Here is a 72,089-nt window from a genome sequence, read left to right on the forward strand (position 1 = left end):
ATCGATGACAGGACACCGTCACTGGTCACCAATGACTATGGACGTGTTACGGTTACCACGGTTTTATTTTCACCTTTCTGGACAGAAGGCGTCACCGTGGGGCGCAGCGATGGCCCAAATGTTTATCAGGTTTTTGTTTTTTTTTATGAATGTTGAAACGCTGAGTCCTGTTGAAAGAGTGCTATATAAATACAATTATTATTATGACAGTTAAGCCGGGTATACACTGGGCCGTTTCGTAAACGTTAAATCGCTCAGTGTGTATGGTTGATTGCACGCTCCTGCGGTCACTAGCGACGGTCGCTACGTTTGATGTATTGCACATCACACCTAGCAATAACACTAGCGACCTAGTTTTTGCTAATGGAGGACGGAACAGTGATCGTTCAGTGCTTCATTAACTCATTCTAGTGTGTATTGGCATTGTTCCGATGTCCGAGCGAATGCCATACTTGCCTACCCTCCCGGAAGCAGCGTGAGGCTCCCGATTTTCCGGGTGGTCCCCTGCAGCCCCCGAAGGGTAGGTGGCTCTTCTGCATCCCGCGGATTTCCGCCCGCTTCATAGTGAAGCATACCCTCCAGCGTTTTAAACATGAAAACCGGTTTAAATTTGGAAAGGGCCTTTCCCATACTTTCAATGTAAATTTGGAGAGTCAAAAATTGGTACAAAGCCCTTTTTGGCAGGTACAGACCATAAAAAAAAGGTACAGTTGGAGGGTATGGTGAAGCAGGCAGGATAGAATTAAAGGAATACCCTCTCGGCAGCTGTGTGAAGGGGTGGGGCTAATTGCACCATTTAGCCCAGGGGTGGGCAACATGCGGCCCGCGGTCCGGATGAGGCCCGTGAACCGAACCTGCCTGGTCCGCTGTCTCCCATCAGTGTGCAATGACAAGCGGCCCGACTGGCTGAGCGCTTGTCACTGCGCTACACTGCTCCCAGACGCGGCACCGCTGAGGAAATCCCGGTCACGTGCCAGGGTCTGCTGACCGGGATTTCCTCTTTGATGTCATGCGCTGGGCGGCACGGGGGCGGAGCCAGAGCAGGAGCGGCGGGCAGTTGCAATGACTTCAGGGAGCAGACAGCAGCAGTGACTCTGTGAAGCACGGGCAGCAGGGATCAGGCAGCGGATCATCTTCCACTGTGAAAAAAAAGGTAAACTCCTGCCCAGCCAGTACCTGACATGGATCTGTACTTATGCAATATGGGTTCAGGGGAGGGGGGGGGGGGGGGATGGGTATAAAAACTGCTATACAGGTGGGGGGAAAGGGGGGTAGGGACTGCTATAAAGATGCAGGGGAGGGGGGGACTGCTATATAGGTTCAGGGGGACGACGACTGCTATATAGGTTCAGGGGAAGGGGGGTAGGGACTGCGGTGCATCATACATGCCGACATTCTGGCTGCTCTCTGCGGGAGAGAGAAGCCAGGTCGGCTTAGCAGGGGGGCAGGGGAGGGCTGTGACGTGGGGAAGAGGTGGGGAGGAGGCGGGATGGGGGGCGGAGCGGGGGCAGAGTTACTGTGTGACATTTAAGCCACGCCCCCGCTATGTAATGCCGCGATCCCCGGCATTACACTGCAGGGGGCGTGGCTATAATGACGCGATTCAGCGAGAATCGCGTCATCAACTGCCCGTACCGCCCACTTTACACACTAAGTGGGCGGACGGACAGGGGGGACCCCTGATTCCGGGAGACTTGCCTGCTCTTCCGGGGGGCCGGGATGGTCACCCAATTTTCGGGAGCCTCCCGGCCATTCCGGGAGAGTAGGCAAGTATGCGGTGCATGCGCAGTTCAGACCCGATTTTCAAGATATTTTGTGTGTGGCCCTCGACTATTCACTGGAAGTGTTAAGCGGCCCACCAGTTGAAATAATTGCCCACCCCTGATTTAGCCCCACTGTCTATGGGAAAACCATCAACCATTGGTGCAAACCGTCGATGTTTGATCATCATCGATGATCGATAGCCATCCCTAGTTTGTTATAAGCCGAGCTCAATTAACAAGAGTTAAACCCATTTTATTAATTTAATATGTTATATTGTAACTATAAACATTTGGGAAAAGCAGTAGTAGATTTTTATCACACACTAACAGGATGCTGAGTACGTTCCCAGGGACTTCCTGACAACGTCTCACAATGATCCGTTGCACAGTACTACTTCCCGTGTTCTGGGAGTTAGGTATAATTCTCATGACCTATTATCAGAAAGCCTGCACAGCATTGTTTCCTGAATTGGTGTGAGGGGTGACCGGATCTGGAAACAGTTTGGATAGCTCCGGGGTCCAAGGGTTGTACATTATATAACACAAGGTCACGGTGCTCCGTAACAACTTATGGCGCCTTCTACAGTATGATAATCAGGTCCAATCAGTTAGTTTCCCACATACGGGGTAGGATCATCAGACAATGGGCCCGAATCAGACCTGAGCGCCGTTGTGCAAATTCACTCAGCGGGCGATTATCGAATAATTGCGCATGCACCTCAATGCGCAGGCGCAATGGGAAACAGCGACAGGATGGTGCGAAAATATGGATCGCGAGGAGTTCGCAAGGTGATTGACAGGAAGCGGACATTTGGGGGTGGTGATTGCCCGTTTTCTGTGAGTGTCAGGAAAACACAGGCGTTCCCAAGCGTTTTCAGGGCGGGTGTGTGACGTCAGCTCCGGCCCCCATCAGCCCGTTCTCATTGCACTGTAGGAGTAAGTCCTGGGCTGAGCACAGACTGCACAGACTAGAAAAATTATTTGATGGTGAGTGAGTTGCGAACGGATTTGCAGCTGGCCGCTGTCTGGCGGAATTTTCACACGGCGTACGCATGCATTCGCACACTTGCATGGGGCAGGTTTTCACTCTCTATGGGCGGCGGCTATCCATACTTACCTACTCTCCCGGAATGGCCGGGAGGTTCCCGAAAATCAGGTGACCCTCCCGGCCCCACGGAAGAGCAGGCAAGTCTCCTGGTTTGCGGGGTCCCCCCCTGCCTGTCCGCCCACTTAGTGTGTAAAGTGGGCGGACCGGGCAGTCGATGACGCGATTCTTGCAGAATCGCGTCATCATAGCAACGCCCCCTTCATTGTAATGCCGGTGATTGCGGCATTACAGAGCGGGGGCGTGGCTTAGAGGAGGTATCGTCGTGACTCCGCCCTTGCTCCGCCCCACCCTCCCTTGCTCCGCCCCCATCCCGCCTCCGGACTACCCCCTCCTCTTCATCTAGCCTCCCCTGCCCGCCCTGCTCAGCCGACCTGGCTGCTCTCTCCCGCAGAGAGCAGCCAGAATGTCGGCAACTCTGCGGCTATCTGATCGCTGACCGCTGCAAAAACACAGCAACGGTCAGGTCTGAATTGGGCCCAATGCTTTTTCCTTTGTTTTATTTTGTGCTGAAAATAAAAATAATTGAACAGTTCTGAGGTTCTGGGTAGTAAACAGACTATATTGATGGAGCTATTAAACAGATGTGTCGCACACAAATTATTAAGGTCCATTTCTAGATTCATTGAGGCCTATTCCGCATATATGATAGCCAAGAAATCACATATTTTAATATGTACCCCTAAGGGGCTAAATACAAAGATACAACATTGTGGAGGCAAACGGAGGGCAATTCTGATCTTCAGATCTCAAATTATTATTAATGCAAATAAGGATACATCCAGATAAACTTCATTCTCCCAATCTTGACCCAAAACTTGCTAGTTTCCCAGGACTCAGGGCAGAGATAACATCCCCTGTTTCTAACCACATATTGGGCTCAGATAACAGACAGCCACCATCACCACAGGAAAGGATTCTTTATTGTAAGGGTGGTAAAGAGTCAAGGGTTCTGTCCCACATCAGGAGCTGGTGATAAATTCAGTTGCAGAAGAAAATACTCAATGGTGCCTGTTTTGTTCCCTTCCTCGGACTGAACTGAAAGTATTTGGGAACCGTTGATTATTATGAACATTTACGTTTTTGTTTCAACTGTATTATGTAATTACGTCTTATCTGCTTAGCAAGAATAGTGCTTTTCTTCTCAGAATGTCTATTGGGGTTCAGGGTCAGCCGGGCTCTCAGCTGAAGTTGGGTCCAGGGTCAGCTGGGACCTTAGCCGAGGTTGGATCCAGGGTCAGCAGGGCTCTCAGCCGAGGTTGGGTTTAGGGTCAGCCGAGACCTCAGCCGAGGTTGAGTTCAGGGTCAGCCGGGACTTCAGCCGAGGTTGAGTTCAGGGTCAGCCGGGACCTCAGCCGAGGTTGAGTTCAGGGGCAGCCGGGACCTCAGCCGAGGTTGAGTTCAGGGTCAGCCGGGACCTCAGCCGAGGTTGAGTTCAGGGTCAGCCGGGACCTCAGCCGAGGTTGAGTTCAGGGTCAGCCGGGACCTCAGCCGAGGTTGAGTTCAGGGTCAGCAGGGCTCTCAGCTGAGGTTGAGTTCAGGATCCGCAGGGTTCTCAGCTGAGGTTCGGTTCAGGATCCGCAGGGCTCTCAGCTGAGGTTGGGTTCAGGGTCAGCCGGGTTCTCAGCTGAGGTTGGGTCTAGGGTCAGCCGGGACCTCAGCTGAGGTTGGGTCTAGGGTCAGCCGGGACCTTAATGGAGGTTGGGTCCAGGGTCAGCCGGGACCTCAGCTGAGGTTGGGTTTAGGGTCAGCCAGCCTCTCAGCTGAGGTTGGGTCCAGGGTCAGCCGGGACCTCAGCCGAGGTTGGGTCCAGGGTCAGCCGGGACCTCAGCCGAGGTTGGGTCCAGGGTCAGCCGGGACCTCAGCCGAGGTTGGGTCCAGGGTCAGCCGGGACCTCAGCCGAGGTTGGGTCCAGGGTCAGCCGGGACCTCAGCCGAGGTTGGGTCCAGGGTCAGCCGGGACCTCAGCCGAGGTTGGGTCCAGGGTTAGCCGGGACCTCAGCCGAGGTTGGGTCCAGGATCAGCCGGGACCTCAGCCGAGGTTGGGTCCAGGGTCAGCCGGGACCTCAGCTGAGGTTGGGTCCAGGGTCAGCCGGGACCTCAGCTGAGGTTGGGTCCAGGGTCAGCCGGGACCTCAGCTGAGGTTGGGTCCAGGGTCAGCCGGGACCTCAGCTGAGGTTGGGTCCAGGGTCAGCTCGTCTCTCAGACGAGGTTGGGTTAGGGTCAGCTGGGCTGTCAGCCGAGGTTGGGTTCACGGTCAGCCGGGCTCTCAGCTGATGTTGACCCAGGAACGCCAGAACATTGACCTTCTCAGGATACAGAGGAAGAGCAGCAAACAAAGGTAGGTAAGAACCAGGACAGCGACACACAGATGACACAGTGTTATGACCCAGAAGGAGTACAGGTAAAGGACCCGGTTACATCTGTGTGGGCCTGATGGAGAATCCCAGGGTTCACTGTTCAGAGAATATATCCAGACATTTCCTGCAGAGGGGAGAAGGGTGACTCTGAGCACTGTACAGCTGACACTCTACTCCCTCTCACTGCTTCTCTGCCGACACTCTCCTCCCTCTCCCTGCTTCTCTGCCGACACTCTCCTCCCTCTCCCTGCTTCTCTGCCGACACTCTCCTCCCTCTCCCTGCTTCTCTGCCAGCACTCTCCTCCCTGTCCCGGCTTCTCTGTCTAGTAACTCCTTGTTCTGCCCGGAATTGCCATTACTTAATGAGCTTTGACTTTCTGCCCTGTGGCCGCCTGCACTCCCTGCCCTGTGGCCGCCTGCATTCTGTATAGGAGGTTACTATGATATCCATACGCAGCAGCTCCTCCTTTCTCTAATTTAGATCTTCACAGTTTTATGTAGGTTAGAGCGACCCCATCACCTCTATCCTAGACTCACCACAGCCTACAGTATGCTTCCTGCAAATACTCACCTGCTATGAAGAAGGCAAAGAGGAATAAGATCATCACTGACTGTGCACAGACATTCGGCAGACTGATAGATGGTGGCTCTCTGCCATCCCCACACGGGAGACATGTGAGGCAGAGTAGAAGCAGACATGCCACACCCGATATAATGAGATAGTATGGAATCAGATACTGGCCGGGACAATCATTAAAGTAGATCGCACCTGGGAATGAGAAAAACACATAATAACCATCAGTATGCGTTATTTGCAGAAGACAGCAGTGCCAAGATAGCAAGGGGTGTGGTGATGGAGCAAATAATAACGGGGGTACAATGATGGAGTATGTAGGAATTAGAGATGTACGGTTCGTTCTCCATAAATCCGTATCCTCCGGAGTTTTGTGGACCCAAACTAAACCAAATACAGGTACGATCTGAACTGAGTCCCTGTTCGGATCTTTCCATGGTTCGGAATTCGGATTCAGGGTTTGGTTTTCAAAAATGACATGATTTTAGCTTGTTTTTTTAAAAAACTTTTTAAAAATGATAAAAAAATTGATTTAAAAAAATTAATAATCGAACAAAAGACTGAATCAAAACACTTGGGGGTTTTGACAATAATGAATTAGAACCAAAACCAGCAATGGAGTAGATAGGGATGAGAGTGCAGTGAAGTAGTAGATAGTGAAGAGGGTCCAATAGTGGAGTAGATAGGGTTGAGGGTCCCGTGATGAGGGTGCAATGATGGAGTAGATAGGGATGAGGATACGATGATGGAGTAGATGGGAATAAGGGTACAGTGATGAGGGTATAATGATGGAGTAGATGGGAATAAGGTACAGTGATGAGGGTATAATGATGGAGTAGATAGGGGTGAGGGTACAGTGAGGCGGGTGCATTGATGGAGTACATAGGGATGAGGACACGATGATGGAGTAGATGGGAATAAGGGTACAGTGATGAGGGTGTAATGATGGAGTAGATAGGGTTGAGGGTACAGTGAAGTAGTAGATAGTGATGAGGGTCCAATAGTGGAGTAGATAGGGTTGAGGGTCCCGTGATGAGGGTGCAATGATGGAGTAGATAGGGATGCGGGTACTGTGATGGAGTAGATGGGAATAAGGGTACTGTGATGAAGGTGCAATGATGGAGTAGATAGGGATGCGGGTACTGTGAAGTAGTAGATAGTGATGAGGGTCCAATGGGGGAGTAGATAGGGTTGAGGGTGCAATGATGAAGTAGATAGGGTTGAGGGTACTGTGATGGAGTAGATGGGAATAAGGGTACAGTGATGAGGGTGCAATGATGGAGTAGATAGGGATGAGGATACGGTGATGGAGTAGATGGGAATAAGGGTACTGTGATGAGGGTGTAATGATGGAGTAGATAGGGTTGAGGGTACAGTGAAGTAGTAGATAGTGATGAGGGTCCAATGGGGGAGTAGATAGGGTTGAGGGTACAGTGAGGAGGGTGCAATGATGGAGTAGATAGGGATGAGGATACGGTGATGGAGTAGATGGGAATAAGGGTACAGTAATGAGGGTGCAATGATGGCGTAGATAGGGATGAGGGTCCAATGGTGGAGTAGATAGGGTTGCGGGTACAGTGATGGAGTAGATAGGAATGAGGGTGCAGTGATGGAGTAGATAGGGATTAGGGTCTGGTGATGGAGTAGATAGGGATGAGGGTACAGTGATGGAGTAGATAGGAATGAGGGTACAGTGATGAGGGTGCAATGATGAGGTACAGAGGTGAGGGTGCAGTGATGGAGTACATAGGGACGAGGATGCAGTGATGGAGTACATAGGGATGAGAGTGCAGTGATGAAGTAAATTGGGGTGAGCGTGCAGTGATGAAGTATATTGGAATGAGGGTAAAAGTGATGAGGATGCAATGATGGAGTAGATAGGGATGAGGGTCCGGTGATGGAGTATATAGGAATGAGAGTGGAGTAGATAAGAATGAGGGCACAGAGATGGAGTAGATAGGAATTATGTTGCAGTGATGGAGTAGACAGAGATGAGGGTGCAGTGATGGAGTAGATAGTAATGAGGTAGCAGTGATGGAGTACATAGGGATGAGGGTGCAGTGATGGAGTAGATAGTAATGAGGTTGCAGTGATGGAGTACATAGGGATGAGGGTGCAGTGATGGAGTACATAGGGATGAGGGTGCTGTGATGGAATAGATAGAGATGAGGGAGCTGTGATGGAGTCGATAGTAATGAGGGAGCAGTGATGGAGTACATAGGGATGAGGGTCCAGTGATGGAGTAAATGGGAATAAGGGTCCAGTGATGGAATAGATAAGAATGAGGGTGCTGTGACGGAGTAAATAATAATGAGGTTGCAGTGATGTAGTAAATATGAATGAGGGTCCAGTGATGGAATAGATAGGAATGAGGGTGAAGGATGGGGTACATAGAGATGAGGGTGCAGTGATGGAGTACATATAGGTGAGGGTGCAGTGATAGAGTACATAGGGACGACGATGCAGTGATGGAGTACATAGGGGTGAGGGTGCAGTGATGGAGTACATAGAGATGAGGGTGCAGTGATGGGGTACATAGAGATGAGGATGCAGTGATGGAGTACATAGGGATGAGGGTGCAGTGATGGAGTACATAGATATGAGGGTGCAGTGATGGAGTACATAGGGATGAGGGTGCAGTGATGGAGTACATAGGGATGAGGGAGCAGTGATGGAGTACATAGGGATGAGGGAGCAGTGATGGAGTACATAGGGATGAGGGTGCAGTGATGGAGTACATAGGGATGAGGGTGCTGTGATGGAATAGATAGAGATGAGGGTGCTGTGATGGAGTAGATAGTAATGAGGGAGCAGTGATGGAGTACATAGGGATGAGGGTGCAGTGATGGAGTAAATAGGGATGAGGGTGCAGTGATGGAGTACATAGGGATGAGGGTGCAGTGATGGAGTACATAGAGATGAGGGTGCAGTGATGGGGTACATAGAGATGAGGATGCAGTGATGGAGTACATAGGGATGAGGGTGCAGTGATGGAGTACATAGGGATGAGGGTCCAGTGATGGAGTACATAGAGGTGAGGGTCCAGTGATGGAGTACATAGGGATGAGGATGCAGTGATGGAGCACATAGGGATGAGGGTGCAGTGATGGAGTACATAGGGATGAGGGTGCAGTGATGGAGTACATAGGGATGAGGGAGAAGTGATGGAGTACATAGAGATGAGGGAGAAGTGATGGAGTACATAGGGATGAGGGAGAAGTGATGGAGTACATAGAGGTGAGGGTGCAGTGATGGAGTACATAGAGATGAGGGTGCAGTGATGGAGTACATAGGGATGAGGGTGCAGTGATGGAGTACATAGGGATGAGGGTGCAGTGATGGAGTACTTAGGGATGAGGGTGCAGTGATGGAGTACATAGGGATGAGGGAGCAGTGATGCAGTACATAGAGATGAGGGTGCAGTGATGGAGTACATAGGGATGAGGGTGCAGTGATGGAGTACATAGATATGAGGGTGCAGTGATGGAGTACATAGGGATGAGGGTGCAGTGATGGAGTACATAGGGATGAGGGAGCAGTGATGGAGTACATAGGGATGAGGGTGCAGTGATGGAGTACATAGGGATGAGGGTGCTGTGATGGAATAGATAGAGATAAGGGAGCTGTGATGGAGTAGATAGTAATGAGGGAGCAGTGATGGAGTACATAGGGATGAGGGTCCAGTGATGGAGTAAATGGGAATAAGGGTCCAGTGATGGAATAGATAAGAATGAGGGTGCTGTGACGGAGTAAATAGTAATGAGGTTGCAGTAATGTAGTAAATATGAATGAGGATCCAGTGATGGAATAGATAGGAATGAGGGTGCAGTGATGGGGTACATAGAGATGAGGGTGCAGTGATGGAGTACATAGAGGTGAGGGTGCAGTGATGGAGTACATAGGGACGAGGATGCAGTGATGGAGTACATAGGGGTGAGGGTGCAGTGATGGAGTACATAGAGATGAGGGTGCAGTGATGGGGTACATAGAGATGAGGATGCAGTGATGGAGTACATAGGGATGAGGGTGCAGTGATGGAGTACATAGAGATGAGGGTGCAGTGATGGAGTACATAGAGATGAGGGTGCAGTGATGGAGTACATAGAGATGAGGGTGCAGTGATGGAGTACATAGGGATGCGGGTGCAGTGATGGAGCACATAGGGATGAGGGTGCAGTGATGGAGTACTTAGGGATGAGGGTGCAGTGATGGAGTACATAGGGATGAGGGAGCAGTGATGGAGTACATAGGGATGAGGGAGCAGTGATGGAGTACATAGGGACGAGGGAGCAGTGATGGAGTACATAGGGACGAGGATGCAGTGATGGAGTACATAGAGATGAGGGTGCAGTGATGGAGTACATAGGGATGAGGGTGCAGTGATGGAGTACATAGGGATGAGGGTGCAGTGATGGAATAGATAGAGATGAGGGTGCTGTGATGGAGTAGATAGTAATGAGGGAGCAGTGATGGAGTACATAGGGATGAGGGTGCAGTGATGGAGTACTTAGGGATGAGGGTGCAGTGATGGAGTACATAGGGATGAGGGAGCAGTGATGGAGTACATAGGGATGAGGGAGCAGTGATGGAGTACATAGGGATGAGGGTGCAGTGATGGATTACATAGGGATGAGGGTGCAGTGATGGAATAGATAGAGATGAGGGTGCTGTGATGGAGTAGATAGTAATGAGGGAGCAGTGATGGAGTACATAGGGATGAGGGAGCAGTGATGGAGTACATAGGGATGAGGGTGCAGTGATGGAGTACATAGGGATGAGGGTGCAATGATGGAGTACATAGGGATGAGGGTGCAGTGATGGAGTACATAGGGATGAGGGTGCAGTGATGGAGTACATAGAGATGAGGGTGCAGTGATGGGGTACATAGAGATGAGGATGCAGTGATGGAGTACATAGGGATGAGGGTGCAGTGATGGAGTACATAGGGATGAGGGTCCAGTGATGGAGTACATAGAGATGAGGGTGCAGTGATGGAGTACATAGGGATGAAGGTCCAGTGATGGAGTACATAGGGATGAGGGAGAAGTGATGGAGTACATAGAGATGAGGGAGAAGTGATGGAGTACATAGGGATGAGGGAGAAGTGATGGAGTACATAGGGATGAGGGTGCAGTGGTGGAGTACATAGGGATGAGGATGCAGTGATGGAGTACATAGGGATGAGGGTGCAGTGATGGAGTACATAGGGGTGAGGATGCAGTGATGGAGTACATAGGGATGAGGGTGCTGTGATGGAGTACATAGGGATGAGGATGCAGTGATGGAGTACATAGGGATGAGGGTGCAGTGATGGAGTACATAGGGATGAGGATGCAGTGATGGAGTACATAGAGATGAGGGTTCAGTGATGGAGTACATAGGGATGAGGGAGAAGTGATGGAGTACATAGGGGTGAGCAGAGCCGGCCCTAACCAAAATGATGCCCTAGGCAAGATTTTGGCTGGTGCCCCCTAGCACCACAGCTGGTTCCGCCTCTGACCTTATTTTGGTGTTTGTATCCCCTATATTTTAAATAGGAACAGTTCGCACATTTGGTGCACAGCCCAAAAAGGGGTGTGATTTTGATCTCAAGGGGCATGGCCACACAATAGTAACCCCAATTCCAATTACGCCACTCAGTACTGCAACTTTATTTACATTTTATCATGCAATAGTGTCCATAATTCATATTACATCCCACAGTAGTATCACTTTACCTTATAAACCTTACTCCTCACAGTAGAGCCCCTTATTCACATTAAATCACACTGAATTGCCCCTTATTCACATTACACCACACCCTATTGCTCTTTATTCACATTAGATGAAACAGTAGTGCCCTTTCTATATGCAACGCCACACAGTAGAGCACCTTGTACACATAATGCCACACATTAGTAATGCATTTATACACATAATTCCACACAGTAATGCCCCTTACACATATAAGACACATTATTAATGTCCTTATAAACATAATGCACCTTAAACATTATGACAACCTTTATTAATGCCCTTTTGCACATAATGTCCCTTACACATATGCTGCACATTATTAATGCCCTTATACACATAATGACATGTATAGTGCCCCCTACACATTTGCTGCACATTATTAGTGCCCCTATACACATAATGACACACATACAGTAGTACCGTTACACATATGCCGCACATTATTAATGCCCTTATACACGTAATGACATGTATAGTGCCCCCTACACTTTTGCTGCACATTATTAGTGCCCCTATACACATAATGACACACATACAGTAGTACCCTGTTACACATATGCTGCACATTATTAATGCCCTTATACACAAAATGACACACATAGTGCCCCTTACACATATTCCGAACACTACTCCACAACCAACCCACTCACATGCACACAGCACTCACACTGCCACTAACACTGTAATCTCTACCTCTGCTTGGATATAGATGTGTCCTCACAAATCTTGCATCAGTGCTAACATCAGGCACCTTTTTTTTTTATGAAAATGCATCTTATTTGCATTACAATGTGGCTAGGATGCACAAGCAGCTTCTGCTGATTAAAATGATATGCGGCATGCCTATATACTGTGTGAACCTGTGGCTGTATCTGCATATGAAATGCTACACACAGAATATAGGCATGCTGCATATCATTTTAATCAGCAGAAGCTGCTGATGCCCCTAGGCATATCAAATGCCCTAGGCAATTGCCTAGTTTGCCTATAGCTATGGCCGGCTCTGGGGGTGAGGGTGCAGTGATGGAGTACATAGGGATGAGGGTGCAGTGATGGAATACATAGGGATGAGGATGCAGTGATGGAGTACATAGGGATGAGGATGCAGTGATGGAGTACATAGAGATGAGGGTGCAGTGATGGAGTACATAGGGGTGAGGGTGCAGTGATGGAGTACATAGATATGAGGGTGCAGTGATGGAGTACATAGAGATGAGGGTGCAGTGATGGAGTACATAGAGATGAGGGTGCAGTGATGGAGTACATAGGAATGAGGGAGAAGTGATGGAGTACATAGGGGTGAGGATGCAGTGATGGAGTACATAGGGATGAGGATGCAGTTATGGAGTACATAGAGATGAGGGTGCAGTGATGGAGTACATAGGGGTGAGGGTGCAGTGATGGAGTACATAGATATGAGGGTGCAGTGATGGAGTACATAGAGATGAGGGTGCAGTGATGGAGTACATAGAAATGAGGGTGCAGTGATGGAGTACACAGGGATGAGGGAGAAGTGATGGAGTACATAGGGGTGAGGGTGCAGTGATGGAGTACATATAGGTGAGGGTGCAGTGATGGAGTACATAGGGATGAGGGTGCAGTGATGGAGTACATAGGGGTGAGGGTGCAGTGATGGAGTACATAGATATGAGGGTGCAGTGATGGAGTACATAGATATGAGGGTGCAGTGATGGGGTACATAGAGATGAGGGTGCAGTGATGGAGTACATAGAGATGAGGGTGCAGTGATGGAGTACATAGGGATGAGGGTGCAGTGATGGAGTACATAGGGATGAGGGTCCAGTGATGGAGTACATAGGGATGAGGGTGCAGTGATGGAGTACATAGGGATGAGGGAGAAGTGATGGAGTACATAGGGGTGAGGGTGCAGTGATGGAGTACATAGATATGAGGGTGCAGTGATGGAGTACATAGGGGTGAGGGTGCAGTGAGGGAGTACATAGATATGAGGGTGCAGTGATGGAGTACATAGGGATGAGGGTGCAGTGATGGAGTACATAGGGATGAGGATGCAGTGATGGAGTACATAGGGATGAGGATGCAGTGATGGAGTACATAGATATGAGGGTGCAGTGATGGAGTACATAGAGATGAGGGTGCAGTGATGGAGTACATAGAGATGAGGGTGCAGTGATGGAGTACATAGGGATGAGGATGCAGTGATGGAGCAGATAGGGATGAGGGAATGAAGATGGATTAGATAGGAATCTACACCTGATTTCCCGGCCTTTAAATATAATGTCCTGTAAAATACTTGTGCCCTAGTAGCATGCTTATCAATGACTTTTTCGGATAGCCCATCTGAAAAGGTGACTTTAAAAATAGACCCAAATATCAAACATCTCAAGCTCTGTCAAGGTGTATAATCAGCTGTATACAGGAGTTCTGCTTTCTGGCTGTACAGTAACCTAATTAAGATACCTTCTATTCTAGGTATAGGACAATGGGGGTCATTCAGAGTTAATCGCTAGCTGCCGTTGTTTGCAGCGCAGCGATCAGGCTAAAACTCGGCACTTCTGCGCATGCGTATGGGGCGCAGTGCGCACGCGCCAAGTACTTTCACACAAAACTATGCAGTTTTACACAAGGCCGTGCGACGCTTTTCAGTCGCTCGGCTGATCGATGAGTGATTGACAGGAAAGGGGCGTTTTTGGGAGGTAACCGACCATTTTCCGTGAGTGTGCTAAAAAACGCAGGAGTGTCAGAGGATAACGCAGGCATGCCTGGAGAAACGGGGGAGTGGCTAGCTGAACGCAGGGCGTGTTTGTGACGTCAAAACAGGAACTAAACTGTCTGCAGTGATCGCAAGGTAGGAGTAGGTCTGTAGTTACTCAGAAACTGCATGAAAATTTTTTCGAGCAGTTCTGCTAATCTTTCGTTCGCACTTCTGCTAAGCTAAGATACACTCCCAGAGGGCGGCGGCTTAGCGTTTGCACTGCTGCTAAAAGCATCTAGCGAGCGATCAACTCGGAATGAGGGCCAATGTCCGCCAACTGTATCACCTTTTGTACCGATGAAATCCTTAAATTCCCCATCTACAGGAAGATCCAGCTGCTTGACCCAACACCAAACAGGCTGGATGTGGTTATGATGTCACCACAGTTGTGTCAGCCTACTGTACAATTAAGGGCTGAATGTCTGGTTCCCATTGCCCATAGCAGGTGAGCTGTACAGTGACCACATACACAGATAGCAGTCAGTAGCGGATCTTGCCACGGGCAAGCAGGACTTTTGCCCGGGGCGCCTGCCTTCCGGAGGGCACCGCACCATGGCAAGATCCGCTCCTGCTGTGGTGCCTCCCGCTGCCCCGCTGTCCGTTGTAAAGTGAAACTAGGCGCTACGCGTCTAGTTTACCTTCGTGGAGAGGACCTTTGCTGTTCGGTGCGCGATGACGTCATCGCGCACTGCACATCCTACAACAGTACACGGGGCGTAACTGGCCACGCCCCCTGTATGAAGCCACACCCCCTAATGCCGCCCGGGGCGCCAGAAGCCCTGGAACCGGCCCTGATAGCAGTTACCATCAAACCTGGTCTCCCGCAGGTTCCAATAACTAGGTGGCCTTTCCTGGTCAGATCAGATGTTGGTTGGCAACAGCAGTCACCCCATGCCTATCCAAGCTGTGATTTGCAGCCAAAAAGGACTAATATGCCATGAAGTCTGCAGCAATCTGGGCCACTTTAAGTTCAGCAGAAGTCAGGTCCTTGCTCAGAAGAGTTACAGAACAGCCAAAGATTGGGAACAGGGCTATAGGGGGAATTACACAGATGAGACACTTACCAATAGCGATACTGGAAATATTAATCCCAACAAGGAAGCACTTCATGGCAACTGAGGAGAGAGGAGGACACACAGGTATGGGGGGGTCACACACAGAGACGGAGTTGCTGTCATTTCCTTCTCTTGGGGTGTAAAGAGTAATCTGGTTATAACAACACTGGGCTGATCTGAAGACATCTGGCCTGCTCCTGAGTCACACGCAATGCCACACGTAGAAGAGTCAATTGGCAGACGACCGCCTGCGAGTATATGCAGCTGTCACTACGAACTCCTTCCCTCGTGCACATACGTGCGCCCAACTGTCCAAGTTGTGAGATGCCCACTTTTAGCGCCCGTGCACGCTGCAATACCAATTGGAACGTCCTTCTACGCCACCATCAGGTGCAGCATGGGAAACTGCACCAGCTCTATGGCAGTGGTCCGTGGCTGCTGCCACTTACTTTGACACACCCGCGACACGCCCTACTGAGCGCACTGTTTTAGCGAGCGTTTCTTATCACCGGCCCCGGAACCCACTCACTTTACCACCACCAAACAGGCGAATGGATGTGCACAAGGGAAGGAGTTTGTAGAGAATTTGCATAAACTCGCACACGGGCGAGCGACAAGAGAGGCTGATGATGCGTGCGCCTTTCTGTGTGATACAGAATCAGGTCCTGTATGTTTAAACTTAAAAAAGTGATCCAGTGATTAAAAATACATCACATGAAGAGTTAAAAAGCATGGTGATAAAGTACCAACCAATCAGCTCCCAACTGTCATTTTTCAAACAGCCTGTAACATGACAATTGGTGGCTGATTGGCTGGTGCTTTATCACCGTGCTATTTATCACTCTCCAAGGCTTGATAAATCTGGGCATAATTCTCTTCCACTCAGTCACTAACTTCCAGTGACTTCTGCTAGACCAGTCCTAGCTAGTCATTGGCTAATTGCACATTTACTACATTGTCAGCAAATAATCCCCAATGTCCCTTTAATCCAGCACTGGATAAACCTGTTAGTCTTACCTACATGGGGCTTTGGTAAGAGTGGCTCCTGTATTGCCCTCAGCAGTGGGGTGTAGGGTCTGTCGTTATCTTCCATGTCACCGGTGGAATTAGGCAGAGCCCAGCACCTGCTGGGGGAATGGACAATTTGTTTATATGAGGACTGTACACAATACAAACCCTTAGGAACTTTTTTCTGATGCAAGAACAATGGGGATACCAAGAGTCATTTGTGAACCACAAAAGTGGAAAACTGGAGGACAAAGCTTTTTTCTGATGGCACGTCCAAAAAAAAACGACATGCAGAAAGTCTGGTAGGGATGGCAATTGATCATCAATGGTTTGCTACCATCGATAATCTGCCAATAATAGTCAATGGTTTTGCTATCAATGCGTCAATTAGTGACGCAGTGATGTTTTTTCCCTGTTGCACAGTGCCTAGCCCCTCTTCTTGTTCTTTGATGGTTAGCCCACCCCGTTATGATTCACTTGCCACATTCAAGTGTCCCCAGCTAGTGATGCCTATCGATGTTTAAAGCCATTGCTTGTTTTCAGTAGATCATGGTTCCTGACATTGATGTAAAGAACCATTGGCGACCATCGATGAGCAAAGCTGGTTTCTGGTTCATCCACTGAATGATTTTACAAGGGTGTTTCCAAAAACCATTATGTGGGTGCACACTCAAATATGCGCAGATTCAGAAGCAATGCGGGTTCACAGACGTTACGGCTTGTAAATGACCCTTGTAAAATGGTAAAATTGTAAACTGTAAACAGCAAAAACTCTAATTCATTGTCCATCAAGGAAGTGGGTGTGATTAATTTAAATCCTCGTGGCGGCTGATGCTCATCATCGGAGGCCAAATATTACAAACACTAAATAGGTGTCATGATGTTATCCAGTCAGTGTTTTAGCCCATTAATCAGCAATCGCATTTGCGTTGCACTCTTGGCCCGATAGTGCCCAAAATCGCAATGCAATATGCAATTATAACGGCGTTCCTGCGATGTGCATGAAGTAGAAGTGAGAGTCACGCATGTCCAGCGGCAACTGGTGGGGAGGGTTATGCGAAGTGTAGCCCATAGGCTACAGAGGGATAATGCCATCTTCATATGGCATTAGCTACGAGGGACAAGCTTGGGAATGCTTCGTATTCTGGAGCTTGGTAAATCTGGCATCATTGCAACCCCCCCATAGAAGCATATGGGAGCTGTGGCTGCTGACGGGAATGGAGGGATAGCAGCAGGTATCGGAGATACAGCATCTGCTGCGGTCCCTCAGTCCTACATTTGTGTGATATTTATAGTTATCCCCCAAAAACGGGTGTTTAACTTTTCAGAGGAAAAAAAACGCAAATATTTAAATGATAAGTGGACCACTTAGGCACTTCTGAAATGTTGGAGATTAGGAGAGGACTATAGCACCTCCATTAGATGCACACGAATACTCTAGCTGAAAAACAAATGCGATCATGGAGAAGAGAAGTCAAACAATGGTAACTGCACTGAATAACAATCTCTGCAAGCAGCATCAGGGTCAGTAGTGAAAGTCTTCTAAACAAGAACATTTTATTTTCTCTTACGTCCTAGGGGATACTGGGAATCCATTTAGTACCATGGGGTATAGACGGTCCACTAGGTGCCATGGGCACTATAGAAGTTTGATTGTGTGTGCTGGCTCCTCCCTCTATGCCCCTCCTACCAAACTCAGTCTAGGAAAATGTGCCCGGAGGAGCCGGTCACGTCTCTGGAAGCTCTTTAAGAGTTTTCTACATTTATTTTTAAAGTTTATTATTTTCAGCCAGGACTGGATGGCACCACTGACAGGATGCTAGCTCCTGAGGGAACTATTCGCAAGCCCCACCATGGCGAGCGTACATTCCCGCAGCACGCCGCCACCCCTAACAGAGCCAGAAGAATGAAGAGTGGTGAATACTAAGCTGGCATCCCGGTTCACAGGTCGCCTGGTCATTATGGTGGCATGAGGGTACGGAGACGCACAGCTTCTACGCGGGGCGGACTGAGTCTCCTGACTAAGGGGGTAATTCTGAGTTGATAGCAGCAGCAAGAAAGTTAGCAATTTGGCAAAACCATGTGCACTGCAGGGGAGGCAGATGTAACATGTGCAGAGAGAGTTAGATTTGGGTGGGTTATTTTGTTTCTGTGTAGGGTAAATACTGGCTGCTTTATTTTTACACTGCAAATTAGATTGCAGATTAAACACACCCCACCCAAATCTAACTCTCTCTGCATATGTTACATCTGCCCCACCTGCAGTGCAGATGGTTTTGTCCAATTGCTAAAAAATTTCCTGCTGCGATCAACTTGGAATTACCCCCTAAGTACACTGTTGTGTACACAGTACCCAGACTGGCAACACAGCCATAAAACAGGAATGTCTCCATTTTATGCACATAGACACATAAGCCAGTATAAAGAGCGGGGCTTCACTATGAGCAGATCCATTCACTATGAGCAGATCCAGCAGCTCACAAGCGCCATTTTCCCTACTTCAGCTGACACAGACGCTGACTGACAGGGATGCGCAGCTCCGCCGGAAAGCCTCCAGTTTACCTCAGCGGTACCAGGGGGTTATAGCGGGGAGGGGGACGATTTACTAGTGTACTAAGTCCCTAATCTAGGTACTTAGTCTGCGACATGGCTAAGCTTGGCATTAGTGATAAGGGCACCGTGTGCTGGCTCCATACTCTCTCTGTATCTCTCTGGAAGGGCTCTTTGTGGGTTCATTGTGCTTTTAACCTTTTCCTGTGTGTGTGTGTACTGTCACTACTGCAGTATGTCAGGCAAAAAGTGTGTTTCATGTAGGCACAGTATTCCTCTTCTCCAGGGTGTTCACTAGTGTGTACTCAGTGCAGTATCCCTTCCCAGGCTAGTGGGGCAGAATCAGCATGGCTGGACTCCATTAGTAGTGATGAGCGGGTTCGGTTTTACTCGTTTTACTCAGTTCTCAAAACGGCATCTTATTGGCTCACGGATGTCACGTGTTTTGAATAGCCAATAAGATTCGGTTTTGAGAACCGAGTAAAACCGAGTAAAACCGAATCCGCTCATCACTATCCATTAGGGGAATGATTTCCATCATTCCTACAAAATGATCTTGTAATGAGAAAGAGACGCATCTATGGATGAGTTTATGAAAAAGGACTCAGTACCCAGACCAGAGTCTCAACCCTCTACCATTTGTCCGCAAAAATGTACTTTGGCCCATATTCTGCATTCTGACTTTGATAATGACGGGTCAGAAATGGAGGAAGGTGATGTGGACACAGAGGTAGGGGAGGGTACTCTGTTGCAGGGTGTAGAATCTCTCATAGATCCTATCAGAGAAATTCTAAATATTCCTGATAAGGTGACAGAGGAGAGGGGGAGGAATATTACTTTAACATTTAGAATGAATAGTCAGCCACTTTTCCTGTGTGAAAGGAACTAAATACCCTGTTTGAAGAACTGTGGGTTAATCCAGCTAAGAAATTTAAAATTCCTAGGTGGTGGTTATCATCTTTTCTTTTCCTCCTGAGGATAGAAAAAAATGGGAAAATACACCGATAGTGGATGCATCAGTCTCCAGGCTCTCACGTAAAATTGCATTACCTGCAGGGCCGGCTCCGGGGTTTTGAGCGCCCCGGGCAGGCGATGGGGGCGTGGCTTCATACAGGGGGCGTTGTCACTTACGCCCCCTGTACAGTAGTAGCGCAGATGAAAGGTGTGCGGTGCGCGATGACGTCATCGCGCACCGCACAGCAAAGGTCCTCTCCACGAAGGGGAACTAGACGCTTCGTGTCTAGTTCCCTTCGTGGAGAGGACCTTTGCTGTGCAGTGCGCGATGACGTCATCGCGCACCGCACAGTAAACGTCCTCTCGACGAAGGGAAACTAGACGCTACGCGTCTAGTTACCTTCGCGCCGGGGGACAGCGGCAGCGGGGGGTGCACGGCACATCAGCAGCGGATCTTGCCGTGGTGCGGCGCCCTCCGGATGGCGCCGGCGCCCTCCGGAAGGCGGCGCCCCGGGCAAAAGTCCTGCTTGCCCGTGGCAAGATCCGCTCCTGATTACCTGTCCCTGGTGCAGCCTCCCTAAAAGATGCGACTGATCGCACGATTGAGACTACACTCAAATCTTTGTATACTGCTGCTGGGGTGGCCCTGAGACCCACGATAGCATGTGGGTGGATTACAAGAGCCATTGCTAAATGGTCAGGTAATTTAATTGAGGGGTTAGACACCTTACCTCAAGAGAAGATTGTTTTGCTCCTGCAACATATACAAGACTCTGCAAACTTTATGGTGGAAGCCATAAAATATATAGGTTTGCTTAATGCACACACTACAGCTATAGCAGTATCGGCACGCAGAGGCTTATGGCTACGTCAGTGGATGGCTGATACGGACTCCAGGAAAGGAGTGGAAGGCCTACCTTTCACAGGAGAGGCGTTATTTGGAGATGAACTTGACAAATGGATTTCCCAAGCTACTGCGGGCAAGTCCACCTACCTTCTGCAGCTCCGCCAGCTACTAAGGACCTAATCTACAGTCATTTCGGACTGCTAAGTTTAGGGGCAAGGCCAGAGGTTCTTCTACCGCCACCAGAGGTGCTAGAGGTAAACCACGCAAACCAGTGACTGCTGGCTCACAGGAACAGGGCTCAGGCTCTGTTTCCTCAAAACCTTCCGCATGATGGTGGATCGCGATGCCTGTAAGACAGGAGAGTGGGAGCCTGGCTAAAATTCTTCAGTCACATCTGGACAGGATCGTGCCAGGATCCCTGAGTCATAGACCTTATATTCCAGGGCTACAGACTGGAGTTCCAGGAGCTCCCACCACAGATTCTTCAAATCAGGCTTACCAGATTCACAAGAGGCGAGAATAAACTTACACAACACCATTCAAAAATTGTTACAGACCCAGGTCATTGTTCCAGTTCCACCTCATCTACAAAACAAGGGTTACTATTCCAGCTTGTTTGTAGTGCCGAAACCGGACTGTTTGGTAAGAACGATTCTGAACCTCAAGTGTTCAAATTCAAGATGGAGTCTTTGAGAGTGGTAATCTCAGGTCTGGAGGAGGGGGAATTCTTAGTGTTTCTGGATGTCAAGGATGCGTACCTTCACAATCCAATCTGGTCGCCTCATCAGGTTTATCTACGGTTTGCACTGGAGGACTGTCACTACCAGTTTCAGGCCCTGCCATTTGGTCTCTACATGGCACCGAGGGTGTTCACCAGAGTGATGGTAGAGATGATGATGTTGCTCTGCAGACATGGAGTGAACATAGTTTCGTACTTGGACGATTTTCTGATAAAGGCACCGTCCAGGGTACAGCTGTTGGAGAATATTGCCCTCTCAACCAGGATACTCCTGGATCATGGGCAGGTTCTTAACCTGCCAAAATCTCACCTAGAACCAACTCAGAAGCTTCAGTTCCTGGAAATGAGACTGCACACAGAGTCTTAGAAAGTATTCCTTCCCTTGGAAAAGGCAATGGTAATCCAGCCGATGGTTCGGGCCGTCTTGAAGCCGACCCGAGTCTCAGTGCATCTCTGCATACGCCTTCTGGGGAAAATGGTAGCGTCTTACCAAGAGATTCAGTACCGAAGGTTTCATGCGAGGCACTTCCAGCTGAATCTGTTGGACAAATGGTCCAGATCATATCTTCACATGCACCAGAGGATTCGTCTGTCACCATAAGCCAGGATCTCCCCACTGTGGTGGCTACAGACTTCTCACCTAGTCAAGGGTCGGAAGTTCGGTATTCAGAATTGGATTCTGCAGTCACCCAGGGGGTGTGGATTCAGGGAAGATAGTCAAGTCAGGAAGTTGTCCTTCCAATAAACATCCTGGAACTCAGGGCTATCTACAACACCCTTCTGCAGGCCTCATATCTTCTTCAGAATCAGGCCATTCAAGTCCAGTCGGACAATGTGACGGCGGTAATGTACATAAACCGACAGGGCGGAACGAAAAGCAGAGCCGCAATGTCAGAGGTGTCAAGAATTCTCCTCTGGGCAGAAAAACACGCCATGGTGTTGTCAGCGATCTTCATTCTGGAAGTAGACAACTGGGAAGCAGACTTCCTCAGCACACACGATCTACACTCGGGGGAATGGGGCCTCCACCCGGAGGTGTTCCGGTGGTTAACACGTCAGTGGGGGTTTCCACAAATCGACATGATGGCCTCTCGACTCAACAAGAAGCTCAAGCGGTATTGTTCTAGGTCGAGAGACCCACAGGCAGTAGCGGTAGATGCCCTGACAACTCCATGGGTTTGCAAGCTGGTGTACGTGTTTCCTCCTATTCCTCTGATCCTAAGAATTCTAAAAAGAATAAAATGGGAAAAGGTTCAAGCAATCCTCATTGCTCCGGACTGGTCACGAAGGGCCTGGTATGCAGAGCTTCTCGAGATGCTGATCGAAGATTTGTGGCCTCTGCCTCTTCGAGAGGATCTTCTGCAGCAGGGCCTGTTCATCTATCAAGACTTACCACGGCTACGTTTAACGGCATGGAAGTTGAACGGTTGATACGAGCTAGGAGAGGGATTCCTGACAAGGTCATCCCGACTATGATCCAAGCCAAAAAGGGGGTAACGTCTAAACATCACCATCGTATCTGGAAGAAATATGTCTCTTAGTGTGAGAGCAGACAATATTCTACGGTGGAATTTCATCAGTGACGTTTCCTGCTTTTTCTGCAGTCAGGAGTTGATGTGGGCCTACGTCTAGGCTCCATAAAAGTTCAGATTTTGGCCTTGTCTATTTTCTTTCAGAAACAATTGGCTTCTCTCCCTGAAGTCCAGACGTTCTTGAAAGGTGTTCTTCATATCCAACCTCCCTTTGTGCTTCCTAAGGCACCATGGGATCTCAATTTGGTACTGCAGTTCCTTCAATTGGACTGGTTTGAACCGTTGCAGGAGGTTGAAGTAAAGTACCTTACATGGAAGACCGTCACACTGTTGGCCTTGGTTTCAGCAAGACGTGTGTCGGAGCTGGGGGCGTTGTCTCACAAGAGCCCCTACTTAATTTTCCATGAGGACTCGTCAGCAATTTCTTCCTAAGGTAGTGTCCGTGTTTCACATCAACCAATCTATTGTGGTTCCGGCTGTTACGGACGCCTCTGCCACTTCAAAGTCTTTGGATGTCGTAAGGGCTTTGGAGGTCTATGTGAAGAGAACAGCTCGTCATAGGAAATCGGACTCGCTGTTCGTTCTTTATGATCCCAATAAAATTGGGTGCTCTGCTTCGAAGCAGTCCATTGCACGCTGGATCAGGCATGCTTATCCAGCATGCTTATTCCACAGCAGGATTGCCGATTCCGAAATCTGTTCAAGCCTACTCTACTAGGACGGTCGGTTCCTCTTGGGCGGCTGCCCCGGGGTGTCTCGGCTTTACAGCTCTGCTGAGCAGCTACTTGGTCAGGTTCAAACACGTTTGCTAAGTTTTACAAGTTCGACACGTTGGCCTCTGAGGACCTTCAGTTTGTTCAATCAGTTCTGTAGGAACCTCAGCACTCTCCCACACGGTTTGGGAGCTTTGGTACTTCCCCATGGTACTAAATGGATTCCCAGTATCCCCTAGGACGTAAGAGAAAATAGGATTTTAATTACCTACCGGTAACTCCTTTTCTTGAAGTCCGTAGGGGATACTGGGCGCCCGCCCGGTGCTTTGTTCTTCCTGCTCTGTTACTTGGTTGTTTGGTTGTTTCTTGTTTGGTTCAGCTGTTGCTGTCCCTGTTTGCAAGTTTGGTTAGTATGGCTTTCCTCTTGTTGTGTGTGCTGGTTCGAATTCTCACCACTTTCCTTATCTATATCCTTCTTTCAAAGTATGTCCATCTCCTCGGGCACAGTTTCCTAGACTGAGTTTGGTAGGAGGGGCATAGAGGGAGGAGCCAGCACACACAATCAAACTTCTATAGTACCCATGGCTCCTGGTGGACCCGTCTATACCCCATGGTACTAAATGGTTTCCCAGTATCCCCTACGGACTACGAGAAAAGGATTTACCGGTAGGTAATTAAAATCCTATTTTTGTTTTTACATGATTTATCCTTTAATATTAACATTAGCCAAACACACATAAATACATGCAGGGTTAGAGCAACTTCAGTGGCACATCCTCCAATGCAGCACTAGACGAGATTCTGCCACTTCTATATCTATAATGTAATAGCAGCTCCCTGCATCACCCACACTTCCCAATAGCGTCACTCGCTTACAAACACTGCTGACTGTCAGCACCCTACTCACCGCCTCTGTCACGGGGTCTCTCTCTCTGTGCGACTGAAACAGACAGTCTGTGTGGCCGCTGAAATACTAGCATCACACTTCCCCCTATATCTGTGTGACCGGCCAGGAAACCAGAGGGGAGGGTGGGGAGAGATAGAGATAACTGGAGGATGGATACAGATAAAGACTGAGACAATTAAAGACAAATTGCACCCAAAGGTAAACTGGCATTATGTTTGTAGACGGCTCAGTGGGAATAAAATCCAATTCGTCCTGCAAGTCCCACGAAGTCTTGCACTGGTATCCTCTCTCCCAGCGGTGCCGAGAGGGGCAGGGGGCAGGTACTATATACCCTGGCCCAGGCCTGAAGGAGGGGCCCAGCGGAGGCCCAATTCCCCCCACCTCACCTGGCAGCAGCTCTTCTCCTCAGCCCAGGGAGGCCACACTGCATATCGACATGGTCAAAAGGTCGACAGTTTCAAATGTTCCACATGGTAATGGCCGATGCAGCGTATGGTCAATATGAGTTGTTGGTTTTTTTTATTATCATTTTCAGTTTTTCAACTTCTTCATACTTTACCATCTATACGGACTACGATTGGGGATAGTAACCTGTGCCAAGCGCAGAGAGCCACCTTGCCCGACACTCACTATGCGAGGGGACGCGGTACACTAATTGGGGTCCACGTGCTCTAAGGTAAAATTTTACACCCCCAAAAAATAAAAAAAACGTTTCATTTGTCGACCTTTTAATCCTATTGATCTTGTGCATGTCGATCATTTGGTGTCCACCTAGGCACTGTTGACCCATTATACCACAGGTCCTCAAAGTCTGTCCTCAGGACCCCAAGCAGTTCATGTTTTCCAGGTCTCCTCACAGAATTGCGCGAGAAAAAAATCAGCTCCACTTGTGGCTCTTTTAAGATGTGTCAGTGAGTAATGATTACACATGTGCACCTGCTAGGTGATCTGGAAAACATGACCTGTGTGGGGTCCTGGGGACTAAGTTTGAGAACCACGGTATTATACCATAAGCCATGATGTGTTAGAATATTTGCTGTTATAGCTGCATGGATTACCCAGGGCCATCCTGTCTGGAAAATGCTTCTTCTCAATTCACAACCAGCAGTATCGGACTAAAGCCCCTAGGAGGAAGCAGGGGTCAACAAATGAAGGGGAGCAGGGCCGGCTCCAGGCACGTTCCACTGGAGCGGCTGAACAGTGCGCCAGCTATTTAAGGGCGGCTGCCCATTTCAAACATGGTGCCGGCCATCAGCCAATCAGGGCTCACGGCCCGGCAGCAGTGGCTCCTGATTGGCTGCCGGGCCGCGAGCTCTGATTGGCTCGAGGACCGGCGCCATATTTCAGATGACCGGCGCCGGAGAGCAGCCGCAGCTCCGCAGACATCGTGGTGGGTCACGCGAGTCTGGTCCGGGGGTTGAGGGCGGTATGGGTGTCCTTTGTCCCTGCTGCCGTAGCTCGATCCCCTGCTGCCGTAGCTCAATCCCCTGCTGCCTGCATGTAGCTGAGGTCCCGGGAGCAAAGCTCCCATACCTCAGCATTCTGAACGCTGCGCACCGCCCGTTCTTCTCCGCACTTGGATACAGTTATCTGGCACTGGGGGCATTTTTGTATCTGGCAGCACTGTGCTGGTAATTTTGTATCTGGCAGCACTGTGGGGGCATTTTTGTATCTGGCAGCACTGTGGGGGCATTAGTGTATCTGGCAGCACTGTGGGGGCATTAGTGTATCTGGCAGCACTGTGGGTGCATTTGTGTATCTGGCAGCACTTTGGGGGCATAGCTGCACTGTGGGGGCATGTATGTATCTGGCACTGTGGGGGCATATCAGCACTGTGGGGGCATTTATGTATCTGGCACTGTGGGGGCATTTATGTATCTGGCACTGTGCGGGCATACCTGCACTGTGGGGGCATTTATGTATCTGGAACTGTGGGGGCATGTATGTATCTGGCACTGTGGGGGCATTTATGTATCTGGCACTGTGGGGCATTTATGTATCTGGCACTGTGGGGGCATACCTGCACTGTGGGGGCATTTATGTATCTGGAACTGTAGGGTCATTTATGTATCTGGCACTGTGGGGGCATGTATGTATCTGGCACTGTGGGGGCATGTATGTATCTGGCACTGTGGGGGCATGTATGTATCTGGCATTGTGGGGGCATTTATGTATTTGACACTGTGGGGGCATATCTGCACTGTGGGGGCATTTATGTATTTGGCACTGTGGGGGTATTATTTATGTATCTGGCACTGTGGGGGCATATCTGCACTGTGGGGGCATTTATGTATCTGGAACTGTGGGGACATATCTGGCACTGTGTGGCCATTTAAGTATCTGGCACTGCTGAGGGGCATGTCATGTGTAGCTGGCACTGCTGGGGGTCATGTCATGTGTAGCTGGCACTGCATATCATGTCTATCTGGCACTGCACATTATGTGTATCTGGCACTATACTGGAGACATTGTGTGTAAGGAACAATACTGTGGCTGTTATGTGTAAGGCTGCTAATTGTGTGCGTAGAGGGGGTGTGAAAATATATTTATTTATAGTTTGGTGATATGAAGCTGTGAGGCCACGCCCACTTTCCCAGAGACCACACCCACTTTTCCAGGAGCGCGCGCACGGAGGGGGGGGGGCGCTTTCAAATTTACTCGCTCAGGGTGCTAGTAGGCCTGGAGCCGGCCCTGAAGGGGAGCATGGCTAACCCACAGAAAGCTTGTCTACTGCTCACCTATCCCAACCCTGGCACAGTCTCCATAACTGTGTAACCCCTTTCACACTGATGTGCTGTATGGTCTAGGTCAGTGGTTTTCAAACTCGGTCCTCAAGTACCCCCCAACAGTTCATGTTTTCCAGGTCTACTCGCAGGATTGCAAGTAAAATAATTTGCTCCACCTGTGGGTCTTTTATAATGTGTCAGTGAGTAATGAATACACCTGTTCATCTGCTAGGTGACCTGGAAAACATGAACTGTTGGGGGTTCTTGAGGACCGAGGTTGAGAACCAGACACCTACCCATACTTGCCTACCTGACCCTCTCCATGAGGGAGAAAATGCTCCGTTCCTGGACTTTCCTGGTAATGTATGATTGCCATCACCTGTGGTGAGCTAGTTAATTGATAAGAAAGGTGTTTCACCACAGGTGATGGCAATCATACATTACCAGGAAAGTCCAGGAACAGAGCATTTTCTCCCTCATGGAGAGGGTCAGGTAGGCAAGTATGCCTACCTCTAACCAGTAGCGGATCTTGCCACGGGCAAGCAGGACTTTTGCCCGGGGCGCCGCCTTCCGGAGGGCGCTGGCGCCTTCCGGAGGGCGCCGCACCGTGGCAAGATCCGCCACTGCTGCCCGCTGTGTCCCCCGCCGCCTCTGCCCGCTGCCGTCCCCGTCCGCCAGTGTGAAGGGAACTAGACGCTATGCGTCTAGTTTCCCTTCGTGGAGAGTAACTGCTGAGCGGTGCGCGATGACGTCATCGCGCACCGCACAGCAAAGGTCCTCTCCACGAAGGGAACTAGACGCTATGCGTCTAGTTTCCCTTCGTGGAAAGGACCTTTTGCTGTGCGGTGCGCGATGACGTCATCGCGCACCGCTCAGTATGCAAACGGCCCTAGCAATGTACAGGGGGCGTAACTGACCACGCCCCCTGTATTAGGCCACGCCCCCATTTTTTCCCGGGGCGCAGAGCGCCCTTGAACCGGCCCTGCCTCTAACCCAATGTTCTCCGCGGTTAGCTCAGTCCTCTCTTCCCCTGTAACAGCTGAGCTGAGCAGAGTATAGTGGATTCCCTATCAGCAACCTGAGTTCTAAAGCTAGGTATATACTATCAGATTTTTTTTGGTATGTACACTCATTTATTTACTCCTGGAGCACAATACCTTTTCTGCAGGTATGAAATGTAATCAACGGCAACTCAAAGGTATGAGAGGATACTCACCTTGAGACTGTCTCTCAGCCTGCACTGTTTCCCTACCTCTGTTTCCTCTATAGAGGCACCTGTTTTCTTGACCCTTATCAGGTATCCTTTTTCAGCAGTCTCTCATCAGCCAAAATGAAGGCACTCCCACATAAACTGGACAAAGAGATCTAATGCAGGTCAAACAACAAATTAAGGGGGTCATTCCGAGTTGTTCGCTCGTTGCAGATTTTCACAACGGATCGATTAAGGCAAAAATGCGCATGCGCATGGTACGCAGCGCGCAGGCACTACGTTTTTTTGCACAAAACTTAGTAGATTTACTCACGGCCGAACGAAGATTTTTCATCGTTGAAGTGATCGGAGTGTGATTGACAGGAAGTGGGTGTTTCTGGGCAGAAACTGACCATTTTCTGGGAGTGTGCAGAAAAACGCAGGCGTGCCAGGATAAAACGCAGGAGTGTCTTGACAAACGGGGGAGTGGCTGGCCGAACGCAGGGCGTGTTTGTGACGTCAAACCAGGAACAAAACGGGCTGAGCTGATCGCAGTGTAGGAGTAAGTCTCGAGCTACTCAGAAATAATTATTTAATCGCAATTCTGCTAAGATACACTCTCAGAGGGCGGCGTACTAGCGTGTGCAATGCTGCTAAAATCTGCTAGCGAGCGAACAACTCGGAATCACCCCCTAAGACTGCAGTCAATTGAGCTGCTGTGATGTCACTTTTGAAAAGCAAATCTGCCTTCTGTTCCATAGGAACTCGCCTCCATCCTAACATGTCTCTAGCTGCAGAGGAATGAAAATACATCACTGTGACTATTGAGTATAAATATTCCATCTATTGTGGTCATTCCGAGTTGATCGCTAGCTGCTTTCGGTCGCTGCGCAGCGATGAGGCAAAAAAAGGCACTTCTGCACATGCGTATGCGGCGCAATGCGCACGCGCGTCGTACTATTACAAAGAACGATGTAGTTTCACACAAGGTCTAGCGAAGCTTTTCAGTCGCACTGCTGGCCGCAGAGTGATTGATAGGAAGAGGGCGTTTCTGGGTATCAAGTGACCGTTTTCAGGGAGTGTTCGAAAAAACGCAGGCGTGCCAGGAAAAACGCAGGCATGGCGGGGCGAACGCAGGGCGTGTTCGTGACGTCAAAACAGGAACTGAATAGTCTGAAGTGATCGCAAGCGCTGAGTAGGTCTGACGCTACTCTGAAACTGCACAAAATTATTTTGTAGCCGCTCTGCGATCCTTTCGTTCGCACTTCTGCTAAGCTAAAATACACTCCCAGTGGGAGGCGGCATAGCGTTTACATGGCTGCAAAAAAACTGCTAGCGAGCGAACAACTCGGAATGACCACATATATCAGAAATACAGTAGTGTCTCCTTTAACAGATCACTGCTTAGCAGACAGAGGCCTCATGGTTGGTAATTACTAGTGCCAGCCTAAGGTGTACTGGGTGATTGGAGAATTTAAATAAATTTTTTGTATTTCTGGGCATTAGTTATTTTCATGACTGTAAATCTGAGTTCCCTTGAGCTGAGTGCTCCATTGCCCTTGACTACTGATGTCCATGACACAAGTTAAGTGACTCATCCCAAGTTCAAGCCATTCAAGATAATCTTGACCTTGTTTGTGGTCAAGTGGACACTAGTATTTACTGGCCTTGATCATGACAGTAGGAGACTGTAGGAGAGCGAGAGGCAATCGGGCCTTGATCATGACAGTAGGAGACTGTAGGAGAGCGAGAGGCAATCGGGCCTAATACTGTATCCTGAAGGCAAAAAAAATTCAGAATACAGTGCGCAATAAATACCGTAGTGCAGCTAAAAAATATACATCAGTGTGCATCCAAAAACACACTAAAGATAGACCGAAGTAGAAGATATGTATATTAATAATAGCGCTCTCCAATAACCATGTTAACTAACACCCATGTGCAAAAATGGGAGTGAATTCACCGTATAGCGAAGGAACAGGATATCCTTTTTCCTCCTAATCACATGAAAACCAAATGGTCACGATGGAATGACCCTTAATTTCCAGAGGACTCAATGATGGGCCTAGTTCACAATCTGCGAGAAAGAAAATATAAGCACCCCCTAATCCTTTAGCAAGGATAATTAGTGGAGGTACTTATAAGAAAAGATATAGTGTAGTACGTCTTAGACCGTGAAATGGCATTTATTTTTACAGAGATGCACGTACAGAAAAAATAACTTAAATGAGCATATCAGTCTCCATACGACATATCACCATCATCAGAATCGTTCCAATGGTATCCAGAGGCGTCTGATATCCAATTCTTATAATCTATGAGAGAAAATATAAGCACCCCCTAATCCTTTGACAAGGATAATTAGTGGAGGTACTTATGGTGCGAAAATATAGTGTAGTACGCCTTTAAAAACGAAAACACATTTATTTTTTACAAAATGCACGTACAGCAAAAACAGATTAAAAGAGCATGTCAATCTCCATATCTCACATCACCATCGTCAGAATGTATCCAGGGGTTACTAATGGCGTCAGATGTCCAGTTCCAAAGTGAAAGAGCTCCGGATGCCCAACACTTACACTATGCAGCATTCACCCTGTGACCGACCAGTGAGTGTAGGAGTCCAGGTAAAAATACAGCCACGCTTAACGCGTTTCGGACGGGATCCGTCCTTCGTCAGAAGCATGGCTGTAGTGGAAAAGCTTCAACATTTTAAACCCTGCTAATTAGGGACCACAGAATTATAGAAAATTGGACACTATACGGAATAGATCATGGGAACAACAACAGCAGAAATATTCACCCAACATAAATAGGAATTGGGATGGATGGGAGAGGAATAGGCGTTCATTTAAGCAACCAATGTCTGACAACAGACCTTTCCTTGCCAGTTCCTCAAACAGGTTTCAACCCTTATCGGAAGTTAATTCCTCTTTTTTAGAGTGGGGTCCCAGGACACCGGGAAATCTCCGGTAGTCCTACAGGACACACAGAGGAGAAATAAAATTACCAGAAGAGGAACAAGAGCAGGGAAAAATAGGAGATTCAAAAGAAATCCCCCCCAACTCCAAAATATTAATATTTCTGAATCAATCCCTACAGATGATGATTCTACTGAGGGAAAGATTTTCAACTTGTCTGATAAAACCCTAAATACACATGAAGTAAGTGTGTTACGTAAGGGGTTAAAGTTTTCACCCTCAAGTATGGCTAACCCATTTGATATTTTTTTGGATGTTCAGAAATTTATCAGAAAATTAACCATCAAACGTTTTTTTCAGATTAAAGAGGAGAAGGGAAATGAGGGTTTACAAGAAATTGGTGAATGTGAAGCCACTACTTCACATTTCAAACCCCCTTCTACCTTTTATCCCACACAGGCTAGGGGTAACTGTTTGGAGGTCTTTAACAAAGTGGTTTGTGATGAAGTAGAAAAGATTGTGATGCAGGATAAAAATAAAAATAAAAACAAGAATGCCAAATTAAATCTAACCAAAAAAGAGTATGAGGCTGTTCGTTCTTTGAAAAATGACACAGAATTGGTCATCAAACCTGCGGATAAGGGTGGAGGGGTGGTCCTGATGGGTAAGGAAATGTACATGCAGGAAATATTCAGACAATTGAATGATGGCAAAACATATCTAAAATTAAAATCTGATCCTACTAGTAGAATAGCCAAAGCATTACAAGATATGAGCACAAAAGCTCTGGAAAATAATGTTATTACTAAGAAGGAATTTGACTAATTATCCTTGTCAAAGGATTAGGGGGTGCTTATATTTTCTCTCATAGATTATAAGAATTGGATATCAGACGCCTCTGGATACCATTGGAACGATTCTGATGATGGTGATATGTCGTATGGAGACTGATATGCTCATTTAAGTTATTTTTTCTGTACGTGCATCTCTGTAAAAATAAATGCCATTTCACGGTCTAAGACGTACTACACTATATCTTTTCTTATAAGTACCTCCACTAATTATCCTTGCTAAAGGATTAGGGGGTGCTTATATTTTCTTTCTCGCAGATTGTGAACTAGGCCCATCATTGAGTCCTCTGGAAATTAAGGGTCATTCCATCGTGACCATTTGGTTTTCATGTGATTAGGAGGAAAAAGGATATCCTGTTCCTTCGCTATACGGTGAATTCACTCCCATTTTTGCACATGGGTGTTAGTTAACATGGTTATTGGAGAGCGCTATTATTAATATACATATCTTCTACTTCGGTCTAATACTGTATCCTGGAAGGAGTTTTGGGGGTCATTCCAAGTTGATAGCTCGCTGGCTAGTTTTAGCAGCCGTGCAAACGCTAAGCCACCGCCCACTGGGGAGTGTATTTTAGCTTAGCAGAAGTGTGAACGCCTGTGCAGCCGAGCTCTGCAAAACAGTTTGTGTAGTTTCAGAGTAGCTCTGAACCTACTCAGCGCTTGCGATCACTTCAGCCTATTCGTGTCCGGATTTGATGTCATACACCCGCCCAGCGAACGCCCAGCCACGCCTGCGTTTTTTTCAGACACGCCTGCGTTTTTGCAAACGCTCCCTGAAAACGGTCAGTTGACACTCAGAAATGCCCCTTCCTGTCAATCTTCTTGCGGCCGCCAGTGCGAAGAAAAACTTTGCTAGAACCTGAGCGCAACCACAAAGAGCTTTGTACCCGTACGTCATGCGTGCGCATTGCGGGGCATGCGCATAAATGCTGTTTTTTCACCTGATCGCTGCGCTGCGAAAATCGGCAGCGAGCGATCAACTCGGAATGACCCCCTTTATGCGGAGCAGCGTGGAGACCAAGGGCCTGTACAGCACACAAGTACGGATGCGATTGTGCGACGTACACATATTACAGATGCTACGAGCGATTCCAAGTCATACAAATCTCAGTCTTTTCTCACTGAAGGCTGAATGGGTGTTACTGGGTGGCAATGGTGCGTACGCAGTTCAGAGAAACGCTCCATGTGTGTGACGTAGGTATGTAGCCAGAGTTGCAACCTATTCTGTCTTGAAAAGTGCACGCCACTGTCAGTCGTGTCATCTGCACCTGGCATGAGGTAGGTGGAAGTGCTGTGGAGGGCTGTCAATAGATGTTATCAGTGGCGGATTTTACCTATGGGCAGTAAAATCTGCCACCTCAGCTCAGTGTCAGAGAACCAGATGCAGTCCATGACTGCAATCCAATGTGAAGTCCTACCTGTCAGTCACAGATACTACAGGCGGTCCCATTGGAGGTGTTTCCTCCCTCCGGGACTGCCAGACCGGGCTGTAATTAGAATAGAGCCTACTTCCAGTAGGAAGCCACTCCCTGGCTTTCATGCAACGCTAGATGGCTTCTATGAACTGTAGTCAATGCAGTCTATAGAAGCCGGGGTCTTGCGCATGTGTGTTCAAACCACCGCTTGTGCGCATGCGCTGGTCCCAGCCCCTTCCAGGTCCATTTTGTAGGTGCCGGAACTAAACTGTCTCCTTGCCTCCTCCTCCTCCTCTTCGGGCATGGTTAGTGGCAGCCCTCCTACCATAGCCAGATTAAGGCGGGGGGGGGGGGGGGGGATGCAGGGCATACTGTACCCCAGGCCCCCCTCTGTCGAGGGCCCCCCTGGCCAGATCACACTGACATCACTAGCTTTCCCTTTTTATGCAGCAGCAGGACAGTGTGTAGTGCAGGCAGAGACACAGGAGTATCAGATTTCATGAACTATCGATGGAGCTGCCCAACCAGAGGAGAGATAGGAGGGGGGAGAGAGCTGTAAGTGACACAGGGAAGGATCCCTGTGTCACTTACAGCTCTCTCCACACCTGGGTGTCTGAGTCCTGTGTAACTTGTTATATAATGAGGGTCTAGAGAGAGACACACACACAGAGTCCTACTGAGTCCTGTCCCAGTGTGTAAGTAAGTAGTACAGAGGCTGCTGCTATTTTTGCATGTGACAAGATACATGATAGATTTTATTTTTCTATGTGTATTCTGAGGTTGTTTAAGTTGTCTTTGTTACACTACAAGAATATTTTATAGAACAGTTGTCTTTCAATTAGGTGGAGCTATAAACAGTACTCAGGCATTTCCAAATACAAAGAAGAAGATCACCAGCAGTGCGCCAAACACTAGCAGCCTTAACTATTGGAATGTGCACAAGTACTCAGGCATTATTAAACTAATAGTAAAAATCAAATATACACCATTGGGCTAAATGTAATATAGACAATCCATACCTCCCAACATAACCTATTCCAGGAGGAACAAAATCCTCTCTACCTGGACTTCCTTCTTAAGTTATGATTGCAATCACCTGTGTTGAAACACCTTTCTTATCAATTAAATAGTTCAACACAGGTGACTACAATCATATATCAAGAGGGAATTCCATGTAAAGAGCATTTTGTCCCTCCTTGAATGGGTCATGCTGGGAGGTATTCACACTCTTATATACAGCCCCCCCCTCACTCCATCGGGGCCCCCCTGTCTAAAGTGCACCCCCAAGGCTTAACCCAGCCCTGCCTCCTACCCAAAACAGGTAAGAGCTCAGAATGCCGGTGGCTAGTCATGTAGAGATCTCGTTCAACTCAGGATCAAACCCCAAGCGGACTAACAGGTATTCTGTGTACTGGGAGTCCAACCTGTGAGGTCGCCATGATGAAAGGGGGAAAAGCAGCTCTTAACTTTACCACGCCCCAGACAGACACAGAGAAAGGCAACCGCACTATTATGTACAATTCTCAAGGCCTAATTCAGACCTGATGGCAGCAACAAATTTGTTCACTAATGGCCACAATCATGTGCACTGCAGCGGGGGGGGGGGGGGAGAGAGTTAGATTTGGGTGGGTTATATTGTTTCTGTGCAGGGTAAATACTGGCTGCTTTATTTTTACACTGCAATTTAGATTTCTGTTTGAACACACCCCACCCAAATCTAACTCTCTACAGTGTACGTTTTTGCCCATTAGAGAACAAATTTGCTGCTGCAATTAGGTCTGAATTAGGCCCTCAGGCTGTAACCTTTTTATATCAGATTCCAACAGTATTTATTTTGAAGATATAAAGGGGGAAATGTAATAGGGTCAGAGTCTGCCGAGCTACGGGATTTCAACCGAGATTGCCGTTTTTTTTAAAGAGGCAATCGTTTACAAGGCAAAACCAACCGCTTTACAAATATGGGCAATCTTGGCCAAAATCCCGTACCTCAGCAGACTTGGACCCTTATTACATTTCTCCCTAAGTCTATACTTTGAATTAATATCCTGCAGACAGTACTGAAGTTCCAGTTAACTATGGTAACCCAGGTTACCAAAGTATAATAGGTCAATCCAGGTTACTACAGGATAACACAGGTTACCAAAGGATAACAGGTATAGCAGGTCTTTATATGCACATTGGGGATCAATTACCTTGCTAAGTGGTGTAATACAGCTGCAATGACCCTTTTAGAAATGAACAAAACGTTGTAGCGCTGTGTATTAAAGCTTGTCACATTAAGTAAACTGGAACTGTCTCTTGTGTCAGTATAATCATTGGCTAATACAGTATAATGTGCTGTGCAGAGGAGCAGGATTCACTATAAATATTATTATTATTATCTAAGCAGACACAGCCTCTCTTCTCAGGAGGCTCCACCCCTCTATACCCAGCTCTCTCTGGCTGCCTGATAGACACAGCTTCTCATAGGAGGCCTCACCTCCTCTATACCCAGCTGTCTCTGGCTGCCTGATAGACACAGCTTCTTCTTAGGAGGCCTCACCTCCTCTATACCCAGCTCTCCCTGGCTGCCTGATAGACACAGCTTCTCTTCTCAGGAGGCCACACCCCTCTATACCCAGCTCTCTCTGGCTGCCTGATAGACACAGCTTCTCTTAGGAGGCCTCGCCTCCTCTATACCCAGCTCTCCCTGGCTGCCTGATAGACACAGCTTCTCTTCTCAGGAGGCCACACCCCTCTATACCCAGCTCTCTCTGGCTGCCTGATAGACACAGCTTCTCTTAGGAGGCCCCTCCCTCTCTATACCCAGCTGTCTCTGGCTGCCTGATAGACACAGCTTCTCTTAGGAGGCCTCACCTCCTCTATACCCAGCTCTCCCTGGCTGCCTGATAGACACAGCTTCTCTTAGGAGGCCCCTTCCTCTCTATACCCAGATGTCTCTGGCTGCCTGATAGACACAGCTTCTCTTCTCTTAGGAGGCCCCTCCCTCTCTATACCCAGCTGTCTCTGGCTGCCTGATAGACACAGCTTCTCTTAGGAGGCCTCACCTCCTCTATACCCAGCTCTCCCTGGCTGCCTGATAGACACAGCTTCTCTTAGGAGGCCCCTCCCTCTCTATACCCAGCTGTCTCTGGCTGCCTGATGGACACAGCCTCTCTTAGGAGGCCCCTCCCTCTCTATACCCAGCTGTCTCTGGCTGCCTGATAGACACAGCTTCTCTTAGGAGGCCCCTCCCTCTCTATACCCAGCTGTCTCTGGCTGCCTGATAGACACAGCTTCTCTTAGGAGGCCATCCCTCTCTATACCCAGCTGTCTCTGGCTGCCTGATAGACACAGCTTCTCTTAGGAGGCCCCTCCCTCTCTATACCCAGCTGTCTCTGGCTGCCTGATAGACACAGCTTCTCTCAGGAGCCCCCCCCCCCCCACACACACTTCCATCTCTCTCTGGCTGCCTGATAGACACAACCTCTCTTCTCAGGAGGCCCCACCCCCCCTCCACTTCCATCTCTCTCTGGCTGCCTGATAGACACAGCCTCTCTTCTCAGGAGCCCCCCCCCCCCCCTCCACTTCCATCTCTCTCTGGCTGCCTGATAGACACAGCCTCTCTTCTCAGGAGCCCCCCCCACACACACACACACACACACTTCCATCTCTCTCTGGCTGCCTGATAGACACAACCTCTCTTCTCAGGAGCCCCCCCCCACACACTTCCATCTCTCTCTGGCTGCCTGATAGACACAGCCTCTCTTCTCAGGAGGCCCCACCCCCCACACTTCCATCTCTCTCTGGCTGCACGATAGACACAGCCTCTCTTCTCAGGAGGCCCCCCCTCCACTTTCATCTCTCTCTGGCTGCCTGATAGACACAGCCTCTCTTCTCAGGAGGCCCCCCCCCCCCCCTCCACTTCCATCTCTCTCTGGCTGCCTGATAGACACAGCCTCTCTTCTCAGGAGGCCCCACCCCCCCTCCACTTCCATCTCTCTCTGGCTGCCTGATAGACACAGCCTCTCTTCTCAAAAGAGTTCTTTGCAAAGTTCTTTTCAAACCTTTTTTGAGGGGCACGCTTTAAAAAAAATAAATGATGTATGTATAAGAAAATAAAAAGTAGAATTGCTTAATGGTTTAAAGTACTTTGGTAGCTGTAACTCCAACGAGAAGATGTATCGAGTCTTGGAGAGAGATAGAGTGGAGAGAGATAAAGTACCAACCAGTCAGTTCCTGTCACTGTTCAAACAGCCTGTATCATGGCAGTTAGGAGCTGATTGGCTGGTACTTTATCTCGCCCACTCTAAGATTTGATACATTTCCCCCCCAAGTGTGAGTGAACAGAGGTGTTCCTCACTATGAACATACAAAGAGACAAAATAATTTAAAGAAAAAAAAAGAAGAAAAACATGTAATTTACCAGGGAGTTTTTGATAAGATAGAATTTTAAAGTCATATTTGTAAGTTACAAGTATTTAGGTGAAATATTACTTTATATATAGCCTGACAAAATATATATATATATTTGGGTCTGGGACTCAGGGTCGACAACAAAAAGGTCGACACACCTTAGGTCGACGCCAATTGGTCGACACACCTTAGGTTGCCATGAAGAAAAGGTCGTAGTCCACGTGGATCGTTAAGTATGAAAAGGTTCGAAAAAAGAAAAAAAACATAAAAAACTCATGTCGACCTTTTGTCCATGTCGACCTTTTGACCATGTCGACCTTTTGTCCATGTCGACATAAGGTGTGCCGACCAATTGGCGTCGACCTAAGGTGTGTCGGCCTTTGTGTTGTCGACATGGAGTCCGGATACCATATATTTACAGCATAATCTTCAGGTATGGAGGCTTTATATAACTAGTAACTAGACCTCATTATATAAATACTGTCTAGGCAGCAAAAACACTTTCAACATTTCTAGATGGAGTAAATTTGGTCTATTGTGTATATGATATAGACAAAAAAGTCACAACGTAAACACAGTACCCGGAGATAAAATGGTGTGCTATGTAAATAGTATATACCTTGGTTTGAAGTAGATAATTCTTACTGTATGTAAAGGATAAGCATCCAAAAACCGAAGGAGTCAGCAGCGCAATACGCGTTAAGCTTGGATAGTTTACTCCCAGTATATACTGTATAATCATTACCATTGTTTAATCTCACTAGTGTCCTAGAGCAAATATTTGCCGAAGAGCTGAATTCACTGTGCAAACAACTGCAATATAAAGAGTTTAGTGTTACATGGCATTACACTCCCATACTGCACCTATCACGCAGAAGATGTAAGACAAGAAATCATGAAAGACATACAGTATATTCGTATTGGAGATGTGATTGGAGTGGACAGAATTTGGAATAACGTCTTTGCAATGCAGATATGTTAGCTTCATATGCTTACTAGAAGTATACCAAAAACCTTGGGATGCACTGCCAACACATTATATTTCTGGATGAATTGCGCTTTTAAATGATATATTGTTGGCACTTCACTATCATTCCATTATCTTTTGAATATTGACGTTGAATAACTTCTCCCTTATCCTGTGCAGAGTCCCTACCTACAGTAACTTCCTTGTACACCCGCTCTTCTCCTCTAAAAAAACAAACTCCCCTCTCCTCATATGGCAGAAGGTACTGAGCAAGGCCCCCTTTCCCCTCCACCCCCACCTTTTGGGATAACAGATCAATAACAAGAGAGTGACACGGGAGGAAGAGAAAGAAAGCAATGACAGGAATAGAGGGAGATAGAGAAGAGGTAGAGAGAGAGAAAGAAAGCAAGAAGATATGGGAGAAAGAGGGGAATGAAGAGAGATGGAAGATGGAAAAGAGAGTTGGGGGGAGAGAGGGAAGGAAGACAGAGATTAGTGGGAGAGAAACGGCTGGGTGAAAGAGATGGCGGAATAGGGAGATGAATGGAAGAAAGAATGAGAGAGGTGGATAAAATAGAGGAAGAATAATGAAATGGGAGGAAGAGGGAAAGAGAGAGTTGTCTGAAAGAGGGGGAGGGAGATAGCGATGGGAGGAAGGAGGTGAGAAAGATAGACTGAGGAAGAGAGATATGGGAAGAAGAGGAGGAAAATATGTCAGGAAGTGGGGTAGGAAGAGAGAGATGGGGAAAAGAGGGGGAGTTAGAGAGATGTGTGCAAGAGGGGTAGAAAGAGAGATTTGTGGGAGAGAGGGAGAAAGAGATGTGAGGAAGAGTGGCAGTGAGAGAGATGGGAGAAAGAGGGAGAGAAAGAGAGATGTGAGGGAGAAAGAGATGGGAGGAAGACAGGGAAGAGAGAGATGGGAGAAAGAGGGAGAGAAAGAGAGATGTGAGGGAGAAAGAGATGGGAGGAAGACAGGGAAGAGAGAGAGATGGGAGAAAGAGGGAGAGAAAGAGATGTGAGGGAGAAAGAGATGGGAGGAAGACAGGGAAGAGAGAGAGATGGGAGAAAGAGGGAGAGAAAGAGATGTGAGGGAGAAAGAGATGGGAGGAAGACAGGGAAGAGAGAGAGATGGGAGAAAGAGGGATAGAAAGAGAGATGTGAGGGAGAAAGAGATGTGAGGAAGACAGGGAAGAGAGATGCGATGGTGGGGGTAGAGAGAGGATAAAAATCCCTGCAAAGTAGGGAACAGAGATGCTAGCGAACCGTGAATAATGTGGCCAAAATACTAGTGTATATACTATATTCTCTTGTCTCTGTCACTTGCTGCTCTCTCTTTTGTGTAAGGATGTCAGCAGGAACACAATTTGACACTCTGCAGTTCTCAGTGTCTCTCTGTATCGCTCCGGTTCCTCTTCGGCCGCTGTGTCTCTCCCTACTACTTAGGGGTCTATTCATGTAAGAATGCGATGTTTATGTTTAACTTATCACTAAACATCGCATTCTTATTTCAGGGTTTTTTTCAGACGTTTAACGCAATTCACTAATACTTACCTGTTCCCTGATGCGATGCGGTATCCGGCTGTTCCGCGATCCCGGCTTCCCCAGTCTTCTCTCTTCATACCGCAGCTGGGATCTTCTGCACATGCGCAGTGTCCCCCCTGCCTCCAGGTGTCATCTGCGCATGCGCTAGGGAAACGAGATCTCCAGCGGCGGGCAAGGGCAGCAAGGAGGAGGTGACCCGGCATATGCAAATGCATATGCCCTGGGGTCCTCTGATTGGCTCTTGTCACGGAAGGGGGCGGGGAGAAGGCAGGAGACGGACGTCTTCACTGCTCTTCTCCTGTACAAGCCTCCCCATCGCCTGTCTGAGATGGCGATGGGGTTTTGCGAAGGGTAACGGAAAGTTGGGCTTTCCGTTCCTACATGAATTGCAGTCACCATACAAACGTATGGTGATGCGATTCAGCCACAGAGCGGGGGTGCCGCTGGGGAAGTCAGGGACTTCTCCACGGTAACCCGCTCTGTGAATTGCGGTAAGCAGAGAAAAGCCCTGTTTACCGCAAAACAGGGCTTTTCTCTGCTGCATGAATAGACCCCTTACTCTCTTATACCCCTTTCAGGCCGCATATGCCGGGTCGCGCCCAGTATTTGTACACGGATACATCTCGGGTGCGACTCGAATGAGAACCCTTCAAGACTCATAGCCCGACCCTACAGCGACCCGGCTTCCCCAATCACACCACGACCCCGGTTGAAGCCGCGTTTAACCCTGGTCGCTACCCGAGTTGAAATACCGGGATCTTTTCAACTGGCCCCTTTCAGACTGCGCTGCAGCCCGGGTTGCTGTACGCTCGTGCAGTAACCCCCAATATTGCTGGCGATCAGAAAATGGTATTACTCAGCTGCTCGTCTCCGCTCCCGACAGCTCCAGCTGTCACTATGTAATCTGCTGTGCAGAACTGGTTATAATTATTCGATGTGCAGGGTCCCTTTTACGGGGGTTTAGCTGTCCCAAGAGGAACCAGAGCAAGAAGTGTTTTCCTGTAAGAAGATCCTACACCACCCGCCACTGTAACAGGGGCTTCATGCGTCTGTTGTCCGGCTCGGTCCACACACAGCCTGTGAAATGTAAGATTGCCGTAAACATTGATCGCTCTATGAATAAACCGCGAGCTGTGAAACCTTTGCTGTGATTGCGGTTTTATTCACATACAGTAGTCCACAAGAACAGCTGAATCATTCAGTACACACAGAAAGGAGATTCCCTGCCAGGGGTTGTTACTGAAATGCATCGCTCATTATGTTCAAATGCAGAGCTGTCCCTAACCAATATGATGCCCTAGGCAAGATTTTGGCTGGTGCCCCCTAGCACCGCCGCTAGTTCTGCAAGAGATGCCTGGCATGAGTTACCTGGCAGCTCTGCTAACATCGGGCGCCTTTTGTTTATGAAAATACATCTTATTTGCATTACTATGTGACTAGGATGCACAAGCAGCTTCTGCTGATTAAAATGATATGCAGCATGCCTATATTCTGTGTGCGACTGCGGCTGTATCTGCATATGAAATGCTACATTACAGTGATTTCCAGGAATACACACAGAATATAGGCATGCCGCATATCATTTTAATCAGCAGAAGCTGCTGGTGCCCCTAAGCATACCAAATGCCCTAGGCATTTGCCTAGTTTGCCTATGCCTAAGGCCGGCTCTGTTCAAATGACTTCACAGTGACAAACGGAAATAATATAAATAGTTCCGACAGCGAGAGAGGGCGCCGGCGAGGGACGGGTCAACGGGCAGACGCTGCGTTCACATTTCTAGGACCTATTGGGAAAAAAAGAAAAGGAGACAGTAGCAGCATTTACAATGATATATTTAACATATATCATTATCTAGGCCATATATAATATTGCTCATGGAAATCATAAAAATTTTTGCAGGTACAACAAACTGTGTTTCCTCTACTCTCCTATCCTTCAAATATTCCCTGAAAACTCTTATCAAATGCCCACACTATCCTCCCAACCTCCCTAAACTATTACACCTGCATTCCAGGGGGTATATTTTACTAAAGGTCGATTTTGTTTGTTTTTGTTCGATTTTAGATTGATGTTAAATCGAATTTTCATTGATGTTGGGCTTCCAGGATTAAAACACACATTTACTAACATTTAAAAATGAATAATTAAATCATCTGCTAGTTAATGTGTTTTTTAACCCTGAAAGCCTAACATCGATTAAATCGATTTAACATCGAACTAAAATCGAACAAAAACAAACATAATCGTCCTTTAGTAAATATACCCCCAGGCATGGCAGCCAACAGGGGGGGACTGGAGGGACTGGAGTCCTGAACCCTTATAGAGTTGGGGGCCCACTCCTGCCTGCTACAGCCAATCCCTGGAGAACTGCACAGGCAGCGCAACAATAGTGGGCTGTAACATCACATAGGGGTGGAGCAGTGCGGCAGAATCTTTTCTTTTGTGTGTGGGGGGGGCTCCCGGACCCCACAATTTCCGATGGCAGCCCTGCCCTCAGGCATGGATTTAGGGCCCCTGGGGACACAAAGGCGACTGTTACCCATACTTACCTACATTTTAATTCTCCTCTCCGGGAGAAGCCCGGAGAGGAGACACAGCTGGTGTCTTCGGGGGGCGGAGCCGGACTGGGACATCACTAAGCCGTGCCCCCGCATCGGATCCGCGGTAAGGGGCGGGGCTAAAAATGACGTGATTTGCGTCATTTTAACCCCTTCTCCACCCGACGGACCCGCGAATGCTGGAGGTTATCTCTCATCCTGCTCGCATCACTAAGGTGCGAGCAGGATGCGGGAGACCTGCCCACTCTTCCGGGGTTGCGAGGGGCTACCCCAAAAAACGGGAGCCTCCCGCAGCTTCCGGGAGAGTAGGTAAGTATGCTGTTACCCAGGAACTACATTTCAGTTATATATTTAAAACAATACATCAAAGAGATCATTAGCTAAATAAAGCAATCTCTGTCTAGTCTCTACTCCCACCCTGGACGGATATTCTTGAATGATGTAAAAATGAATGAGAACGGTGTTTGCTGGCAGTACAAGTCCATCGTCAGCATACAGTAGAGTTGGGCAGAGATCTCCAATAGCCCCCGATACATCGTGATTTTGCATCAGTGCAGTGGCAGAATCAATCTTAAAAATCATGGTGCTTTAGCACTGCGCATGCACAAAAAATAATATTGGCTGCAAGAAATATAGATTTCATTTTCAGAACAATTTATTGTATTAAATGCAGACACAGAGATCCTGTATCGATCTGAACAATCAATTGGGGACCCCTGATTGGCCATCTCTGGTGTACAGTATATTGGTGGTTATTCTGAGTTGTTTGCTCGTTGCCGATTTTCGCTATGCTGCGATTTGTTGCTAAATGCGCATGCGCATGGTACGCAGAGCGCATGCGCTAAGTTATTTTACACAAAACTTAGTAGATTTGCTGGTGTTCGTGCAGCGCTTTTCAGTCGCACTGCTGATCGGTGTATGATTGACAGGAAAGGGGCGTTTCTGGGTGGTAACTGAGCGTTTTCCAGGAGTGTGCTAAAAAACGCAGGCGTGTCAGGGAAAAACACGGGAGTGTCTGGAGAAACGGGGGAGTGGCTGGCCGAACGCAGGGCGTGTTTGTGACGTCAAACCAGAAACTAAACGGACTGAGCTGATCGCAATCTAGGAGTAGGTCTGGAGCTACTCAGAAACTGCAAGAAAATATTTAGTAGCAGTTCTGCTAATCTTTCGTTCGCTATTCTGCTAAACTAAGATACACTCCCAGGGGGCGGCGGCCTAGCGTTTGCAATGCTGCTTAAAGCAGCTAGCGAGCGAACAACTCGAAATGAGGGCCATTGATAGATAAAGCTGCAACTTCAATGTTCCATTATTCAGGAACTGAATCAGTATATGTACGTATATGATATATAGTATGTCTGGAGGTCCCAAAGGTGCTAAGGGGGTGCAGCCACGCCCCCCAATATGTTATGGCCACACCCCTTCCAGTGACACTGCCTTTTCACAGAGGAACAGTCATTACAGGTGGACCCTACATTTACAGGGGCCCACAAAAATGGACGCAGAGGCCCTGATTATAGTGCCCCTTCTGTCATCTTATTCTAGATCTGCCACTGTTAGTCAGCATCCTCCTGTGCTAGACAACTACTGTACCAACCAGGGGCATATTAAGAGAGGAGGGGCCTGTGGGCAGTCTCCGTCCCTGCCCCCGCCTCTCTAGCCGGCAGCGGCAGATAGATTGACTCTGAGCACTAAGTGGTGCGCAATTTTCCAGACAATTTTCCCTACTGTGTATCCGCAAAATACTGGGACAATGGCCGCCGCGCCATTTTCCCAGTGACCTGCTTACCAAGACACTGCCACTGCTTAGCGACTCCGGATAGGTAAGTATTGAAAACATGGGTGCAGTGTGGGCGCCTCTGGACCCAGGGGCGCGTGGGTACGGCACACACTGCACCCGTTATATATATGCCACCGGTGCCATCCCTATGCACAGTTCACAGAAACATGCATTCCTTCACTTCTGCATACAACTTACTGAAACCAAGATGCCTATAACTTTCAGTAACCCAAAACTAACAGCTCACACAGCCCTTTCCCAGTGACATTCAGGACCGTCCCATGACATGCAGGACTATTTGGCAGTATGCAGTAGCTTACAGTGAGGTAGGTATGTGTAGTTTGTACAAAGGGTCTGCTTCTGAGTGGTACGCAAAGTGTTTACATGATGCAGCTATCGGCAGTGGGCAGGAGAGTGGGTTGCGTACTGTCTTGATCGCCCAAACTGCCACCCCCCGGATCCACCCCTGGCTTGATGCTCTATGCAAGAAATGCATGGGAAACATGCTTCCCTTCTCTATATGCACGACTCAGAATGGCACGGAACTCTAGAACATGTCAGATATCTCATCTTTGAACCTAAGGGGTTTATTTACTAAGCCTTGGATGGAGATAAAGTTGCTGGAGACAAAGTACCAGCCAATCAGCTCCTAACTGTCATTTTTCAAACACAGCCTGTGGCATAGCAGTTTGGAGCCGAATGGCTGGTACTTTATCTCCATCCAAGGCTTAGTAAACAGATCCCTAAGACTCCTATTTAGCCTCCCTGTAGTATAGTTATGTCATACTGCTTATTACGAGGCGTATACTCACATTCACAGTTCACTGTAGTTTCTCCTGGCAGGTGCCGCAGAGACAGCCGAACACACCATTGATGACCTGTATAAGGCACAGGACCACTTGGAGAGCGCTGGCCGCCATAATGGTGGAGAATAAGATGACGTTGAACTCAACCACGCCCACTGGCATCATGCAGCGCAACCAGAACTCTCTCTGGAAGAGGTAACTTCTGTCCAGGCTGTGGGAAGAGGAGGAGGCATGGGGTATATAAGTGTACGCACACCTGCTGGTTTTTCCACCTTGTTTTGGCACAGGCTGCGCAATCCAGGATTTGCAGCTGGATAAATCAGAGCGATCATTTTTCTTATACATTTATAACAGGAGGAGGCATAGGCACAAGGGTTTGACTATATATTTACGGTTCTGCGGCTGTGGTTTGAGGCGCACATATCTTAAGATACATGCATCATTAAAAATAGCTTATACGTGTGCCCAATGTAAAAAAAAAAAATGTTTGACATTATCGCCAACCCGAAAACTTGCATTGGTTGCATTGCAGTGTTTTGGTGTCACGGCGATCGCTACGGTCTTCCGAGCCAGTGTGGGCCAGCTCAGGTTTCATATGGCTTTCAGAGTGATTTCCGGGGCTAACCACCCTCTACATCAAAATATTGTTATTGCACCACAGATGCCAGGATAACACTGGTCCATGGATCTAACCTTCATGCTCATATCTCCATTGGTCCTTTATATGTGGGCCTAGACTAACCCAGAATGCCCAATAAATGGGTTAGAGAAGATCGGCAGGTAAGCGTGGCACTGTGGTGTGAAAGTGAGATATTTGTAACGTTAGTTATATGACGTGGCTCATCGGTCTACGTCATTACGTGACATGGAGAGGCAATATGGTCTTTTGTTTTTGCCTATCACTTTTTACTGTTAGGCCGGTATTCAATTACCTGCGATCAGTGATCACGGGTAATTGTCTCGCCGGGGGGGCTATTCAATTAGCCCCAATAAGTTGGTGCCAGACGCGACTTATTAGGGATTTTGTTTTCAAAATGTCAACATGTTTGCGGTGTTAGTGCTGTATTTAAAATGTCAACATGTGAAATGCCAAAATTCTGCACAGATGGCAGAATAGGGTTACGGTTAGACTGCGGCAGCAGAGGGTTATGGTTAGGCAGTATGGGGAGGGATAGGGTTATGCTGCGGCAGGGGAGGGTCAGGGTTAGGCACTAGGGCAGTGGTTCTCAAACTCGGTCCTCAGGACCCTACACAGTGCATGTTTTGCAGGTAACCCAGCAAGTGCACAGGTGTATTCATTATTCACTGACACATTTTAAAAGGTCCACAGGTGGAGCAAATGATTTCTCTTGCGATTCTGTGAGGAGACCTGCAAAACATGCACTGTGTGGGGTCCTGAGGACCGAGTTTGAGAACCTGTGCACTAGGGGAAGGGTTAGGGTTAGATTGCGGCAGGAGAGGGTTATGGTTAGGCACTAGGGGAGGGTCAGGGTTAGGCACTAGGGGAAGAGTTAGGGTTAGGCACTAAGGGAAGGGTCAGGGTTAGGCTGCAGCAGGGGAAGGGTTAGGGTTAGGCTGCGGCAGGGGAAGGGTTAGGGTTATGCTGCGGCAGGGGAGGGTCAGGGTTAGGCACTAGGGGAAGGGTTAGGGTTAGGCTGCAGCAGGGGAGGGTCAGGGTTAGGCACTAGGGGAAGGGTTAGGCTGCGGCAGGGGAAGGGTTAGGGTTAGGCACTAGGGGAAGGGTTAGGCTGCGGCAGGGGAGGGTCAGGGTTAGGCACTAGGGGAAGGGTTAGGCTGCGGCAGGGGAAGGGTTAGGGTTAGGCACTAGGGGAAGGGTTAGACTGCGGCAGGGGAGGGTCAGGGTTAGGCACTAGGGGAAGGGTTAGGGTTAGGCTGCGGCAGGGGAAGGGTTAGGGTTAGGCTGTGGCAGGGGAGGGTCAGGGTTAGGCACTAGGGAAGGGTTAGGTTTAGGCTGCGGCAGGGGAAGGGTTAGGGTAAGGCTGTGGCAGGGGAGGGTCAGGGTTAGGCACTAGGGGAAGGGTTAGGGTTAGGCTGCGGCAGGGGAAGGGTTAGGCTGTGGCAGGGGAGGGTCAGTGTTAGGCACTAGGGGAAGGGTTAGGGTTAGGCTGCGGCAGGGGAGGGTCAGGGTTAGGCACTAGGGGAAGGGTTAGGGTTAGGCTGCGGCAGGGGAGGTCTAGCCACTTCTGGAGTCTCACCTTGTATACTCGCTTTCCAATTTGAAAGGGGCCGTCCAGCGTGGATCTGCGTTGATGAACTGGTAATAACACACAGGGCCATTGATTAGACCCAGCAATGAGGTTACAAATCCGTAGATGGCACCGCACACGGCCACTGCAGCCAGGATGACAGACACTAACATCTGGGGGGGAAAAAAGAAGTGCATCGCTTTATTTTACCTTTTATACCATATACGTGTTTCACTGCTCGCCACAAAATGCATCGGATGCAGCATGGAGGAACAAGACTACAGTAGGTACATAAAATGTCAGTGAGGAGCTGCAGAGCATGCTGGGATACCGTCACTTTCTACATGCTCAGATCTCTGCAATTGTCCACCTGGCACGTAACAAGCAGCTTGCTCAGGATTTTGGAATCGTCAATAGAAAAACTCTGCTGGATCTCTTGCATGATTGTGGATTATGCTGGAAATACGCATGGTGGAAACAGCAATGACTGTCCCTCAAAGTCCAATTACCGTGGATTTTAAACCACTTCCTTTGTGAATTGAAAATGATGTTCTTTTCTATTAATAAAATACAGTGATGCTCAGTTTTCTCCTCGTGTACTGTATGTATTAAATTACCCACCTGTGTCTGTTTAAGTGCATTTAGAAATCTTCTATATAGTGTATCTGGGAGGTGCAAGAGACGTTCTGCTAAAAGTATGGGCTGAGGACTAATGGCCACCACCTCTGAGGAGGGATCCCATCCCCTGGCATAAGAGAGATGTTCTCTGATCACCTACCAAAAGGGAACATCGCCCCAAAATTCTCTCTCCACCTTTTAAATGGCATTTAAATAGACAAATACTGCAAATCAAAATCTAATTTTTAATGTGGGTGTGCATCACAGTCTTCATCACAATCTTCATCTTCATCATCCCCATCAGCATCACAATCTTCATCATCATCATCCCAACAATCAATGTCATCACCATTATCGTTCCAACCATCATCATCATCATCATCCAAATCATCTCCATTATCATCATCATCATCATCCTCCTCCACGTCATCAATTTCATCACCATCATCCACATCACCATCACACTAGGGGGTACATTTACTAAGCTCCCGATTTTGACCGAGATGCCGTTTTTTCATCAAAGTGTCATCTCGGTAATTTACTAAGCAATAATCACGGCAGTGATGAGGGCATTCGTAATATTTTGAAGTCCTAGGAAAAAATCACGAATGAATACACCATCGGTCAAAACGCGGCTGTTTAAGTATGAATCTCGGTCATTTACTAAGAAGTGCAAAGCAAAAAAAAACAAAACACTGCCGTGAAAAATTACAACTCGTAAAAAAGTGCTAAAAAAAAACAGACCTGCTTTTTTTTTTCGTAATTGGATAGGCATGCACGGATCCATGAGATCCGTGCATGTATATCAGTTGGAAGGGGTGGGAAAGTGCTTTTTTTTCCCAAAAAAATTGCGTGGGGTCCCCCCTCCTAAGCATAACCAGCCTCGGGCTCTTTGAGCCGATCCTGGTTGCAGAAATATGGGGGAAAAAATGACAGGGGTTCCCCCATATTTAAGCAACCAGCATCGGGCTCTGCGCCTGGTCCTGGTTCCAAAAATACGGGGGACAAAAAGAGTAGGGGTCCCCCGTATTTTTAAAACCAGCACCGGGCTCCACTAGCTGGACAGATAATGCCACAGCCGGGGGTCACTTTTATATAGTGCCCTGCGGCCGTGGCATCAAAAATCCAACTAGTCACCCCTGGCCGGGGTACCCTGGGGGAGTGGGGACCCCTTCAATCAAGGGGTCGTCCCCCCCAGCAACCCAAGGGCCAGGGGTGAAGCCCGAGGCTGTCCCCCCCCATCCAATGGGCTGCGGATGGGGGGGCTGATAGCCTTTGTTGTCAAAGAAAAGATATTGTTTTTAGTAGCAGTACTACAAGTCCCAGCAAGCCTCCCCCGCATGCTGGTACTTGGAGAACCACAAGTACCAGCATGCGGCGGAAAAACGGGCCCGCTGGTACCTGTAGTACTACTACTAAAAAAATACCCAAAAAAACACAAGACACACACACCGTGAAAGTATAATTTTATTACATACATACACACATACATACATACTTACCTTATGTTCCCACGCAGGTCGGTCCTCTTCTCCAGTAGAATCCAAGGGGTACCTGTTGAAGAAATTATACTCATGAGATCCAGGGGCCCAGGGTCCTCGGAGAAATCCTTTGTAATCCACGTACTTGAAAAAAATAACAAAACGCTTACCCGAGCCACGCACTAAAAGGGGACCCATGTTTTCACATGGATCCCCTTTTCCCGACTGCCAGAAAACCCACTCTGACTTCTGTCTAAGTGGGTTTCCTCAGCCAATCAGGGAGCGCCACGTTGTAGCACTCTCCTGATCGGCTGTGTGCTCCTGTACTGAATGACAGGAAGCACACGGCAGTGTTACAATGTAGCGCCTATGCGCTACATTGTAACCAATGATGGGAACTTTCTGCTCAGCGGTGACGTCACTTTAGGTCAACCGCAGGGCAGAAAGTTCCCATCATTGGTAACAATGTAGCGCATAGGCGCTACATTGTAACACTGCCGTGTGCCGCCTGTCAGTGAGGACAGGAGCACACAGCTGATCAGGAGAGTGCTACAACGTGGCGCTCCCTGATTGGCTGAAGAAACCCACTTAGACAGAAGTCAAAGTGGGTTTCTGGCATTCGTGGAAAGGTGACCCATGTGCAAACATGGGTCCCCTTTCAGTTCGTGGTCGGGACACAGTTTTGTTATTTTTTTCAAGTACGTGGATTACACCTGGATTCCCCGAGGAGCCTGGACCCCTGGATCTCGTGAGTATAATTTCTTCAACAGGTACCCCTTGGATTCTACTGGAGAAGAGGACCGACCTGCGTGGGAACTTAAGGTAAGTATGTATGTATGTGTGTATGTATGTAATAAAATTATACTTTCACGGTGTGTGTGTCTTGTCTTTTTTTGGGTATTTTTTTAGTAGTAGTACTACAGGTACCATCGGGCCAGTTTTTCCGCCGCATGCTGGTACTTGTGGTTCTCCAAGTACCAGCATGCGGGGGAGGCTTGCTGGGACTTGTAGTACTGCTACTAAAAACAATATATTTTCTTTTACAACAAAGGCTATCAGCCCCCCCATCCGCAGCCCATTGGATGGGAGGGGCCAGCCTCGGGCTTCACCCCTGGCCCTTGGGTGGCTGGGGTGGGGGACCCCTTGATTGAAGGGGTCCCCACTCCCCCAGGGTACCCCGGCCAGGGGTGACTAGTTGGATTTTTGATGCCACGGCCGCAGGACACTAGATAAAAGTGACCCCCGGCTGTGGCATTATCTGTCTAGCTAGTGGAGCCCGGTGCTGGTTTTAAAAATACGGGGGACCCCTACTCTTTTTGTCCCCCGTATTTTTGGGACCAGGACCAGGCGCAGAGCCCGATGCTGGTTGCTTAAATATGGGGGAACCCCTGTCATTTTTCCCCCCATATTTTTGCAACCAGGATCGGCTCAAAGAGCCCGAGGCTGGTTATGCTTAGGAGGGGGGACCCCACGCATTTTTATTTTTTATTTTACAGTGTTTAATTAAAAAAAAAAAAAAAATGAACCCCAGCACGGATCACACAGATCCGGCCGAGATTCATTGTAAAAAAAGTCGGCAGTGTTTTGCTAATCACTGCCGTAAAAATATAAAAAAAAACACGAATGACATCGACATCGGAAGAAAAGAAAAACCCGAATACGACAGCTTAGTAAATTAGTCGTAATCAATTCAAAAAGTTGCAATTTTACACTGTCGATGTCATTCGTGATTGAACTTTGACCTGAATCTGGAAAATACGAATCTTAGTAAATTTACCCCTCTGTTGTAGTTTGGCAATGGAGGAAGAAGGGTGATTTGTCCAATGAATAAGAATCAATTTCTTGGCTAAGGTAACTATAATAGTGATTGAAGGAATTATTGTGGATTTTCCCTCACGTAGCTCCTAATTTATGAGGTTTAAATATAGGCAGTCTAGAGGGATCGGGAACCTAGCATAGTTTAAAAGTATTGTTAATAAGTGAGAGAACCTTGTTCCAAAAACATCTCATTTTGTAACAGTCTCAAAAACAGTGCAGAAACTTGACATTGTACATATGACACTTGACACCAGAGACGTAACTAGATTTTTTTGGTGCCCTGTGCCAGAAAGAGCATTGGCACCACCTCTATTTTTTTTCAATAGGGACATAAGGTTCATGCCTCATGGGGAAAGGGCATATCAAGATTGATCTCAAGGAAAGCCTGTGTTATGATGCCCCTTTATATTCATGCTGCACTTGAGGGTTCATTGTTATTTAGTGACAATGCCCTTTATTAATGAACACATTTCAATATACTGCCACACCTAGGATTCAAACCTATAACCTGTTGCATTCTGAAGATGTATTGTCTTGGCTAATGGTAGTAGGAGTGATATGAGGACAGGTTGGGGAGTCAGAAAGACATGATGGCAGAAAACAAACAAGGGGGAACTTACAAGAAAACCTTAACAAGAAACAGAACCAGAAACAGTCCTGAAAGTAGATACTAGATTTCTGGCTAAACACATTTCTGGAGTCTGGAAAAAGTAGAAAAACGATTCTTATTTCGGGGCGTATGCTGCAACCCCGTGCCCGGTGTAAACACGAACAAAACATAATCAAGCAGAGAAGAAAATATCACATTTAAGGAAAAGTGTGGGGTCATACATGTCTAATTAGGTGTAGGGCAAAAGACCCTGTGTGAAAGACATTAAATAATCAAATCATTACATTTTCAGGAAACTGCTGAGTTATACATTAGTTAAACAGGAGTAAAACAGACGGAGAACATCCAACCTGAAATCTCTGCAACTAAAGAAACTACTTTTATCAAACTGCTGTGATTTTGGTCGCTCTGCAACTCAAACGCCTGCTTCCTAGAAATCCTGGACACTCCTGTCGGCTCGCCTTGCTTGGTCATTGCAAGGAACTCCCACGTAGTTTGCTGCACTTTTTATTGTTTGTATGTTTTCCTACACAGCTCTGTTTATAGCATCCTGTACAACTGCTGTATCTTTATTTGACTGTAATCACTGCTCCACTCCCATAACTTCTAACATTGTTTGTTGATCTTACTTATTTAGTCCTGCACCCATAACAGCTCCAAAGACTTCATCTTCCAATAGACTACTGCAGTTGTGCCTATATATTTCCAGTACTGTCCTTCTTTTTCCCATATTAACATTTTAACTGCACGGTTCCTATATCTGAAACACTCTCCATCATTACTGTTATTTTTTCCTCCACCCAAATTCCCTCAACACATGCCCCTCTTTTCTATAATCGCCCCCCCCCCCATAATCAGCAACTACATAATCCTCTTTTCTACCACCTGCTCCCACCTCTTCCCTCCACTTTCCAGTCTCTTCCTCCTCTAGCCCATGCATTTCCCATCACCCTATTTTCAATCACGTCTCTCTTCACCATGGTCCCACTACGCCAAAACTGAGCCCTGCACCCTCCATTCTCTCCCAGTCACCTCTCCTTACCTTCACATCACACTGAAACATCACCCTGCCCACCACCTGCACTTACCCTTCCTCATTCGGGAAACCACACTATTCCTACACTTTCTTCATTACCGTGCTCTAAAGCAATCTCTACTCCATGCTACAGCAACCCTGATAATCTCATTCTTTTCTCTCCTGTGCCATCTGGAATGCCAACTCTGTCTGTAATAATCTGGTCCCCACCATGACCTCTTCTTCTCCAGTTGCCTGAAGTTTCTTACCAACAATTAAACCTGGATTTCCCATTAAGACACCACTTCTCCCATGGTGCTCTCCTATGGGAGATTTAAGTACTCTCACACACCCCCGGGGATCACCATGGTGGTGTCAGTGGTGGCTCCAGTGGTGGGCCTGCAGCACAGTGCAAAGTTCAGATAGTGGTGCCACACCAACTGCCACCAACTGTGATCCCAAACAGACTCACTGGCAGTTGGTGTGGCTCCCCTATTTGAATTTTGGACTGCACTGCAGCCCCTCCTCTGGAGATACCACTGGTGGTGGAGTTGGGGTACTTCTATCCTCCAATTACTATTACCAAATCATAACCTCAGAACAATCCCTTGCATTCTCTATATTCAAGGTTAATACTATTTGCCTCTTCCAAAGTCTTTACCTTCGAGTAGCTGTCATTTATCATCCCACTCTCCATAGCTTCAAATTCCTTGACAATGTTGGTTACTGGCTCACATACTTCCTCTTTTCAGACCTTCCCTTCCACATCTTAGGTGACTTCCATATTCCTATGGATTCTCCCACTAACCTTTTTACTAAACTTTATACCCTCACATTATCAATTGGTCTCACCCAATGGGCCTCTTCACCATCCCATGTGAGTGGACACTAGCTTGATCTGGTCTTCACTCACCATGGTGATATTTCTAATTTAACCAATTTCCCCACCACCTCTCTGACCATCTCTTTTAACATATCCCTCACTCCATCACCACCTCTGTCTCCCAAGGCCATCATCACTAAGCGTAACCTTGAGGCTGTCAACACAGAAACCTTATTCTCCTTATCAGACTGTCTTCTCTCACTTATTGTCTTTCTCTTCTTTCCTGAAAAAGCTGTTTCCCTATGTAATGTCTCCCTTACTTCTGCTCTTGACTCTTGGCTTGGCTCCGGCAGTCACTACTCGGCCCCACAGAGCAACACCTCAACCATGGCATTCAAAATGCACCAGATATCTGCAAAGTCTTCACAAACTGCCGAGCGGTTGTTGTGGAAATCATGCTACTATGCAGACTTCCTCCATTTCAAATGTATGTTCTCATCATACAGTTGCTGTCCTTTCCATCTCTAAGTAGTCATTTTTCATGACCCTTATCTCTACTCAGTTCTCCGACCCCCATTGTGGCTTTGACCTGTTCATCACCCTCCTCTCCCTCCACCTCCTCACTCTCTTCTATTGACCCAATACACATCTAGAATTAACTCTGTTACATCAGGGCATCACATCCCACCAAACCCACAGCACTCCATCCCCTCCTTTCTCAACCAACCCCTTCCCATCCATCCTCTCCAAGTGAAGGTTGTACTTAGTTTGTGATGTACTCTCCTTATACAACTAGCTTTCTCTGCGGCATCCCGTTCCCTCTCCCACATCATCATCCTAGATCTCTATCATATTGCATCTTATATTCCTACCTTGCTCCTACCTGCCTTTCTTGCATTCCATTTATTTATGGAACTATTTTGTCATTCATATTATTTAGTCTTATCTCTGCTCATATTGTTCTTATGACAAGTTGGTTACATAGATGTGTGTTCTAGTGACATTTTTGTATTGTTTTACTATTTCAATAAAAACAGTTAACACAAGAGAGAAACAGAACAAGGATGTATGAGGTGAACAAGGAAGGTGAATACATGAAGGTAGAGAGGCCCCTGCTCATGAGAGGTCATCCGGAGGGAGAGGATGATGCTGAGGTAGCTGTTGGGACAGGATGGGAGCTGGTAGAACCTGCATATGGAGCAGTATCAGGTTGGGAGTAGGACAGCAGTTAAAGTTTTGGAAAAGTGCTTGAAAGTTTGAAGAATGGGGAGAGACTGGTCAGTTGGGGTTGGGAGCAGCAGGAGGAGGTCTGGAACAGTGACCTTTGACAGAGAAAAGGGAAGTGCATGTAAAGATAGATCTAGAAGGGAATTTAGGATGGTATCTTGTGACAAGCTCAGCAATTTATGAGAGGGAGGTATCAGTGAGGATTTTGTAGGTGAGTAGCTTGAAATGGATTCTGGACAGAATGGCGCAGTGTATGTGATGATTTTTCATCACCTCAGCCCCGTCTCATATCTCATTGCCGTCTGTCATTGTACTTACCCATATCTCATTGCTCCCTGGCCCTCTCTTGACTCATTGTCCACTATCCCCCTCATGTCTCATTTACCCTTACCCTCTTATGCCTCATTGTCCTCCAACACCCTCATCTCATTGCCCACTAGCCATCTCTTGTCTCCCTGCCCTGTGACTTCTTTTTTTGTTTCATTGGACCCTGGCACTCTCTTGTGTCTAATTGCCCCCTGGCCCTCTCATGTCTCATTGTCCCATGGCTATCTCTTGCATCGCATTGCCCCAATCCCATCTCCTAACTCTCGTTGCTCCCTTGGCCCTCACTTGCGTTCCATTGCCCCCTGGGCCTCTCTTGTGTCTCATTGCCCCTGGGCCTCTCTTGTGTCTCATTGCCCACAGGCCATCTCCTGTGTCTCGTTGCCTACTGGTCCTCTCTTGTGTCTCATTGCCCCATGGATCTGGCCATATAATGCAGCACTTTTACAGAGAATATTTACTTGTTCACATCAGTCCCTGCGCCAATGGACACTACAGTCTTACCACACATTAGGGTTCATGCCTTTGTCAGTAATGAGGTAACCTACCAGTAGGTTATTGGACTTTGGCAAGAACCCTATGCAAACAGGGGGAGAATATAGAAACTCCACACAGATAGGTCTCTGGTCAGAATCAAATCCAGGAACCCAGTGCAACTTAGTAACCATCAGGAGAATGTCTGTGCTATTTTTGTGATTTTCTGTTGGCATCAGAATATGTAGTAATGCTATTATCTCACCCCACAGCGGTTGATACAGGTCCTTCGTTTGCCGATGTACTGGATGCATATTGCTGGAATCAGGACCTGCAATTACAGAAAGAGGTGACAGTAAACAGGACTATTCCTTCATCCACTGATCATGTCAGACATCCATCTCCATAAGAAGATCATCACATCCGGATGGGGATTTCCTTCAAAGACAGTTATACTGTCCATCACGGAGCACATTCGCTGTGCGTGGCGTGAGGGTGCTTTAACAAAACGTAGTGTCCATTGAATCCTACGATGAACGCTCCTTCAGGTGCACGGTAACCATCATTTTAAAATAATGTCCAACAGGTTATGACCAGACATGGAGTCATTCTAGGGACCATTGGCTGCAGATATTTTAGGCATTTGCAGGTCTTCCTCACCTCCGTGCCCTGTACTGGCTGCACTTGCTACACCCTCTGTTCATTCAGTAAGGTCGGCTGAATCTCTGACTCACAAGTGAATGTGTTAGAAGAAACCAGACATTGGGGGTCATTCCGAGTTGTTCCCTCGTTATTTTTTTTCGCTACAGAGCGATTAGTCGCAAACTGCGCATGCGCAATGTTCGCAGTGCACCTGCGCCAAGTAAATTTGCACAAAAGTTTGGTATTTTACTCACAGCCTAAAGAGGTTTTTTCATCGTTCTGCTGATCGTAGTGTGATTGACAGGAAGTGGGTGTTTCTGGGCGGAAACTCGCCGTTTTCTGGGAGTGGCTGGAGAAACGGGGGGTGTCTGGGCGAACGCTGGGTGTGTTTGTGACGTCAATCCAGGAACGAAACTGACTGAACTGATCGCAGTGTAGGAGTAGGTTTTGAGCTACTCAGAACCTGCTAAGAATTTTCTATTCGCCATTCTGCTAATCTTTCGTTCACAATTCTGCTAAGCTAAGATTCATTCCCAGAGGGCGGCGACCTTGCGTGTGCAATGCTGCTAAAAGCAGCTAACGAGCGAACAACTCGGAATGAGGGCCATTGCCAGACACCCCTCACCTCTCAGTCCTGAAGTGGCTGCACCTGCTACACCCTCTGTTCATATGTCACTGCTATTATCTTTTAAAACATTTCAGAGAAGTCAGCAAAAATCTCCAGCTCACAAGTGAATAGGTTAGAAGAAACTTTAAAATAGGGTTTAGAAGATAATAAGTATACATATTAGGGAACATTTTTGTAAATACTGTATTAGTCATTCCATTTTAGTTATCCAAATGCTTTTTTTCCTGGAATAATAGCTATGCTGGCCATACACTAGGTCAATATTGTGTACAAATACACGATATCGATGCGTCGATTGATGCATTGTGCACGGCCCCACGGGTCACAAACTGCATCAAAGGATCATACGTGTAACCCATATTATCTGTCGTAATCGTGTGCACATCGGGGGTCATTCCGAGTTGTTCGCTCTTTAGTTTTATTCGCAACGGAGCGATTAGTCGCAAACTGCGCATGCGCAATGTTGGCAGTGCGCCTGCGCCAAGTAAATTAGCACAAAAGTTTGGTATTTTACTCACGGCGTAACAAAGTTTTTTCATCGTTTTGGTGATCGTAGCGTGATTGACAGGAAGTGGGTGTTTCTGGGCGGAAACTGGTCGTTTTATGGGAGTGTGCGGAAAAACGCTGGCATTTCTGGGAAAAACGCTGGAGTGTCTGAAGAAACGGGGGAGTGTCTGGACGAACGCAGGGTGTGTGTGACGTCAAACCAGGAACGAAACTGACTGAACTGATCGCAGTGTAGGAGTAAGTCTCGAGCTACTCAGAAACTGCTAAGAAATTTCTATTCTGCTAATCTTTCGTTCGCAATTCTGCTAAGCGAAGATACACTCCCAGAGGGCGGTGGCTTAGCGTGTGCAATGCTGCTAAAAGCAGCTAACGAGCGAACAACTCGGAATGAGGGCCATCGTACCATGCATTATGCACATACGATGCATCGTATGATTTTGAGTGGCATTTCCCTGGAATTTTTTTAATGAATTATTAATGGGGGGTTTTTTTTGACTGTTTAACGACACATCGTGTGTCCAGATCTGCCGGGAGAATTGAAAGGAAATCCTGCCTGAAATCTGATCGGATACTGGTCGTCCAGGTGTATGGCCAGTGCCACCATTAAGATCCGTATACACTAATTGTCATTTTGAGCCTTCCTGAGTGACGTCGCTTACTGCATCGACTAGTGTGTGTACGCTGTAAACGATGAGCGATGCACGGCCCCGCGGGTTGTAGTCTCAGGCGTGCATGCAGCTCTATCATCGTCCAATTCATGTTCCGCTAGCGATATCGCACAGTGTGTATGCCCGTCGTTGGGCGACCGGCCCCGGAGAGAGAACACTAGGCAATATCGTTTATTGAGCACATCGCCTAGTGTGTACTGTGTACCCACCTATAGACATGCTGAATACTAACAATGTACATCAGTGCTGCAATAAACAGTATACAGTTTATGATCTGAATAAATAAAATATTTTCCCTAATTTCATGTAAATTAAAGCGTTCCATTTCCCCCTCCTTCCCTCCATCCTCCTGTCTCACCTCCTTCTGCTAAGGACACTTCTGCCTTTTGGGGGTAATTCCAAGTTGATCGCAGCAGGATTTTTGTTAGCAGTTGGGCAGAACCATGGGGGTAATTCCAAGTTGATCGCAGCAGAAAACATTTTAGCAGTTGGGCAAAACCATGTGCACTGCAGGTGTGTCAGATATAACATTTGCAGAGAGAGTTAGATTTGGGTGGGTTATTTTATTTCTGTGCAGGGTAAATACTGGCTGCTTTATTTTTACACTGCAAATTAGATTGCAGATTGAACACACCACACCCAAATCTAACTCTCTCTGCACATGTTATATCTGCCTCCCCTGCAGTGCACATGGTTTTGCCCAATTGCTAACAGAATTCCTGCTGCGATCAACTTGGAATTACCCCCCATGTGCACTGCAGGGGGGGGCAGATATAACATGTGCAGAGAGAGATTTGGGTGGGGTGGGTTCAATCTGCAATCTAAATTGCAGTGTAAAAATAAAGCAGCCAGTATTTACCCTGCACAGAAACAAAATAACCCACCTAACTCTAACTCTCTCTGCAAATGTTATATCTGCCCCCCACCCCCACCCCTGCAGTGCACATGGTTTTGCCCAACTGCTAAAAAAAATTCCTGCTGCGATCAACTTGGAATTACCCCCTTTGTTCCTTCACTTACCAGAACTCCATTTCCAAGAAGTCCCCCGAGATAGAGAACCTCAGGGGTGAGCCTCTCCCGCGAGTTATTCACAGCATCGGTGCTCCAGCCCGGGAAGAGTAGCAGAATATTGCAGATCATACAGAGGGCACAGAAGGGGTACAGGGACACCCCTATAAACTTGGTGCAGTCGCCGGTACACATGTTTCCTGGGGGGGGCACCACCAATTAGATGGAAGGTAAAAGGTAAGATTGGGGCCGCTGGGCAGAGAGAGCTCCGGAGATGGAAAGAATGTACATTGGATCAGTGAGATATCTTTGTCTCCGGCTGCTTCTTCCTTATTGCAACTTGAGTCACTGTCATAAACAGAGTGAAGTTTGTACCTGACTTTCAGAGTGCGGGTAATATATACACACAAAACACACAAAAAATAATCCATTTTGTTTTTACATCCACAGTACATAGGCCCTCATTCCGAGTTGATCGCACGCTGCCGTTTTTCGCAGCGCAGCGATCAGGTTACTATTGCGCATGCATATGCACCGCAATGCGCACACCCGTCGTACGGGTACAAACAGCATCATTGCTGTGCAATGCTTCTAGCGAAGAATCCGTTCGCATAACCGATCGCAGGGAGAGTGACAGGAAGAAGACGTTTATGGGCGTCAACTGACCGTTTTCAGGGAGTGGTTGGAAAAATGCAGGCGTTTGCAGGGCGGGTGTCTGACGTCAATTCCGGGACCGGACAGGCTGAAGTGATCGCAAGTTCAGAGTAAGTTCAGACCTACTCAGAAACGGCAAAAATCATTTTTGTCCAGGTCGGCTGCACATGCCATCACACACTTGCAAAGTGAAAATACGCTCCCCCGTGGGCGGCGACTATCTGATCGCTGGTCTGCAAAAAATAGATAGCGAGCAATCAACTCAGAATGAGGGCCCTAGTGTTGTAAAGGCTATCGTAGCATGCTGGTACTTGTAGTTACTCAGTAACTGTACATATATTACATTTCCAACGTCAGAACTTGTATGTGTGTCTAAGCAGCATTCCCTAGCAAACCATAGGGGTCATTCATATCTGATTGTAGATGTGCTAAAAGTAGCACATCTATGATAATTTACTGTGACATGCGGGTGGACGCCCAGCACAGGGCTAGTCCACACCTCATGTCAGGCCCTGCCTCCCGCACAGGTACAAAAGCATCGCAAGGCAGCAGGGATGTGCCGCTGTCAGGGAGGCGGGGATGTGCTGCAGTCAGTGAGGCGGGGATGTGCCGCTGTCAATGAGGCGGGGATGTACCGCTGTCAGTGAGGCGGGGATGTGCCGCTGTCAGTGAGGCGGGGATGTGCCGCTGGCAGTGAGGCGGGGATGTGCTGCTGTCAGTGAGGCGATGATGTGCCGCTGTCAGTGAGGCGAGGATGTGACGCTGATGTGCTACTGTCAGTGAGGCGGGGATGTGCTGCTGTCAGTGAGGCGGGGATGTGCTGCTGTCAGTGAAGCGGGGATGTGCTGCTGTCAGTGAGGCGGGGATGTTCTGCTGTCAGTGAGGCAGGAATGTGCTGCTGTCAGTGAGGCGGAGATGTTCTGCTGTCAGTGAGGTGGGGATGTGCTACTGTCAGTGAGGTGGGGATGTTCTGCTGTCAGTGAGGCAGGGATGTGCTGCTGTCAGTGAGGCAGGGATGTGCTGCTGTCAGTGAGGCGGGGATGTGCTGCTGTCAGTGAGGCAGGGATGTGCCGCTGTCAGGGAGGCGGGGATGTGCTGCAGTCAGTGAGGCGGGGATGTGCTGCTGTCAATGAGGCGGGGATGTACCGCTGTCAGTGAGGCGGGGATGTGCCGCTGGCAGTGAGGCGGGGATGTGCTGCTGTCAGTGAGGCGATGATGTGCCGCTGTCAGTGAGGCGAGGATGTGACGCTGATGTACTACTGTCAGTGAGGCGGGGATGTGCTGCTGTCAGTGAGGCGGGGATGTGCTGCTGTCAGTGAGGCGGGGATGTGCTGCTATCAGTGAGGCGGGGATGTGCTGCTGTCATTGAGGCAGGGATGTGCTGTTGTCAGTGAGGTGGGGATGTGCTGCTGTCAGTGAGGCGCGGATGTGCCGCTGTCAGTGAGGCGGGGATGTGCCGCTGTCAGGGAGGCGGGGATGTGCCGCTGGCAGTGAGGTGGGGATGTGCTGCTGTCAGTGAGGCGGGGATGTGCCGCTGTCAGTGAGGCGATGATGTGCCACTGTCAGTGAGGCGAGGATGTGACGCTGATGTGCTACTGTCAGTGAGGTGGGGATGTGCTGCTGTCAGTGAGGCAGGAATGTGCTGCTGTCAGTGAGGCAGGGATGTGCTGCTGTCAGTGAGGCGGGGATGTGCTGCTGTCAGTGAAGCGGGGATGTGCTGCTGTCAGTGAGGCGGGGATGTGCCGCTGTCAGTGAGGCGATGATGTGCCGCTGTCAGTGAGGCGAGGATGTGACGCTGATGTGCTACTGTCAGTGAGGCGGGGATGTGCTGCTGTCAGTGAGGCGGGGATGTGCTGCTGTCAGTGAGGCGGGGATGTGCTGCTGTCAGTGAGGCGGGGATGTGCTGCTGTCAGTGAGGCTGGGATGTGCCGCTGTCAGTGAGGCGGGGATGTGCCGCAGTCAGTGAGGCAGGGATGTGCCGCTGGCAGTGAGGTGGGGATGTGCTGCTGTCAGTGAGGCAGGGATGTGCTGCTGTCAGTGAGGCGAGGATGTGACGCTGATGTGCCGCTGTCAGTGAGGCGGGGATGTGCTACTGTCAGGGAGGCGGGGATGTGCTGCTGTCAGTGAGGCAAGGATGTGCTGCGGTCAGTGAGGGGGGATGTGCCGCTGTCAGTGAGGCGGGGATGTACCGCTGTCAGTGAGGCTTGGATGTGATGCTGTCAGTGAGGCAGGGATGTGCTGCTGTCAGTGAGGCGGGGATGTGCCGCTGTCAGTGATGCGGGGATGTGACGCTGTCAGGGAGGCGGGGATGTGCTGCAGTCAGTGAGGCGGGGATGTGCCGCTGGCAGTGAGGCAGGGATGTGCTGCTGTCAGTGAGGCGGGGATGTGCCGCTGTCAGTGAGGCGAGGATGTGACGCTGATGTGCCGCTGTCAGTGAGGCGGGGATGTGCCGCTGTCAGTGAGGCGGGGATGTGCTGCTGTCAGTGAGGCGGGGATGTGCTGCTGTCAGTGAGGCTCGGATGTGTTGCTTTCAGTGAGGCGGGGGTGTGCTACTGTCAGTGAGGCGGGGATGTGCTGCTGTCAGTGAGGTGGGGATGTGCTGCTGTCAGTAAGGCTCGGATGTGTTGCTGTCAGTGAGGCGGGGATGTGTTGCTGTCAGTGAGGCGGGGATGTGACACTATCAGTGAGGCGGGATGTTCCACTGTCAATGAGGCTGGGGGGTGCGCTGTCAGTGAGGCTGAGATGTGCTGCTGGCAGTGAGGCGGGATGTGCCACTGTCAATGAGGCTGGGGGGTGCGCTGTCAGTGAGGCGGGGATGTGCTGCTGTCAGTGAGGTGGGGTTGTGCTGCTGTCAGTGAGGCGGGATTGTGCTGCTGTCAGTGAGGCGGGATTGTGCTGCTGTCAGTGAGGCAGTGATGTGCTGCTGTCAGTGAGGTGGGGACGTGCCGCTGACATGGGCTTCAAATGTCGGATTCCTCTTGTCAAGCCGCTCCTGTTCAGTGTTCCAAAGTCCTCTTTTCTGATAAGAACAAATTTTAAATCTCATTGTGAAACCAAGGTACCAGAGTATGGAGGAAGAATGGAGAGGCACACAATCCAAGATGCTTGAAGTCCAGTACGAAGTTTCCACCGTTGGTGTTGATTTGGGGAGCCATGTCATCTGCTCTGTTGATCCACTGTGTTTTATTAAGTCCAGAGTCAACGCAGCCATCTACCAGGACATTTTAGAACACTTCATGCTTCCTTCAGCAGACAAGCTTTATGGAGATGTTGACTTCATTTTCCAGCAAACCTTGGCAGCTGCCCACACTGCCAAAAATACCAAAACCTGGTTCAATGACCGTGGGATTATTGTGCTGGATTGGCCAGCAAACTCGCCTGACCTGAACCCTATAGAGAATCTATGGGGTATTGCCAAAAGAAAGATGGGAGACATGAGACGGAACAATGCAGAAGAGCTGAAGGCCGCTATTGAAGCATCCTGGTCTTCCATAACACCTCAGCAGTGCCACCGGCTGATAGAATCTATGCCACGCCGCATTGAGGTAGTAATTCATGCAAATGGATCCCAAACCAAGTACTGAGTACATATGCATGATTATACTTTTCAGAGGGCCGACATTTCTGTACGTAAAATCCTTTTTTTATTGATTTTATGTAATATTCTAATTTTCTGAGATTTTAGGTTTTCTTAAGATGTAAGCCACAATCATCAAAATTATAACAAATAAAGACTTGAAATATCTCACTTTGCATGTAATGAGTCTATATAATACATATATTAGTGTCACCTTTTAAGTTGAATTACTGAAATAAATACATTTTTGCACGATATTCTTATTTTCTGAGTTTCTCCTGTAATGGAATGTTCTCCTCTATGAGTTCAGAATCCAAAGGGTAAATTTAGGTTAGTTTTCATCGATATGAATCCATGTAAATTGCCCTAAATTACTTTTGTGTTTCATGGCCTAAAACCCGGCATTTACTAACACACAATTTTTGGAACCAATTTTTAAACGTTAGTAAAGGTGCGATTTAGCACCTGAAACACAACATTGATTTACATTAATTTAGATCAATTTTGAAATCAATAAAAAAATTTACTTTAGCCCCCAAGTCTTTATATTTTTGCAACAACGATGGTACACATTTAATTACTTCTTTTTTTATTGTGCAGGGTAATGCCTGTTACTATTTCACTGTAATAGAATTCCTTTACAGTAGGTGTAATAATAGCATACAGTATATTGCTCACTTTGGTAAAATGGTCTTTAAGGTGTTTTACTAAGACTAGACTCTGGACAGAAAATTAGGTACAATATTATTAACAATGGTGCCATCTGTCCAGTCACGATACACCTTCATTGCAGCAGCATGCAAACAGGTCACACACTGATGAGGAGAAGTGCGACACTATACCTTAAATGAACACGTTACAAGTGTACTGTGCTCCAACCCGCAAAACATTTAATAAAGAGAAAAGGGGAAAACAGATACAGAATGCAGTAACAATTGATCAAACCATAAACACCAATATACAGAGAAATGCATACATACGCTGCACCACTGGATTCCAGGCCTCAGTCTAGCAAGATGACCTGTGAGAAAAAGGTGACTCCAACCTGGGCCAGGTGCGTGTCCTTTTATACAATGTACCAAAAAACAGTACAATGGGGAATGTAAGATCTTTTTCCATTGGACCAGGGGCAGGACATATTCAATACACCGGGGGTCGTTGGTCAGTTCGAACACTAGGCGATGCGTAATCTTGGGATGTGGTTACAGTTGTTTACCTCTGGGCTCCTGCCTAAAGACTTGTTTAAACTGACCACAGCATAATACAAGAATATACATGAATCCGGTATCGCTTATAACTTGTTGCCGCAGTATGTGACAATATCCCCACAACCACCGGAGGATTATTACTTATGTGACCCTGAACAATTTGATCCCACACACAGTGTTCTTATGCAGTCCCATCTCTGTGCTACACATATGGCTGGATATATTGAAAATCACTTCATGGCCGCCTGGCATATATCACTTAAGAAGCACACATGATTCTGATATGAGCATGAATGTATGTTAAGCACACATTCAGGAATCTGCATATCTTTAGCAATTGTATGGTATCTGGCTTCTTGTTTGTTATAATGCAACTCAGAGACAATGACAGTACGGGATCAAGGGGATCATCACCAAGTTCCAATTGTTCATGCTAACAATTGGGGTAAACAACAGTATTTACACATTCAATCAGTCAAAGGTCTATCTTCCATGGACACAATGCCTGTTTGGACAGAGCAATCTGATATGTTTTAGGACACTTTAAGAAATTGTATTTCTGGCTGCAACACATTTGAGTGTATATTTTCTGTAAATATTTGCTATTGTGTTACAGTATGATATTTATTAACAAATGCATCTTCTACTGTATTACTTATAGCATGCGTATTTGACGCATGCGTCGTAGACGCATCCATTAGTAAATGCCATAGTGTATTCTAAATATTGAAATATGCAATTTGACTTTGACAATACCCACCAAGCCCGCACATGACACGTGACGTACTTCATGGGCTATACGTTGCCGATGTCACATGTAGAAGGCGGTCATAACAATGTGACTCGACCGTGTAAGACTCCACTGTTTATTATTGTTTGTTAATATAGTGACTGCAGAGCCTCTGTGATTTGTATACTGCGGCTTCGGACCAAAGTGCAGTATTACATGTGCTTATCTGAGTATCTACAATCTAAGGATAATTCTTTTCCATGTGTATCTAGGTTTTCACATATGCAGTAAATAACCATATCATAATCCTGTATATGACAGCAATATACAGCAATCACCGCACACGTGTCTGCATACAGAAGAAAACAGTTTGCTTATCTTGTATCCGATCAGATGATCGGCTTCCTGCCATGTGTGTAATACACTAGCACACAGGAAGAAAGACAAAAAAAAAGCTGCATAGCGTAGTAAATTGTAAAAAAAAAACAAAAAAACAACAACTTCTATTCACACGCAGGGAAAGAAAAAAATTAAGCCCATACATATAAAACAAATACATCATGCTTATCTGAGGCAATCTGGTTCTGGATCTGTGCAACATGGAAAATGTCTTGGAAACAAGAGGAAGGAGTGACTTCAATGCGTTTAATCCACACAGTGAATGCAAAACTCAAGGGCATTACCAGGGATGGCTCTACCAATAGGCAGTTTTCGGCATCTGCCTAGAGCGCAAGGATCTTGGGGGGCAGCCCTGAGTCTGCTTATCACAAAATGAAGGATAACTCTGAAAGATGCATCCTAATTAAATTTAATGCAATTGGTGTCTGTTGAACTTCTATGAACTTCTAAGATGCTACTTCCACATTTTTCGCCTGAGGGGCTGAATAGTGGGAACTGGTGTGTGGTTTGGGGGAAGTGGGGCGGAAGGGGGGAGGGGGGGAACCTTGCATCAGCTCTGGGCGTAACTCCCAGAGGCAATGGAGATGCCTGCATGTACAACAGCATCTGTGTGGTTCACTGCGGGATCCAAGTGTGACCGCTGCTCTTCCGCTGATGCTCCTAGGAGCCCTGGTAACACCTGCAATAAAGGAAAAGGATGACTCCCATCTGGTAACGCTCAGCAAGCAACGGTGCACCTACCGCTGCTGCTGCTGGACAGTGTAAGCTGATTCTGCATGCTGTAGATGGCTTAACATCATGAGTCTGACCCCGTCCGTATATATATAATATGTGTGTGTGTGTGTGTGTGTGTGTGTGTGTGTGTGTGTGTGTGTGTGTGTGTGTGTGTGTGTTTTGTTTTAATTTTTTTTCAAGGGGGTGGCACCAAACTCCAACTTGCCTCTGGGCAACTGGGATGAACACCACTGACAAAACTAATGATGCATTAATACAGCCAGAGCCGGCCCTAACCAATTTGATGCCCTAGGCAAGATTTTGGCTGGTGCCCCCTAGCACCACCACTAGTTCCACTTCTGACCCTGTGCCCCTTTCCCAGCACCATCGCCCCTTACCCAGCACTATCACCCCACACCCATACCAGTCCTCATTTTGGTGTTCCTACCCCCTATATTTTAAATAGGAACAGTGTGCACATTCAGCTCGCAGCCCAAAAAGGGGTGTGTTCTTGCTGAGAAGGGGCCACACAATAGTACCCCCAATTCAAATTCCGCCACAAAGTAGTGTAACTTTATTCACATGTTATCATGCGATAGTGTCCCTAATTCACGTTACATCACACAGTAGTACCACTTTACCTTATATACATTACTCCTTATAATAGTGCCTCTTATTCACATTACATCACACTGAATTGCTCCTTATTCACATTACACCACCCCCTATTGCTCTTTATACACATTAGACCACACTGTAGTGCCCTTTCTATTTGTTATGCCACACAGTAGAGCACCTTATACACATAATGCCACACATTAGTAATGCATTTATACACATAATACCACACAGTAATGCCCCTGACACATACAACACACATTCTTAATGTCCTTATAAACATAATTCACCTTACATATTATGCCAACCTTTATTAATGCCCTTATACACATAATGTCCCTTACACATATGCCACACATTATTAATGCCCTTATACAGATAATGACACACATAATGTCCCTTTCACATATGCCGCACATTATTAGTGAACTTATACACATAATGACACACATAGTGCCCCTTACACATTTGCCGCACATTATTAATGCATTTATACACAGGACACACATAATGCCCCTTACACATATGCCAAACACTACTGCACAACCAACCCACCTGTACACAGCACTCACATCGCTGCTAACACTGTGACCTCTGCCTCTGCTTGGATACAGATGCTATGCAGCAGGAGATGCCTGGCGTGAGTCAGCTTATTCGCATTACTATGTGGCTAGGATGCACAAGCAGCTTCTGCTGATTAAAATGATATGTGGCATGCCTATATTCTGTGTGCGACTGTATACGAAATGCTACGTTACAGTGATTTCTAGAAATACACTGTAATGTAGCATATCGTATGCAGATACAGCCGCAGTCACACACACACAGAATATAGGCATGTCGCATATCATTTCAATCAGCAGAATTTGTTTGTGTCCCTAGGTATTCCAAATGCCCTAGGCATTTGCCTAGTTTGCCTATGCCTAGGGCCAGCTCTGACTACAGTCACAGTAATGCATCATTATAAATAGCACATGTGCCTGCCTTTGCGAGTGCTAAATGCCCATGTGCAGGGGCTACGTAACAAAATATGTACCACACATGTGTGCCCAATCTGGAGCAAATGTGACTAATCACGGCTAAAAAGTAATCTCTTTAAAGATTAATGCATAGATGCCATAATGGGATATATAAATGAAAATATATATATATAATATCAGGTCCATATTATCTCCTGAGTGTCAGGTGCTCAGTCTCTATCATACCCAGAGCTGGGTTCCGAGGGCAGGACTAGCTATGGGTAGGACGAATGAAGCAAGGTGGTTGAATGATCGTTCTCCTCATTAAATTAACCAATATGCTTACTCTCCTGGAAATTGCGGGAGACTCACGATTTTGTTGGTGGTGCCCTGCACTCATGGAAATCTAGGAAAATCTCCCGCTTCCTAGTGAACGGGGCAGGATGGTGAGAAAGTTATCGACTGACCTAGCAGTAATCATGTTGAAGGAATCACAGTAATTAGGTAAACTGACAGGTCACTAAAACCTAGCTGGTACTGAGGTAATGATGTGTAAGCCCAGACCTGCTCCTCAAAGCCTCAAGCAGTGTCTCCTCTCTGGGCTTCTAGAGGAAAGGAGACAGAAAATGTAGGCAAGTATGATATGCAATTGCAGGAGGAAGAGCAAATCAAGGTTACTGTTATTGGGGGGCAGATTTATTAAGCCTGGTGAAGTGATAAAGTGGAAGGTGATAACGCACCAGCCAATCAGCTGCTAATTTCCATGTTACAGGCAGGGTTTGAAAAATGACAGTTAGGAGCTGACTGGCTGGTGCGTTATCACCTTCCACTTTATCACTTCACCAGTCTTAATAAATCTGCCCCACAGTATGCTATCTGACTGTGGGCCCATTTCAGGTCGCATCGCAAACACGAAGATGTCACTGGGAAGATGGCACCATGGAGTAGGCAGGACCCACTTGCCGGCAAAATGTAAGTGTAATCTACGTCCAGAGAGTGCGGTTTGAGGCCCCCTTGGACCCAGGCAGTGGCGGGGCCCGTCACTGTCAAGGGGCCCAAAGCCAGAGCGGCATGTAATGAGTCAAACTGACTCATTACATGCCGCCTGGCTGCCGCTGTGTGCCGCCGCCGAGGAGAGGAGCGCATCGGCTACGGGGGGGGGGGGGGGGGGGGGGGGAGGTAGACGGAGGAGGGAGCCGCAGCAGGGCACTATAATTGGTGGAGGCGCTGCTGCTGCTGTCCCTCTCCTTCACCATAGGCTATTCTCCGCCGCTGTGAACGCTTTCTGCCGTAATGTGTAAAAAGGGGACGCCGTCTGCCGTAATGTGTAAAAAGGGGACGCCGTCTGCCGTAATGTGTAAAAAGGGGACGCTGTCTGCCATAATGTGTAATAAAAGGGGACTCTGCCTGCCGTAATGTGTAAAAAGGGCAATCTGTCTGCCGTAATATGTAAAAAGGGGATGCTGTCTGCCTTAATGTGTAAAAAGAGGGACGCTGTCTGACGTAATGTGTAAAAAGGGGATGCTGTCTGCCGTAATGTGTAAAAAAGGGGACACTGTCTGCGGTAATGTGTAAAAAGGGGACGCTGTCTCCGGTAATGTGTAAAAAGGGGACGCTGTCTGCCGTAATGTGTAAAAAGGGGATGCTGTCTGCCGCAATGTGTAAAAAAAGGGGACGCTGTCTGCCGTAATGTGTAAAAAGGGGACGCTGTCTGCCGTAATGTGTAAAAAGGGGACGCTGTCTGACGTAATGTGTAAAAAGGGGACGCTGTCTGCCGTAATGTGTAAAAGGTGGAGGCTGTCTGTCGTAATGTGTAAAAAGGGGAATCTGTCCATCGTAATGTGTAAAAGGGGCTCTACCTGGTGTAGTGGTGCTACTGTGCGGCGTAATTTGAATAATGGAGACTACTGTGCATCGTTATATGAATTGGTATTATTTTGTGGCCACACCCCTTCCCCACAAAGCCACGCCCCTATTTTTTGGCGCACACCTACGGCGCGCACTGCCCCTGTTTTACATAGAGGGGGGGCTCCAATGACGTTTCTTGCACACAGCGCTAAAATGTCTAATTACGGCACTGTTGCTAGGTATCCATTTCCCTGGCCCTGAGCAGGTCCCCCTCACCAGATCCTCTCCAGGGGAGAGGGGGTGGACTTGGATGGGATGAGGGGGGGGGGGGGGGGCAAAGCATTTTGTCGCACCTGGGCCCACCGCTCGCTAATTCCGCCACTGAACCCAGGGTCCTATGTGCACCACACACCCTGCATACATTATAATTTAAGACAATACATATGCTTAGGCCAACTATAACTCTTGACAGCTGAATTTTCATGACTCATTATGGCCATTTTGGAGAAGTCCCTATATGAGCATGGTGGAAGACATTTTTTTGAAAGTCTGCATACAAACACGGGAAAAGCCCTCATCTATATACTTTTGGTTATCAGATGTGGTAAATGATGAACTACCTTCTTTATTTTAAAATTTAAAAAAATGACTGCAATGTTAATTTCTAGTCTTAATGGCTTGTTCTACCAACGTGTCTATGTAACCTACAGATTTGAATTTGTTAGCTTGCGAGTTGTTCCTGACTCATATCATTCCTATGTCACAACACTAAGGGGTAAATTTACTAAGATGGGAGTTCTATTTAAGATGGGATGTTGCCCATAGCAACCAATCAGATTCTACTTCTCATATATCTAGCACCTTCTAGAAGATAAAACCTGGAATCTGATTGGTTGCTATGGGCAACATCCCATCTTAAACAGAACTCCCATCTTAGTAAATTTACCCCTAAGAGGGCTGAGATTTGGGTCAGGACCTCTTGGTCAGGCTGTGCTTACTGATGTATTGAAGAAGTTAGATGACCTAAATATGCTGTTCCTAATGCAGACCAGTAGAGGATGAGGAGGTGGGCTGCTGCAGTAGAGAAGATAATAATAATTAATAATAATTTTATTTATATAGCGCTCTCTCTCCAATAGGACTCAAGGTGCTTAACAGATACATAGCATAATATAGTACAGAAAATAATGAAGTACAGAAAAGCTTTTCATAAAATACAGAAGCATGGAGATACTAAAGAGACATTTATGGGAATGCTTGAGTAAAAAGGAAAGTCTTGAGTCTACCTTTGAAGGATTCTATAGTTGGGGCCTCTCGCCCTGTGCGGGGAAGTGAGTTCCATAGAGTCGGGCTGCATGACTAAAAGCTCGACCCCCAGATGAATAGTGGTTGCAGCTTTAGCAGTGCATGATGGCTTAGCCGAGGTGAAGAGCAGAATGCAGGTATTCAGAATACCCTGGAACAGGGGTCAGTTACAGTCTTTGCTGGATCTGCAGACAGGTACTGGTTTACAGGATTGCCTGTATTCAAGCACTAGAGAATAGGTGGTGCTGGTGTTTAGGTTGTCCAGTGTAGAAACACTCAGGCCCGGCCCGACGCAGACACC

General features: G+C 47.7%; 1 protein-coding gene across 3 annotated transcripts; it reads right to left on the bottom strand.

Annotated features, from left to right (window-relative positions):
- Positions 1-3,514: 3,514 nt before the first annotated feature.
- On the bottom strand, positions 3,515-59,971 carry LOC134936024 (transmembrane 4 L6 family member 5-like). Of its 3 annotated transcripts, none has more exons than XM_063930927.1 (5): positions 45,733-45,813; positions 16,347-16,456; positions 15,339-15,389; positions 5,799-5,996; positions 3,515-5,351 (listed from the first exon to the last, which is right to left on the bottom strand). In XM_063930927.1, exons 2-5 carry the CDS (start codon positions 16,420-16,422, stop codon positions 5,137-5,139), a joined length of 540 nt encoding a protein of 179 aa, XP_063786997.1. In that variant the 5' UTR covers positions 16,423-16,456; positions 45,733-45,813; the 3' UTR covers positions 3,515-5,136. The 3 variants fall into 3 exon arrangements, with proteins under 3 accessions (XP_063786997.1, XP_063786996.1, XP_063786995.1); XM_063930926.1 differs by lacking the exon at positions 45,733-45,813 and adding an exon at positions 24,580-24,863 and having other exon boundaries at positions 16,347-16,453; XM_063930925.1 differs by lacking the exons at positions 3,515-5,351; positions 5,799-5,996; positions 15,339-15,389; positions 16,347-16,456 and adding exons at positions 41,748-42,368; positions 47,943-48,106; positions 56,589-56,654; positions 59,789-59,971 and having other exon boundaries at positions 45,733-45,937.
- Positions 59,972-72,089: the final 12,118 nt, after the last annotated feature.

Source organism: Pseudophryne corroboree, chromosome 6 (assembly GCF_028390025.1).
Source record: "Pseudophryne corroboree isolate aPseCor3 chromosome 6, aPseCor3.hap2, whole genome shotgun sequence".
Taxonomy (NCBI): domain Eukaryota; kingdom Metazoa; phylum Chordata; class Amphibia; order Anura; family Myobatrachidae; genus Pseudophryne; species Pseudophryne corroboree.

What these genes read in the sequence shown, in the direction of transcription:
- LOC134936024 (XM_063930925.1), bottom strand. Translation starts at nt 59,971, where the DNA reads ATGTGTACCGGCGACTGCACCAAGTTTATAGGGGTGTCCCTGTACCCC. An exon ending in TTCTTGGAAATGGAGTTCTG is followed by an intron (nt 56,655 to 59,788) that starts GTAAGTGAAGGA and finishes CTGTAATTGCAG; the next exon opens with GTCCTGATTCCAGCAATATG. An exon ending in CCTGTATCAACCGCTGTGGG is followed by an intron (nt 48,107 to 56,588) that starts GTGAGATAATAG and finishes TTTCCCCCCCAG; the next exon opens with ATGTTAGTGTCTGTCATCCT.